A 71,832-nucleotide genomic window follows, 5' to 3' on the forward strand; every position below is an offset into this window, starting at 1 on the left:
TCTTTTATCACCTCCATAACCGAGAAACATTTCCTTAGTCCTCTAAGGATAATTTTGACCGCTGTCTAGTGATCTACTCCTAGATCACTATTGTAATCCCTTACCAAAATCATGCTAAGGTATACAATAGGTCTAGTACATAGCATAGCATACTTTATAGAACCAATGACTGAGGCATAGGGAATGGCATTTCATTCTCTTTCTATTTTCTGTCGTGGTCGGGTTTTGAGTCTTTACTCAACTTCATACCTTGCAATACAGGAAAGAACTCCTTCTTTGACTATTCCATTTTAAACTACTTCAAAATCTTGTCAAGGTATGTACTCATTGAAAAATCTTATCAAGCATCTTCATCTCTCTCTATAGATCTTGATGCCCAATATGTCAGCAGCTTCACCGAGGTATTTCTTTGAAAAACTCCTTTCAAACACTCCTTTATGCTTTCCAGAAAATTCTACATCATTTTCGGTCAACAATATGTTATTCACATATACTTATAAGAAAGGATGTAGTGCTCCCACTCACTTTCTTGTAAATACAGGCTTCACCGCAAGTCTGTATAAAACTATATGCTTTGATCAACTCATCAAAGCGTATATTCCAACTCCGGGATGCTTGCACCAGTCCATAGATGGATCGCTGGAGCTTGCACATTTTGTTAGCACCTTTAGGATTGACAAAACCTTCTGGTTGTATCATATACAACTCTTCTTTAATAAATCCATTAAGGAATGCAGTTTTGACATCCATTTGTCAGATTTCATAAAATGTGGCAATTGCTAACATGATTCAGACAGGCTTTAAGCATCGATATGAGTGAGAAAATCTCATCGTAGTCAACACCTTGAACTTCTAAAAAAAACTTTTCGACAAGTCGAGCTTTGTAGATGTGAACTAATGCCACTGTTGGGGAACTTGCAAATGCCACTGTTGGGGAACGTAGCAGAAATTTAAATTTTTCTACGCATCACCAAGATCAATCTATGGAGTCATCTAGCAACGAGGGAGAGAGGAGTGCATCTACATACCCTTGTAGATCGCGCACGGAAGCGTTCAAGAGAACAGGGTTGATGGAGTCGTACTCGCCGTGATCCAAAACACCGATGACCTAGCGCCGAACGGACGGCACCTCCGCGTTCAACACACGTACGGTTGGGAAGACGTCTCCTCCAACTTGATCCAGCAAAGGGAGAGGAGAGGTTGATGAAGATCCAGCAGCACGACGGCGTGGTGGTGGAAGCAACGGTGATCTCGGCAGGGCTTCGCCAAGCACAAGGAGATGGAGGAGTGTCACGGGAGGGAGAGGGAGAGGCCAGGGGCTAGGGTGCGGCTTCCCTCCCTCCCCCCACTATTTATAGGACCCCTAGGGGGGCGCCGGCCCTAGGAGATGCCATCTCCAAGGGGGGCGGCGGCCAATGGGTGGCTTGCCCCCCAAGGCAAGTGGGGCGCCCCCCACCCCTAGGGTTTCCAACCCTAGGCGCAGGGGAGGCCCATGGGGGGCGCACCAGCCCACTAGGGGATGGTTCCCCTCCCACTTCAGCCCATGGGGCCCTCCGGGATAGGTGGCCCCACCCGGTGGACCCCCGGGACCCTTCCGGTGGTCCCGGTACAATACTGATTACCCCCGAAACTTTCCCGATGGCCGAAACTTGACTTCCTATATATAAATCTTTACCTCCGGAGCATTCCGGAACTCCTCGTGACATCCGGTATCTCATCCCGGACTCCGAACAACTTTCGGGTTACCGTATACTAATATCTCAACAACCCTAGCGTCACCGGACCTTAAGTGTGTAGACCCTACGGGTTTGGGAGACACGCATACATGACCGAGACGACTCTCCGATCAATAACCAATAGCAGGATCTGGATACCCATGTTGGCTCCCACATGCTCCTCGATGATCTCATCGGATGAACCACGATGTCGAGGATTCAATCAATCCGTATACAATTCCCTTTGTCAATCGGTACGTTACTTGCCCAAGACTCGATCGTCGGTATCCCAATACATCGTTCAATCTCGTTACCGGCAAGTCACTTTACTCATACCGTAATGCATAATCCCGTGATCAACCACCTGGTCACATTGAGCTCATTATGATGATGCATTACCGAGTGGGCCCAGAGATACCTCTCCGTCATACGAAGTGACAAATCCCAGTCTCGATTCGTGCCAACCCAACAGACACTTTCGGAGATACCTGTAGTGTACCTTTATAGTCACCCAGTTATGTTGTGACGTTTGGCACACCCAAGGCACTCCTACGGTATCCGGGAGTTGCACAATCTCATGGTCTATGGAAATGATACTTGACATTCGGAAAAGCTACAGCAAACGAACTACACGATCTTTGAGCTATGCTTAGGATTGGGTCTTGTCCATCACATCATTCTCCTAATGATGTGATCCCGTTATCAATGACATCCAATGTCCATAGTCAGGAAACCATGACTATCTTTTGATCAACGAGCTAGTCAACTAGAGGCTCACTAGGGATGTGTTGTGGTCTATGTATTCACACATGTATTACGATTTCCGGATAACACAATTATAGCATGAACAATAGACAATTATCATGAACAAAGAAACATAATAATAACCATTTTATTATTGCCTCTAGGGCATATTTCCAACAGTCTCCCACTTGCACTAGAGTCAATAGTCTAGTTACATTGTGATGAATCGAACACCCATGCAGTTCTGGTGTTGATCATGTTTTGCTCTAGGGAGAGGTTTAGTCAACGGATCTGCCACATTCAGGTCCGTATGTACTTTACAAATCTCTATGTCTCCATTTTGAACACTTTCACGAATGGAGTTGAAGCGACGCTTGATATGCCTGGTCTTCCTGTGAAACCTGGGCTCCTTGGCAAGGGCAATAGCTCCAGTGTTGTCACAGAAGAGAGTCATCGGGCCCGATGCATTGGGTATGACTCCTAGGTCGGTAATGAACTCCTTCACCCAGATTGCCTCTTGTGCTGCCTCTGAGGCTGCCATGTACTCTGTTTCACATGTAGATCCCGCCACAACGCTTTGCTTGCAACTGCACCAGCTTACTGCCCCACCATTCAAAATATACACGTATCCGGTTTGTGACTTAGAGTCATCCAGATCTGTGTCGAAGCTAGCATCGACGTAACCCTTTACGACGAGCTCTTTGTCACCTCCATAAACGAGAAACATATCCTTAGTCCTTTTCAGGTACTTCAGGATATTCTTGACCGCTGTCCAGTGTTCCATGCTGGGATTACTTTGGTACCTTCCTACCAAACTTACGGCAAGGTTTACATCAGGTCTGGTACACAGCATAGCATACATGATAGACCCTATGGCCGAGGCATAGGGGACGACACTCATCTTTTCTCTATCTTCTGTCGTGGTCAGGCATTGAGCCGTGCTCAATCTCGTACCTTGCAATACAGGCAAGAACCCCTTCTTTGACTGATCCATTTTGAACTTCTTCAATATCTTGTCAAGGTACGTACTTTGTGAAAGACCAATGAGGCGTCTCGATCTATCTCTATAGATCTTGATGCCTAATATATAAGCAGCTTCTCCAAGATCCTTCATTGAAAAACACTTGTTCAAGTAGGCCTTTATGCTTTCCAAGAATTCTATATCATTTCCCATCAACAGTATGTCATCCACATACAATATGAGGAATGTTACAGAGCTCCCACTCACTTTCTTGTAAATGCAGGCTTCTCCATAAGTCTGCGTAAACCCAAACGCTTTGATCATCTCATCAAAACAAATGTTCCAACTCCGAGATGCTTGCACCAGCCCATAAATCGAGCGTTGGAGCTTGCACACCTTGTCAGCATTCTTAGGGTCGACAAAACCTTCCGGCTGCATCATATACAATTCTTCCTTAAGGAATCCATTAAGGAATGCCGTTTTGACGTCCATTTGCCATATCTCATAATCATGGAATGCGGCAATTGCTAACATGATTCGGACGGACTTCAGCTTCGCTACGGGTGAGAAAGTCTCATCGTAGTCAACCCCTTGAACTTGTTGATAACCCTTAGCGACAAGCCGAGCTTTATAGGTGGTTACGTTACCATCCGCGTCTGTCTTCTTCTTAAAGATCCATTTATTTTCTATGGCTCGCCGATCATCGGGCAAGTCAGTCAAAGTCCATACTTCGTTTTCATACATGGATCCTATCTCGGATTTCATGGCTTCCAGCCATTTGTCGGAATCCAGGCCCGCCATCGCTTCTTCATAGTTCGAAGGTTCACCGTTGTCTAACAACATGATTTCCAAGACAGGGTTGCCGTACCACTCTGGTGCGGAACGTGTCCTCGTGGACCTAAGAAGTTCAGTAGCAACTTGATCTGAAGTTTCATGATCATCATCATCAACTTCCTCTCTAGTCGGTGCAGGCACCTCAGGAACATTTTCTTGAGCTGCGCCACTAACCGGTTCAAGAGGTAATACTTCATCAAGTTCTACTTTCCTCCCACTTATTTCTATCGAGAGAAACTCTTTCTCTAGAAAGGACCCATTCTTGGCAACAAAGATCTTGCCTTCGGATCTGAGGTAGAAGGTATACCCAATAGTTTCTTTAGGGTATCCTATGAAGACACATTTTTCCGATTTGGGTTCGAGCTTTTCAGGTTGAAGTTTCTTGACATAAGCATCGCATCCCCAAACTTTTAGAAACAACATCTTAGGTTTCTTCCCAAACCATAATTCATACGGTGTCGTCTCAATGGATTTCGATGGAGCCCTATTTAAAGTGAATGCGGCAGTCTCTAAAGCATAGCCCCAAAATGATAGCGGTAGATCGGTAAGAGACATCATAGATCGCACCATATCCAATAGAGTGCGATTACGACGTTCAGACACACCATTACGCTGAGGTGTTCCAGGCGGCGTGAGCTGTGAAACTATTCCACATTTTCTTAAGTGTGTGCCAAACTCATGACTCAAGTATTCTCCTCCACGATCTGATCGCAGGAACTTGATTTTTCTGTCACGTTGATTCTCAACCTCACTCTGAAATTCCTTGAACTTTTCAAAGGTTTCAGACTTGTGTTTCATTAAGTAGATATACCCATATCTACTCAAGTCATCAGTGAGGGTGAGAACATAACGATAGCCACCGCGAGCCTCAACACTCATTGGACCGCACACATCAGTATGTATGATTTCCAATAAGTTGGTTGCTCGCTCCATTGATCCTGAGAACGGAGTCTTGGTCATTTTACCCATGAGGCATGGTTCGCACGTGTCAAATGATTCATAATCAAGAGACTCTAAAAGTCCATCTGCATGGAGCTTCTTCATGCGTTTGACACCTATGTGACCAAGGCGGCAGTGCCACAAGTATGTGGTACTATCAGTATCAACCTTACATCTTTTGGTATTCACACTATGAACATGTGTAGCATTACGCTCAAGATTCATTAAGAATAAACCATTCACCATAGGAGCATGACCATAAAACATATCTCTCATATAAATAGAACAACCATTATTCTCAGATTTAAATGAGTAGCCATCTCGAATTAAACGAGATCCCGATACAATGTTCATGCTCAAAGCTGGCACTAAACAATTATTGAGGTTTAAAACTAATCCCGTAGGTAAATGAAGAGGCAGCGTGCCGACGGCGATCACATCGACCTTGGAACCATTCCCGACGCGCATCGTCACCTCGTCCTTCGCCAGTCTCCGCTTATTCCGCAGCTCCTGCTTTGAGTTACAAATGTGAGCAACTGCACCGGTATCAAATACCCAAGAGCTACTACGAGTACTGGTAAGGTACACATCAATTACATGTATATCACATATACCTTTTGTTTTGCCTGCCTTCTTGTCTGCTAAGTATTTGGGGCAGTTCCGCTTCTAGTGACCACTTCCCTTGCAATAAAAACACTCAGTCTCAGGCTTGGGTCCATTCTTTGGCTTCTTCCCGGCAGCTTGCTTACCGGGCGCGGCAACTCCCTTGCCGTCCTTCTTGAAGTTCTCCTTACCCTTGCCTTTCTTGAACTTAGTGGTTTTATTCACCATCAACACTTGATGTTCCTTTTTGATTTCCACCTCTGCTGATTTTAGCATTGAATATACCTTGGAATGGTCTTTTCCATCCCCTGCATATTGAAGTTCATCACAAAGCTCTTGTAGCTCGGTGGAAGCGACTGAAGGATTCTGTCAATGACCGCGTCATCCAGGAGATTAACTCCCAGCTGAGTCAAGCGGTTATGCAACCCAGACATTTTGAGTATGTGCTCACTGACAGAACTATTTTCCTCCATCTTACAGCTGAAGAACTTGTCGGAGACTTCATATCGCTCGACCCAGGCATGAGCTTGGAAAACCATTTTCAGCTCTTCGAACATCTCATATGCTCTGTGTCTCTCAAAACATTTTTGGAGCCCCGGTTCTAAGCTGTAAAGCATGCCGCACTGAACGAGGGAGTAATCATCAGCACGTGACTGCCAAGCATTCATAACGTCTTGGTTCTCTGGGACAGGTGCGTTACCTAGCGATGCTTCTAGGACATAATCTTTCTTGGCAGCTATGAGGATGATCCTCAGGTTCCGGACCCAATCCGTATAGTTGCTGCCATCATCTTTCAGCTTGGTTTTCTCTAGGAACGCGTTGAAGTTGAGGACAACGTGGGCCATTTGATCTACAAGACATATTGTAAAGATTTTAGACTAAGTTCATGATAATTAAGTTCATCTAATCAAATTACTCAATGAACTCCCACTCAGATAGACATCCCTCCAGTCATCTAAGTGAAACATGATCCGAGTTAACTAGGCCGTGTCCAATCATCACGTGAGATGGACTAGTCAACATCGGTGAACATCTTCATGTTGATCGTATCTTCTATACGACTCATGCTTGACCTTTCGGTCTTCCGTGTTCCAAGGCCATGTCTGTACATGCTAAGCTCGTCAAGTCAACCTAAGTGTATTGCATGTGTAAATCTGGCTTACACCCGTTGTATTCGAACGTTAGAATCTATCACACCCGATCATCACGTGGTGCTTCGAAACAACGAACCTTCGCAACGGTGCACAGTTAGGGGGAACACTTTCTTGAAATTATTACGAGGGATCATCTTATTTAAGCTACCGTCGTTCTAAGCAAATAAGATGTAAAACATGATAAACATCACATGCAATCAAATAGTGACATGATATGGCCAATATCATTTGCTCCTTTTGATCTCCATCTTCGGGGCTTCATGATCATCATTGTCACCGGCATGACACCATGATCTCCATCATCATGATCTCCATCATCATGTCTTCTTGAATTTGTCTCGTCATCTATTACTTCTACTACTATGGCTAACACTTTAGCAATAAAGTAAAGTAATTACATGATGTTTATGTTGACACGCAGGTCATAAATAAATAAAGACAACTCCTATGGCTCCTACCGGTTGTCATACTCATCGACATGCAAGTCGTGATTCCTATTACAAGAACATGATCAATCTCATACATCACATATATCATTCATCACATCCTTTTGGCCATATCACATCACACGGCACATGCTGCAAAAACAAGTTAGACGTCCTCTAATTGTTGTCGCAAGTTTTTACGTGGCTGCTATAGGTTTCTAGCAAGAACGTTTCTTACCTACGCCAAAACCACAATGTGATATGCCAATTTCTATTTACCCTTCATAAGGACCCTTTTCATCGAATCCGATCTGACTAAAGTGGGAGAGACAGACACCCGCCAGCCACCTTATGCAACTAGTGCATGTCAATCGGTGGAACCAGTCTCACGTAAGCGTACGTGTAAGGTCGGTCCGGGCCGCTTCATCCCACGATGCCGCCGAATCAAGATAAGACTAGTAACGGCAAGCAAATTGACAATATCGACGCCCACAACTGCTTTGTGTTCTACTCGTGCATAGAAACTACGCATAGACCTAGCTCATGATGCCACTGTTGGGGAACGTAGCAGAATTTTAAATTTTTCTACGCATCACCAAGATCAATATATGGAGTCATCTAGAAACGAGGGAGAGAGGAGTGCATCTACATACCCTTGTAGATCGTGCGCGGAAGCGTTCAAGAGAACGGGGTTGAAGGAGTCGTACTCGCTGTGATCCAAATCACCGATAACCTAGCGCCGAATGGACAGCACCTCCGTGTTCAACACACGTACGGTTGGGAAGACGTCTCCTCCAACTTGATCCAGCAAGGGGGAAGGAGAGGTTGATGAAGATTCAGTAGCACGACGGCATGGTCGTGGAAGCAACGTTGATCTCGGCAGGGCTTCGCCAAGCACAAGGAGATGGAGGAGTGTCACGGGAGGGAGAGGGAGAGGCCAGGGGCTAGGGTGCGGCTGCCCTCCCTCCCCCCACTATTTATAGGACCCCTAGGGGGGCGCCAGCCCTAGGAGATGCCATCTCCAAGGGGGGGCGGCGGCCAAGGGGGTGGCTTGCCCCCCCAAGGCAAGTGGGGCGCCCCCCACCCCTAGGGTTTCCAACCCTAGGCGCAGGGGGAGGCCCATGGGGGGCGCACCAGCCCACTAGGGGATGGTTCCCCTCCCAATTCAGCCCATGGGGCCCTCCGGGATAGGTGGCCCCACCCGGTGGACCCCCGGGACCCTTCCGGTGGTCCCGGTACAATACCGATTACCCCCGAAACTTTCCCGATGGCCGAAACTTGACTTCCTATATATAAATCTTTACCTCCGGACCATTCCGGAACTCCTCTTGATGTCCGGGATCTCATCCGGGACTCCGAACAACTTTCGGATTACCGTATACTAATATCTCAACAACCCTAGCGTCACCGAACCTTAAGTGTGTAGATCCTACGGGTTCGGGAGACACGTAGACATGACCGAGACGACTCTCCGGTCAATAACCAATAGCGGGATCTGGATACCCATGTTGGCTCCCACATGCTCCTCGATGATCTCATTGGATGAACTATGATGTCGAGGATTCAATCAATCCGTATACAATTCCCTTTGTCAATCGGTACGTTACTTGCCCGAGACTCGATCGTCGGTATCCCAATACCTTGTTCAATCTCGTTACCGGCAAGTCACTTCACTCGTACGGTAATGCATGATCCCGTGATAAACCACTTGGTCACATTGAGCTCAGTATGATGATGCATTACCGAGTGGGCCCAGAGATACCTCTCCGTCATACGGAGTGACAAATCCCAGTCTCGATTCGTGCCAACCCAACAGACACTTTCGGAGATACCTATAGTGTACCTTTATAGTCACTCAGTTACGTTGTGATGTTTGGCACACCCAAGGCACTCCTACGGTATTCGGGAGTTGCACAATCTCATGGTTTATGGAAATCATACTTGACATTCGGAAAAGCTACAGCAAACGAACTACACGATCTTTGAGCTATGCTTAGGATTGGGTCTTGTCCATCACATCATTCTCCTAATGATGTGATCCCGTTATCAATGACATCCAATGTCCATAGTCAGGAAACCATGACTATCTTTTGATCAATGAGCTAGTCAACTAGAGGCTCACTAGGGATGTGTTGTGGTCTATGTATTCACACATGTATTACGATTTCCGGATAACACAATTATAGCATGAACAATAGACAATTATCATGAACAAAGAAATATAATAATAACCATTTTATTATTGCCTCTAGGGCATATTTCCAACAAGTAACACTACTATCAGCGTCCGTCTTCCTCTTGAAGATCCATTTATTCTCAATGGCTTGCCGATCATCGGGCAAGTCCACCAAAGTCCACACTTTGTTCTCATACATGGATTCTATCTCAGATTTCATGGCCTCAAGCCATCTGTCAGAATCTGGGCTCATCATCACTTCCTCATAGTTCGTAGGTTCATCATGGTCTAGTAACATGACTTCCAGAAAAACATTACCGTACCACTCTGGTGCGGATCATACTCTGGTTGACCTACGAGGTTCGGTAGTAACTTGATCTGAAGTCTCATGATCATCATCATTAACTTCCTCACTAATTGGTGTAGGCAACACTGGAACTGATTTTGTGATGAACCATTTTCTAATTCAGGAGAAGGTACAATTACCACATCTAGTTCTACTTTCCTCCCACTCACTTCTTTCGAGAGAAACTCCATCTCTAGAAAGGATCCATTCTTAGCAACAAATATCTTGCCTTTGGATCTGTGATAAAAGGTGTACCCAACAGTTTCCTTTGGGTATCCTATGAAGACGCATTTCTCCGATTTGGGTTCGAGCTTATCAGGTTGAAGCTTTTTCACATAAGCATCGCAGCCCCAAACTTTAAGAAACGACATCTTAGGTTTCTTGCTTAAACCATAGTTCATACGGTGTCGTCTCAATGGATTTAGATGGTGCCCTATTTAACGTGAATGCAGCTGTCTCTAATGCATAACCCCCAAAACGATAGTAGTAAATCGGTAAGAGACATCATAGATCGCACCATATCTAATAAAGTACGGTTGTGATGTTCGGACACACCATTACGCTGTCGTGTTCCAGGTGGCATGAGTTGTGAAACTATTCCACATTGTTTTAAATGAAGACCAAACTCATAACTCAAATATTCACCTCCACGATCAGATCGTAGAAACTTAATTTTCTTGTTACGATGATTTTCCACTTCACTCTGAAATTCTTTGAACTTTTCAAATGTTTCAGACTTATGTTTCATCAAGTAGATATACCCATATCTGCTCAAATCATCTGTGAAGGTCAGAAAATAACGATACCCGCCGCGAGCATCAACACTCATCGGACCACATACATCAATATGTATTATTTCCAATAAGTCTGTGGCTTGCTCCATTGTTCCGAAGAACGGAGTCTTAGTCATCTTGCCCATGAGGCATGGTTCGCAAGCATCGAATGATTCATAATCAAGTGATTCCAAAAGTCCATCCGCATGGAGTTTCTTCATGCGCTTTACACCAATATGACCTAAACGGCGGTGCCACAAGTATGTTGCACTATCATTATCAACTTTGCATCTTTTGGCATCAATATTATGAATATGTGTATCACTACGATCGAGTTTCAATAAACCATTTATATTAAGTGTATGACCATAGAAGGTTTTATTCATGCAAAAAGAACAACAATTATTCTTTCACTTAAATGAATAATCATATTGCAATAAACATTATCCAATCATATTCATGCTCAACGCAAACACCAAATAATATTTATTTTAGGTTCAACACTAATCCCGAAGGTAAAAGGAGTGTGCGATGGTGATCTTATCAACCTTGGAATCATTTCCAACACACATCATCACCTCGCCCTTAACTAGTCTCTGTTCATTTTGCAACTCCTGTTTCGAGTTACTAATCTTAGCAACTGAACTGGTATCAAATACCCTGGGGTTACTATTAACACTATTAAGTACACATCAATAACATGTATATCAAATATACCTTTCACTTTGCCATCATTCTTATTCGTCAAGTGTTTGGGGTAGTTCCGCTTCCAATGACCATTCCCTTTATAGTAGAAGCACTCAGTTTCAGGCTTAGGTCTAGCTTTGGGTTTCTTCACGAGAGTGGCAACTTGCTTGCCATTCTTTCTTTAAGTTCCCTTTCTTTTCCTTTGCCCCTTTTCTTGAAACTAGTGGTCTTGTTAGCCATCAACACTTGATGCTCTTTCTTGATTTCTACCTTCGTCGATTTTAGCATCGTGAAGAGCTCGGGAATCTTTTTTGTCATCCCTTGAATATTATAGTTCATCACAAAGTTTCAGTAACTTGGTGATAGTGACTAGAGAACTCTATCAATCACTATCTTATCTGGAAAATTAAATCCCACTTGATTCAAGCGATTGTAGTGCTCAGACATTCTGAGAACATGCTCACTGGTTGAGCCATTCTCCTCCATCTTGTAGGCAAAGTACTTGTCAGAGGTCTCATACATCTCAACACGGGCATGAGACTAAAATACCAATTTCATCTCTTGGAACATCTTATATGCTCCATGCCGTTCAAAATATTTTTGAAGTCCTGGTTCTAAGCCGTAAAGAATGGTGCACTAAACTATCAAGTAGTCATCATACCAAGCTTGCCAAATGTTCATAACGTCTGCATTTGCTCCTGCAAAAGGTCTGTCACCTAGTCGTGCATCAAGGACATAATTCTTCTGTGCAGCAATGAGGATAATCCTCAGATCATGGATCCAGTCTGCATCATTGCTACTATCATCTTTCAACTTATTTTTCTCTAGGAACATATCAAAAAATAAACGGGGAGCTATGATCTACAACATAATTTGCAAATACTATCAGGACTAAGTTCATGATAAATTAAAGTTTAACTAATCATATTACTTAAGAACTCCCACTTAGATACACATCCCTCTAGTCATCTAAATGATCACGTGATCCATATCAACTAAACCACGTCCGATCATCACGTGAGATGGAGTAGTTTTCAATGGTGAACATCACTATGTTGATCATATCTACTATATGATTCACGTTCGACCTTTTGGTCTCAGTGTTCACTGGCTTGCACCCGTTGTATGTGAACGTAGATCTTATCACACCCGATCATCACGTGGTGTCTCGGCACGACGAATTGTCGCAACGGTGCATACTCAGGGAGAACACTTATACCTTGAAATTTAGTGAGGGATCATCTTATAATGCTACCACCGTACTAAGCAAAATAAGATGTATAAAAGATAAACATCACATGCAATCAAAATATGTGACATGATATGGCCATCATCATCTTGTGCCTTTGATATCCATCTCCAAAGTACCGTCATGATCTCCATCGTCACTGGCATGACACCATGATCTCCATCATCTTGATCTTTATCAACATGTCATCACATGGCCATCTCGCCAACTATTGCTTTTGCAACTATTGCTATCGCATAACGATAAAGTAAAGCAATTATATAGCGCTTGCATCTTATGCAATAAAGAGACAACCATAAGGCTCCTGCCAGTTGCCGATAACTTTAACAAAACATGATCATCCCATACAACAAATTATATCACATCATGTCTTGACCATATCACATCACAACATGCCTTGCAAAAACAAGTTAAATGTCCTCTACTTTGTTGTTGCAAGTTTTATGTGGCTGCTACAGGCTTCTAGCAAGAACCGTTATTACCTATGCATCAAAACCACAACGATTTTTCATCAAGTGTGTTGTTTTAACCTTCAACAAGGACCGGGCATAGTCAAACTTGATTCAACTAAAGTTGGAGAGACAGACACCCGCCAGCCACCTGTGTGCAAAGCACGTCGGTAGAACCAGTAGCCTGAACGCGGTCATGTAATGTTGGTCCGGGCCGCTTCATCCAACAATACCACCGAATCAAAGTAAGACGTTGCTGGTAAGCAGTATGACTATTATCGCCCACAACTCTTTGTGTTCTACTCGTGCATATAACATCTACGCATAGACCTGGCTCGGATGCCACTGTTGGGGAACACAGTATTTCAAAAAATTTACCTATGATCACACAAGATCTATCTAGGAGATGCATAGCAACGAGAGGGGAGAGTGTGTCTACGTACCCTCGTAGACCGAAAGCAGAAGCGTTTAGTAACGCGATTGATGTAGTCGAACGTCTTCGTGATCCAACCGATCCAAGTACCGAACGCACGGCACCTCCGCGATCAGCACATGTTCAGCTCGATGACGTTCCTCGAACTCTTGATCTAGTTGAGGCCAAGGGAGAGATCCGTCAGCATGACGGTGTGGTGATGGTGATGATGAAGTTACCGACGCAGAGCTTCGCCTAAGCACTACAACGATATGACCGAGGTGTGTAACTATGGAGGGGGGCACCGCACACGGCTAAAAGATCAAACTTGTGTGTCTATGGAGTGCCCCTGCCTTCGTATATAAAGGAGGGAGATGGAGAGGCAGCCGTCCCTAGGGGGCGTACCAAGGTGTGGAGTCCTACTAGGACTCCCTAGTCCTAGTAGGATTCCACCTCCCACACGGAGTAGGAAAGGGGGAAGGGAGAAGGAGAAGGAAAGGGGGGCGTCCCCCTTCTGCTAGTCCTAATCGGCCTCCTGCCCAAGGGGGGGCGCACCAGCCCCTTGTGGGCTGGTGTGCTTCCCTCTTATGGCCCATAACTTCTCCCCGGGGGTTCCGGTAACCTCCTGGTACTCCGAAAAAATGCCCGAACCACTCGGAACCATTCTGATGTCCAAATGCAACCTTCCAATATATGAATCTTTACCTCTCGACCATTTCGAGACTCCTCCTCATGTCCGTGACCTCATCCGGGACTCCAAACAAACTTCGGTTCATCAAATCACATAAATCATAATACAAAACATCATCGAACATTAAGCGTGCGGACCCTACGGGTTCGAGAACTATGTAGACATGATCGAGACACATCTCCGGTCAATACCAATAGTGGAACCTGGATGCTCATATTGGCTCCTACATATTCTACGAAGATCTTTATTGGTCGAACCGCATAACAACATACGTTGTTCCTTTTGTCATCGGTATGTTACTTGCCCGAGATTCGATCGTCGATATCATCATACCTAGTTCAATCTCGTTACCGGCAAGTCTCTTTACGTGTTCCGTAATGCATCATCTTGTGACTAACTCATTAGTCACATTGCTTGCAAGGCTCATGGTGATGTGCATTACCGAGAGGGCCCAGAGATACCTCTCCGATACACGGAGTGACAAATCCTAATCTCGATCTATGCCAACTCAACAAACACCATCGGAGACACCTGTAGAGCATCTTTATAATCACCCAGTTACGTTGTGACGTTTGATAGCACACAAGGTGTTCCTCCGGTATTCGGGAGTTGCATAATCACATAGTCTGAGGAACATGTATAAGTCATGAAGAAAGCAATAGCAATAAACTAAACGATCATAGTGCTAAGTTAACGGATGGGTCTTGTCCATCACATCATTCTCTAATGATGTGATCCCGTCCATCAAATGACAGCACATGTCTATGGCTAGGAAACTTAACCATCTTTGATTAAGGAGCTAGTTAAGTAGAGGCATACTAGGGACACTTTGTTTGTCTATGTATTCACACATGTACTAAGTTTCCGGTTAATACAATTCTAGCATGAATAATAAAAATTTATCATGATATGAGGAAATATAAATAACAACCTTATTATTGCCTCTAGGGCATATTTTCTTCACATGTTCCCTCTCAACCCTCAGTCGTAGCGACTCGAAGATTTGATGAACAAATTTAGTGGCGTCAACCGTATCAAATGGTTGATACGGGAGCAGTTAATTGGGGGCACCAAAGTGGTGCTCGCTTTTGTCAAGGCGCACTACCTGCGCATCAACCTTGATCTTATTGGGGACAAACTGCCCGCAAATGCCAAAGATGGGTGACTGGAGATGGAGGCCCTTTATGAGCTAGCTTCGACTACAGCCGAGAACATCGTCAATTGGGTAGAAGCCGAGATAGATTTGTTGATAGAACAAGGCTGGATGTCCCTTGAAGAGGAGCAATGAGCCAGTTATTGTGAATAGTTGTTGTGGTAGTACAGAGTTGTTGTAAGTCAACACAATTTATCAAATTTTATGCGAGTGCACCTTTTCGTTAGCCTGATAGTTCTTTAAATATCCTACCTTGGTAACGTGTAAGTTGAATTGCACCTAGGTTGTTGGTCAAGATGTAGATAGTTTAAAGATAATACCAGCTACTTAGGTGTGTAGATCAGCATGTATATTTGAGATTGTGGATTAGTTTGTTGCTGTTTAGAGGGGGGAACCCCCGAGTGTGAATGCATATGCTGCACGTTACAGCCCCCGAGTGTTTGGGGTGCAACTTGTAACTTAGCGCAAGTATCAGGTTGTTATATCTGTAAAACATAGAGAAAACTCGACTCGCAATGGATGAACTATTGCGCATTGTTTATTCATAAAAGATTAGATGATGTAGTTGACCTTCTTCGTGATCCAATCGATCAAGTACCAAACATACGGCACCTCCACGTTCAACTCGGTGACATCCTCGCCTTCTTGATCTAGCAAGACGGGCGAAGTAGTGGATGAGTTCCGGCAACACGATGGCGTAGTGACGGTGATGGTGATGCTATCTCCCCAGGGCTTCGCCTAAGCACTACGAAAATATGACCGAGGGACGAAACTGTGGAGAGGGGCGCCGCACACAGCTAAGAGATTGTCGTGGTGTTGTGTGGCGCCCCTCACACATATATATAGGTCGGAGGGGAGGGGAGGTATCCAGGAGGTGCCCCCAAGGAGGCCTAATCCTCCTTGGGCTCCTGCCCTAGCCGCCGCCCCTTTTCCTTATTTGTGCGCGGGAGGAATGCAGGGGGAGGTGGAGCCCCCCCCTTCCTTTCTCTCATGAGGAGGGAAAGGCAGGAGGGGCCAACCCTCCCCCTTTCCTTCCTTAGGGCCGGAGGCCAGGGAGAGGGGTGCACTGGCCCCTTGTGGGATGGTGTGTTCCCTCTTTTAAGCCCATATGGCCACCCGGGGCTTCCCGGAACCCCTTCTGGTGATCCGATGAATACCCGGTTCATCCCAGAACCTTCCTGATGTCCGAATAGCACCGTCCTATATATCAATCTTTACATCTGGACCATTCCAAAGCTCCTCGTCAAGTCCGTGATCTCATCCAAGACTCCGAACAACATTCGGTTACCAAATCACATAACTCATATAATACTATATCGTCAACGAAAGTTAAGCGTGCGGACCCTAAAGGTTCAAGAATTATGTAGACATGACCGAGACGCCTCTCCGCTCAATAACCAATAGCGGGACCTAGATGCCCATATTGGTTCCTACATATTCTATGAAGATCTTTATCGGTCGAACCATTATGACAACATACGTAATTCCCTTTGTCTGTCGGTATGTTACTTGCCTGAGATTCAATCGTCGGTATCTCCATACCTAGTTCAATCTCGGCAAGTCTCTTTACTGGTTCTATAATACATCATCTTGTAACTAACTCGTTAGTCACTTTGCTTGCAAGCTTATTATGATGTGTATTACCGAGAGGGCCCAGAGATACCTCTCCGATACTCGGAGTGATAAATCCCAATCTCGATCCATGCCAACTCAAAAGACACCTTTGGAGATACATGTAGAGCATCTTTATGATCACCCAATTACGTTGTGACATTTGATAGCACACAAGGTATTCCTCCGGTATCCGGGAGTTGCATGATCTCATGGTCGAAGGAACATGTATTTGACATTTAAGAAAGCAGTAGCAATAAACTGAACGATCATATGCTAAGCTAACGGATGGGTCTTGGTTACGAAACCTTAACCATCTTTGATCAACAAGCTAGTCTACTAGAGGCTCACTAGGGACACTGTATTTGTTTATGTATCCACACATGTATTTAAGTTTCCAGTCAATACAATTCTAGCATGAATAATAAACCTTTATCATGAATAAGGAAATATAATAATAACCATTTTATTATTGCCTCTAGAGCTTATTTCCATCATATCTGCCACGCTCGTTCAATCCCCATCCCTTCGTTTGTCACCATTAAATAGGATCACCGGCCGAGAACCAACTCCCGCGCTCGCACATTGATGCACCGGGATGCTTGGCCTCACCGGCATCCACTATTTAAGGGTGGCCACAGTTGGGCCACATCACACCACAACCCATCCGCTACACATCTTTCTCCCGTGCACCACACCCGCCATGACCACGAGCGAGAACGTTCTGTGAGAGAGACTGTCGACAAAGCAAAATCACAAGGTGGCCATCGTGTTGGGCGGATAGAGGCCGACATGCCGGCTAGCTCTCCGGAGGTCTCCGGCGACGACCCCATGATGAAAACTAGCTTTGACGACGACTCCACGCCAGAGCCCGCGTCGGTGCATGATCGCTTGACGATGGAGCAGGCACATGCACACTTCAATACCTTCATGGCCGAGGAGTAGCCGGCGCCTGCACCTATGTCGGCATTCCGGCAGGCGCAAGCGGAACAATGCTATAATATGTTCCTCCTCGAGCAGCACTGGCTAGCAGAGGGCCAGATCAACAGCGAGCGTGCGAGCGAGGAGGCCATGGCGGCCATGGTCGCGGCGAACCTCAACTTTGTCGCCAAGCAGCATACGCTCTATAAGGCCGCCCGCACTCAAGCCGCTGCTTGCAACATACAGGCGGCGCTGGCGATCACGGACGAGAACGCCGCCAGCTGCGTGTCCTACGTGTCGCCAAATGCTGTTTGGTCGTGATGGTGGGGTGACGAGCGTGTCGGATCCTCCACTTCCATCATGGACCTCACGTCTGCCGGTGACAAACAGCCACACACTCCGACGAGGATGAGTAGGGCATGGGAAGCGGCGGGGCTTGAGTCCCAAATGGGTCGGTCCGTCTCCCATGTTCTACTCTTCCTCGCCGGCAACCGCACATTCACTTTACCGGTCTTATCCCTGCCGCTCATGGAAACGTCAGATGGAGGAGGCAGTCATGGAAGGGAACAAAAAAGACTTGGATGGGGCACCGTCGTAGGCTAGGTTTAGGTCCGGTCCTTCTTTTAGTGAAAACTTGTCGAAATGTGATGAATGCGCTCTGATTTGTATGAAAACCATCCCGTTTGCATGTAACTCATCCGGTTTATTCAAACCCGCCTTGAAATGTATGGGATAGCTTTAGATGTCCGCCTCCCACGTCTGTATCCGTAGGTTGGGCCTGTGGACGGATGTATCGACACACGGCTTAATCCCGTTCACATCCTGAGGCAATAATAGAGTGAATAATGAGTACTCCACCACGAGCAGCGAAAGCACGCTCAACCAATCCTCACTCGATGGCTTTGTCCTTGAAAGAAAGCCGAACCACTCGCAGATGGATTTTTTTCTACCTTTACAGCTCACTCTGTCAGTCCATTAACGCCACCCATATCATGAAAGAATATATTCCAGATAAAAAGCATAATAGCACATATTCTCCTCATGAAAGAATAGCTGGTTTATGGGTGAGCCTCGGAGATGCCCTTACAAAAAGCCAATCTCTACTTCTAATGTCTGAGTTGGTTGAATAGTACGGTTTATTTTCGTCCCACCACTTTCAACTGTTTTATTTCGCTGGGTTTTTTTCGTCCCTCCCCCCATCCAACTGGTTTAGTTTCACGTCACCCTCTCACACACAATGAAAAAAACTGAACGGATCAGATCTTTCCATGCTGGTGCAAGTTATTTTTAGTAATGTATTTATGTGAAAGAATCAATCACAATCAATCTCTAAAGATCAAATCTAAATTAATTAACCTTAATTTGAATCGCTCAGTCACATTAAATAGGAAACACATATTTAAACCGATTTTATTTGTCAACAAGATCAATATATTCTCTATCTCTACTCCTAATAATGTCTCAGTACTTACATCGTTTCATTCGCTCGTACATTGGAACTCAACCCCCCATTGATCTAAAGAATCAATCCCCGCCGATTTCCTTCCACGAGCTCTGGTTTTTGTTTCTGATTTTTTGGCCATCCTCTCCCACGCCCTGTACCCGGATGTGTAAATAAAAAACAGAAAAGGAAAAACCGGAACCATGAGCCCTCGTCCCTCTCAATATTCTCTCACGATCCCGATCTTTTTTTTTTAAAATTCAACGTCGACTTTATTCAATCATAGAAGACAGGGATTTCTGCCGAAACAATTTGCAAGATACAATCTGGGGGATCATTCACCCAGACCTTACTAAGAGTATTTGCTACTCCCTCCTTTGCCAGTTCATGCGCGGCTCCATTCGCCGTCCTCCGAACCCAAGACACCTTCCACTCCCTTAACGCCAGCAAGTTTTTCACCTCCTTTATCATTGGTGCCAACGTGGAGAGATCAACTTCTGTACTTTGCAGCTTGCGTATCACTTCTTGGCAGTCCATCTCAATGTGTAACTTGGCGAAATTTAAGTCCCCCGCAAGTTGCACTGCCCTCTTGCAGGCCTGAAGCTCCACCAAAGCTGGATCACCACCATTAGGGTAGCACTGGCACGCCGCCGCAAGGAAAGCTCCATCTACATTCCTGAAAACCACCCCCTCCCCCCTTTCCTCTTCCTTTGGCAGTTGCACCATCAACATTCGCCTTGATCCAACCATCATCTGGAGCGCTCCATTTCTGGACCGGGGTTACTCGAGGGGTCTTGCTCTCTCTGCCGTTCACCTACTGCCACTCCTCCATGAGCCTCATGACCATCGTAGCCATGTCACCCGCCTCCTCAATTCTCGTCCCTTCGCGTGTATTGTTCCGTGCCATCCACAACGCATATAGTCTCTGTATCATTATAGCTTGAGCATCATCCGAAGCATCAGCAAACCAAGTCACGAGCCACTGAAATAGCGCACTCTGAGAGCGAACTGACTCCGGCGGGATCGCCGCCGGTGCTCCCAATTCCGAGTACACCAATTTCCAGAGTTTTGCAGAGTGGGGACAACACCAAAACCTGTGTAAGTTTGTCTCCTCCCTTCCACACACTACACAAAACACTCCAGGTTTGATCTTGCGCCTATGCAGCTCCGAGCCCACCGCCAATCCATTACGGATCAGGCGCCATGTGTGGATTTTCACTCTACCCGACGCCACCGTATCCCACAGGTTATCCGGGCTTTGTGGTTCGCGACCGATGATGATGACCCCGGGCTCCCGGTCTTTGCCCTTTTCTGCGCCATACCTAGATGGTAGGCTGATCTAACCGTGAACACTCCATCTTTCGTATAATTCTATGCGAGGTAATCCTCCACCATCGGCCCCCCACTGTAATTTGCATGATATCGCATGCTTCGCCTGGGGGGGACATATTCTGCACCTTCTCCCGATCCCAACCAGAGCTTTTTTCATTTAGAAGATCGCCAACTCTAGTTATGCCCGGGACAAACACCTGGCCCAGTGGCTTCAGGCTGCCCTTACGTGGTATCTAGTTGTCATGATGAATACAGACTCTTGATCCATCTCCAATATGCCAAATGAGCCCCTCCAAGAGTAATTCACGGTCGTGAATGATGCTTCTGAACGTGAAGGACCCCCCATCGGGACAAGTGGCATTGAGTATGGAGCTATTTGGATAGTACCTCGCTTTGAGCACTCTTGCACACAATGAGTTTGGCAACTGCAGCAACCTCCACGCTTGCTTAGCAAGCAAAGCTTGGTTGAAAACTCCCGGGTCCCTGAATCCAAGTCCCCCTTCTTGCTTCCTCGTGCACATTTTATCCCATGCAATCCAATGTACTCTTTTCTCACCATTCGCCTCACCCCACCAGAAGTTTGAAGAGATAGATGACAGATTCCCGCACATTTTTTTGGTGAGTTGAAAACAGCTCATGGTAAAACTAGGACTAGACTGTAACCCTGATTTGATCAATACCTCCCTGGCCATCTTGGATAGACCTTGGGCCTTCCAACCTGGAACTTTCCCCTTAGCACTCTCTTTGACATATTTAAATGTTCCGTCCTTGGATTTCCCTACCATAGTTGGTAGGCCCAAATATCGCTCACTGAGGGCCTCCGATGAGATGCCCATCGTTTTCTTGTGAGCCTCCTTTTCCTCCTCAGCACACCCATTTCCAAAAAATATAACCGATTTCTCCAAGTTTACTTTTTGTCCGGAGGCCACCTCATAATCCTGCAAGATAGCACGGAGGCAAAGAAAGTTGTCGTGGGACCCTTCCAGGAATACAATACTATCATCAGCGAGTAGCAAATGAGTGACCGTGGGGCCAGTGCTCCCAAACGAGACACCCTTGATCTTCTTCTCCTCTTGGGCATGTTCCAACAAAGCTGAGAATCCCTCCACACAAAAGAGGAAAAGATATGGTGACAACGGGCCCCCCTGCCGGAGGCCCCTAGACGGGAGAAATCTGTGTGAAAGGCCACCATTTAGCTTCACCGAGAAACTTGTTGTCCTGACACACCTCATGATCATCTCTCTCCAGTGAGCAGAGAAGCCATACTTTGTCATCACCTGGCCCAAAAAGGTCCACTCCACCCTGTCATAGGCCTTCATCATATCAAGCTTAATCGCACAAAGTGGTTTCCTCCTCTTCCTTTTCCTAATTGCATGAACACACTCGTAAGCCACCAACACGTTATCCGTGATTAATCTCCCCGGGATGAACGCACTTTGCTCCTCCGCTATCAACAGCGGCAACACCTCCTTGAGCCTGTTTGCCAAAGTTTTTGACGTAATCTTATATAGTACGTTGCACAGACTAATCGGACGGAACTAAGTGAGTATCTCAGGTGAGGCCACCTTGGGAATCATCACAATAACTGTGTAGTTGAAACCTTCCGGCGTAGTCCTCCCTGCCAAGAAATCCCGTATAGCTGCACACACCTCTTCTTTTACCAATGACCAGTGTCGTTGGTAAAAACATCCCGATCTAAATCTTCCTCTCCCTCCCTAGCGCCCCTCTCATGGAGTACCCTACCGACGCCGTCGTCCATCCTCGTCGGTATCCCATTCCCATCTTTGGAACTGGCGGCTTGCCATCCATGGACAACGTTGTCCGAATGGTGTTCGATGCCCGAGCTGCCATGCTCAGTCTCCAAGATTCGTCTTCGCTGAAGTCCTATTCAACTTCAAGCTCCTCCACATTGCGGCACTCTCCATCGTCTCTATCGCGTTGTGGCGGTCATAGATTGACGGCAGCGGTGGTGGCAATGCAGGTATGTTATTCTCTCATCCCTCACCACGCTCTCTCCGGTCTGCAACGGCGCTGGGACATGGGCATGGCAGCGACAACTTAGCAAAGGGCGGCGACCGGTGTGTGCCTGAACCGACCATGCTCCTGCTAGACATGTATGTGCATGTATTGCTTGTCTGTTTCAGCCGGGACTCAAGCCTTTGGCAATTTAATGCGAATATGGTGAATTCTAACTGGTTGCGCGCGCAACGCGAATCGCTGCCGTCGCAGCAACCTGCAGATGCGAGTGGCCGTGGCCCACCTGGTCCCATGTAATTATCCCTCATCTCATTTTTTTCAGTGGCATACAGTTTGAATACAGTCAAATCGTATCTGTACCATGCCTGCCCATACCTACGTCGTACCCACTCACCATTTTCTTTCTATCCACACCTACCCCCGTCCTCTCTCTCCATTATCTCATCTCTCTCTCTGTCTCCATTATCTCAAGATCCAGCCAGACCTTCCTCCTCCATGGCCGGCCACCCTCCCGATCTGGAGGTCTCCGACCAGATTATTCCCCTCCCCACCACGGCATGCGGCATGGAGTCCCGGGATCGCTCGCCGTCAACCAATGCTATGCGGATTTGGCGAGTCCTAACTCACCAAGATCCCATGACGGACAAGGTTTGTTCCGCCTCCTCCTGAAGCTGTCGAGGACCATGAACGCCACTTCCTCTCACCGGTTCAGCACCAACACATCCACTACCCGCAGGTAATCCCCCTGTCCCCCGCTCCAAATCCAGGACCTGGTCGACTTCCTCTGGTCAAGTCCGCCTCAACGAGTTGGGATTGCTTCTTCCTAATTGCCCATGGATTTGTAATACACTTCGATAAGGATTTGTTTGTAGGTGTGCAAAATTGCTTGTTCCCTGATGGATATAGTAGCACATGGATCCATCACCTTTGGTCTTGTCTGGTGTTCTCCGGCCCGTGATGAATTTCGAAGGTGCGGGTGTTGTCCAGTTATTCTCCTATTTATTGTATTTCTTGCTTGTGACTTGATTTTCTTTATTTTCATAATTTAAGGATGAAACAGAGGCTGGGCGACAGGGAGATTTAGCTGGAAGAGTGTTGCCTGGTGCCAGATCCGCCATGAAGTGAGCTGGCCCTCTCCCTCTCATGCCGACATCGGCATATTGCCTGCTTCTTCCCCCGGCTTGATGAACCTACCTTCGCCAACTTGATGGATTTTAATACAGAGAAAACTAGTTCAATTGAGTTTTATCTTAAAAAAGGCTAGTCATCGCCTGATGGCCATTGTATACATAAAATAGGCTGCAGTTTATTTTTCCTGTACTGCTGCAATAAGGCAACGTTTCATCACTATTTAGTTCTATGCAATTCCCTTTCTGTTTTTTGCTCTGGGTCATGAGCAGTAAATTTTAAAGTTTCCAACATAGATTGCAATATTATGGGCAGAATTGTACAAGAACTTTTTGGATGTCTCCGTTGCACTTTGCCGAAATTTGTTGACGGACTTTATAGTTTAACAGAGAGTTGTTTTTACAAAGCGGGCTCTTTGAATAAATTGCAAAGGACTTTATATCCAATTCCCTTTATGTTTTTTGTTCTAGGTCCATGAGCAGCAAATTTTGGAGTTTCCAACATAGATTGCAATATTATGGGCAGAATTGTACAAGAACTTTTTGGTAGTTGTTTTTGCAAAGCGGGTTCTTTTAATAAATTGCAAAGGACTATATATCCAATTTGCTTTATGTTTTTTGCTCTAGGTCCATGAGCAGCAAATTTTGGAGTTTCCAACATAGAATGCAATATTTTGGGCAGAATTGTACAAGCACTTTTTGGTCGCCGAAGACTTTACATTTTAACAGAGTGTTATGCCAAAGCAGGCTTTTTGAATAAATTGGCAGAGGACTTTATATCCAATTTTCTTTATGTTTTTTGCTCTAGGTCCATGAGCAGCCAATTGTGGAGTTTCCAACATAGATTGCAATATTTTGGGCAGAATTGTACATCGCACTTTGCCGAAACTGTTGAAGGACTTTATGTTTTAAATTTTTCATCGCAATATTTCCAAGTTTCTGAATGTCTCCATCGCACTTTGCCAAAACTGTTGAAGGACTTTATGTTTTAAATTTTTCATCAAAACCTGAAGAATTGGTCCAGAGATTATAAAGGTCGAAAAAAGCGCTATTAAAGTTCTTCAACTTTCCATGACAAAGTTCAGATCACACCTTACAAAATTTGGTTCTTGTTTACACTTATTTTCCCCGCAAAAACAGAAATTAATACATTTTTATTCCTCACTTGCCTAGAGCTAGAACTTTTGAATTCCAAGTAACTAGATAGCCCACTGCTCCACTGCCCTCTCCCGTGTTCGAAATTTGAATCTGAAAAGTATGTACAGTCCATGGTACACGGTGTCAGGAATCTATAGCACATGGTCCAACATAGTGACAGAGGAATCCATAGGCCCGGTCCCGCATCTGCTGCAATACGGCCTGATATACACGCTCTAGAATATCATGTGGCAGTGGAATACCATGCATGGCTGACGACTCGGTGGGCCACACTGATGGGATTGCATGCTGGATGAGCGGCGAGGATACAAGTTGCGCGCGCATCTGGTTAGGAAAAATCCACAACCAAGTACGTGGTCCTTTTAATCTACACCCTACAAGAAATAAAGCCAAGAAAGAAACAAAGGTTAGCCTCGTATAGCAATCCAATTGTGTGTGCATGTATTTCTGTGGAGGTATCTATATATTGTTGCGTGTTTCCAACCGGAGCAATATCTGGATGCAGAGATGCAACTTTTACCAAGTCCTTTCTGGCAAGATACAGAACAACCTCGATTTCTTTCCGAGCAAGCATGTATGGTAGTACACGGCGAGCTGTGCACGTATGCAACCACGCATGCAAGCTGATCGATTTTCCCCAGCGTGGGGGAAATTAATTGGATAAGTCACAGTAATCGATCTCACGAGCCAATTTTGATGCGTTGCAGTGCACAGGGGACGGGACATGAGCCGCTCATGGCTGGGAGGGATTACTTGTAATTCTACCGATTAAAAATTAATCTCACGCAATCATTTTCTTGATAACGAGTCGTATTAACGACTATGAGAGGTATTCCCATTCTTCTTCTTGTCTTCTTTTATATTTTGTGCGTATTTAATTTGTTTTATCTTATTGTTGCTTCATTAATCTGAACTACTTTCTGAGTATAAAGAACATCTTTATAGAGACCTTTGTGAGTTAAGTACAGTAATTTGGTAGCCATATATATATTATGATTCTGCTAGCTAAGGTTATCCTGAATTTTCATTTACTTCAATGAATTAAATCTGAGTTGTAAGTTTTGTTCTCAGTGGTTAATATCTGTGAGGGCTGATTCCGAAGATGCATATCTCTTGTTATATTGCATTACTTTGTCCCTTTCAGTTTGAGATAAATAAAAATGATATCCTTGGTTAGTGATACGTTTAATGCAGAAATATCACTTAAATGTAGCCGGGTAGGTTTTCAGTTTAAAACTTTGCATTACACATATTTCCATTCCGTGCAGATGATACATTTCATATCACTCGGTGTACTATTTCCCCGAAGTAGATCCTCCTAATCATGGCATGCTTTTTGGTCTGCCGTGCTTTAGATAGCTTGTGTTGACTCGTTAATTCTTCAATGATAATGAGTGATACATAAATCCAGCAACTGACTAGATTTGCTTTGTCCCGAGATCATGGATGCTTGAATGCCATTTATTCAGCATCTCCTGCAATACAGGAGCAAAAAACTTAGCAGTGATGATTCTAAACTTGAAGTTACAACTGATTAACCCCACAATAATTTAGTTCTAGAGATTGCAGAAGCCGTTTCAAGGAAACAATGAACATAAAAGATGGGGGCGTCCTGGGTACATTAGTTGGGAGCAGCCTAGAAAAATCTGACAGTAATAGTGACAATAGCAGCAGCATGCCTGAGACAAGAGAACAAAATAGTGATTGGAGTATCAAAGCAGCAGCATGCCTGATACAAGAGAACAAAATAGTGATTGAAGCATCAAAGCAGCAGCATGCCTGATACAAGACAACAAAGTAGTGATTGTAGCATTAAAGCCCCTTGTCTATGGATTTTGATTGGTTTTCTTGTATCTCCTGCTTTTCTCAGGCATTTAAATGTCTGCTTTGTTTCTACTATTTGGTATTCATTTTTTTCTTTAGTCTCGGCTTTGTTCATTTTTTCTTTAGTCTCATTAACTTTACAATTTCTGTAAAAAGGCGTATGTTTTTCTTTTCAGTCTGACCCCCTACAAAATATTGTAGGGTGAAGAAGTGCTTATGTATATGATCCAAAAAACATATGTGCCACAATCACTGGAATTATGGTGTTATGAGCTAGAAGATTTTGAAAGCACACCAATTAAGAATTTACACATATTTATACCTCAGACGGGGAAGCATGTGTTTGATCTTTGCTGTTGAGATTCAATATTTCCTATCAGAGATCTAAAACAGAAGGTTGAAAGCCTACTTTAATTTATTAGAAGAAAAATATTTACAAGGATTACATGTATGTAATTTACATGGGGCTATCTTATGTTTGATATCCAGGCCTCTAATTATTCGGATTTGTTTGTTATAGATCTATGGATACCAAGATCATTAGTTCTTTAGAAGTATTGCATTTGTATAGGCTTGGCACCACTTGATTGGAAATACAATCGCGTCGGCAATTCATATTATATCAATTGTGACATCCATAAGAAATAGGAACTCCTACCATTGCCTTGAGAGGTGATATTTTGTCATGAACAAAGAAAGGCCAAAGTTATGCGCAATAGTTGTCGGAGTGGTTACCATGCTGAGAGCAGAACAATATATAAATAATATCATGTTCTTCATTATTGTTGGGTTATGTAGATTATCATGTTCAATGAAATTGCCTACTACTTTATTGTTGTGTTTCTAATTAGAAGACTGCAGTTGCACCTGAGATTAGGGGATGGTAAATGGAAGATACAAATTATAAATAGTTTATTATTTAGATATTATATATGAAAATATCAAGTAATTATAAATGTCATTTACAATCATCAACGATCTTAATGGATGATTGTTTTCATGGACATAAACGAAGAAAATATCCTACAAGTTGAGTGCAGCTGGAGGGGGCTCAATCCATTTGAGCCAAGAAAAGTTTCCGGTTGTAGCATCTTGAAATATTTGTTTTAAGGGAACAAAATCCTCCATGTGTTATATTTAATTAATGAATAATAACAGACATGCTTGTGAGACGATCAGTCTTGAGCATAAAAAGTTATCCATGTGTTATCTATCATTTGTAATGTAGTGCACAAGAAAGGGTTTTATGTTTTTGTACCACCTTTTATACTTTTTGTGCATCAGATTTGATACTATAGGTTGTCAAATTTCAATTTTTTGTCGAAATATATTACAAGTGGAGTCAATTTCAATTATTCTACCTCTGTTAGAGCATCTACAGCTGGACTGGACAAATCCAGCCCCTCAAACGCCCAGGCGCATTCGTGGGCGGTGATCAAGCACGCCTCAAATTTCAACAGTTACATCCGGACATCTCATACTAGATTCTCAAATCTATACAAAGACATGCAAACTAAAATAAACCTACGTGTGTTGGGGAACGTTGCAGAAAACAAAAATTTTCCTACGGTTTCACCAAGATCCATCTATGAGTTCATCTAGCAACGAGTGATCGGATGCATCTACATACCTTTATAGATCACGAGCGGAAGCGTTCAAAGAACGGGGATGAGGTAGTCGAACACGACGTGATCCAAATCACCGGAGATCCTAGCACCGAACGGACGGCACCTCCGCGTTCAACACACGTACGGTCAGCGTAACGTCTCCTTCTTCTTGATCCAGCAAGAGGGAAGGAGAGGTTGAGGAAGATGGCTCCAGCAGCAGCACGACGGCGTGGTGGTGATGGAGCTGCAGTACTCCGTCAGGTCTTCGCCAAGCGCTATGGAGGAGGAGGTGTTGGAGAGGGAGAAGGAGGCAACCAAAGGCATGGATGAAAAAGCCCTCCTTCCCCCACTATATATAAGAGGGCCTAGGGGGGCGGCGGCCAAGGGAGGTTTCCCTCCCCCCCAAGGCACCTAGGGGTGCCTTCCACTTGTGGGACTCTTCCCCTTTGGAAACCCTAGGCGCATGGGCCACTTGGGGCTGGTGCCCTTGGCCCATGTAGGCCAAGGCGCACCCCCTACAGCCCATGTGGCCCCCCGGGACAGGTGGCCCCACCCGGTGGACCCCCGGGACCCTTCCGGTGGTCCCGGTACAATACCGGTGACCCCGAAACTTGTCCCGATGGCCGAAACAGCACTTCCTATATATAATTCTTTACCTCCGGACCATTCCGGAACTCCTCGTGACGTCCGGGATCTCATCCGGGACTCCGAACAACATTCGGGTTACTGCATATACATATCCCTACAACCCTAGCGTCACCGAACCTTAAGTGTGTAGACCCTACGGGTTCGGGAGACATGTAGACATGACCGAGACGACTCTCCGGCCAATAACCAACAGCGGGATCTGGATACCCATGTTGGCTCCCACATGCTCCACGATGATCTCATCGGATGAACCACGATGTCGAGGATTCAAGCAACCCCGTATACAATTCCCTTTGTCAATCAGTATGTTACTTGCCCGAGATTCGATCGTCGGTATCCCAATACCTCGTTCAATCTTGTTACCGGCAAGTCACTTTACTCGTACCGTAATGCATGATCCCGTGACCAGACACTTGGTCACTTTGAGCTCATTATGATGATGCATTACCGAGTGGGCCCAGTGATACCTCTCCGTCATACGGAGTGACAAATCCCAGTCTTGATCCGTGTCAACCCAACAGACACTTTCGGAGATACCCGTAGTATACCTTTATAGCCACCCAGTTACGTTGTGACGTTTGGCACACCCAAAGTACTCCTATGGTATCCGGGAGTTACACGATCTCATGGTCTAAGGAAAAGATACTTGACATTGGAAAACTCTAGCAAACGAACTATACGATCTTGTGCTATGTTTAGGATTGGGTCTTGTCCATCACATCATTCTCCTAATGATGTGATCTTGTTATCAATGACATCCAATGTCCATAGACAGGAAACCATGACTATCTGTTGATCAACGAGCTAGTCAACTAGAGGCTTACTAGGGACATGTTGGTGTTTATTATTCACACATGTATTACGATTTCCGGATAATACAATTATAGCATGAATAAAGACAATTATCATGAACAAGGAAATATAATAATAAGGCTTTTATTATTGCCTCTAGGGCATATTTCCAACAGTCTCCCACTTGCACTAGAGTCAATAATCTAGTTACATTGTGATGAATCGAACACCCATGGAATTCTGGTGTTGATCATGTTTTGCTCTAGGGAGAGGTTTAGTCAACGGATCTGCTACATTCAGGTCCGTGTGTACTTTACAAATATCTATGTCTCCATCTTGAACATTTTCACGAATGGAGTTGAAGCGACGCTTGATGTGCCTTGTCTTCTTGTGAAACCTGGGCTCCTTAGCAAGAGCAATAGCTCCAGTGTTGTCACAGAAGAGTTTGATTGGCCCCGACGCATTGGGTATGACTCCTAGGTCGGTGATGAACTCCTTCATCCAAATTGCTTCATGCGCTGCCTCCGAGGCTGCCATGTACTCCGCTTCACATGTAGATCCCGCCACGACGCTCTGCTTGCAACTGCACCAGCTTACTGCCCCACCATTCAAAATATACACGTATCCGGTTTGTGACTTAGAGTCATCCAGATCTGTGTCGAAGCTAGCGTCGACGTAACCCTTTACGACGAGCTCTTCGTCACCTCCATAAACGAGAAACATTTCCTTAGTCCTTTTCAGGTACTTCAGGATATTCTTGACCGTTGTCCAGTGTTCCTTGCCGGGATTACTTTGGTACCTTCCTACCAAACTTACGGCAAGGTTTACATCAGGTCTGGTACACAGCATGGCATACATTATAGAACCTATGGCTGAGGCATAGGGGATGACACTCATCTCTTCTATATGTTCTGCCGTGGTCGGACATTGAGCTGAGCTCAATTTCACACCTTGCAACACAGGCAAGAACCCCTTCTTAGACTGATCCATATTGAACTTCTTCAATATCTTATCAAGGTATGTGCTTTGTGAAAGACCTATGAGGCGTCTTGATCTATCTCTGTAGATCTTGATGCCTAATATATAAGCAGCTTCTCCAAGGTCCTTCATTGAAAAACTTTTATTCAAGTAGGCCTTAATGCTGTCCAAGAATTCTATATCATTTCCCATCAAAAGTATGTCATCTACATATAATATGAGAAATGCTACAGAGCTCCCACTCACTTTCTTGTAAACGCAGGCTTCTCCATAAGTCTGTGTAAACCCAAACGCTTTAATCATCTCATCAAAGCGAATGTTCCAACTCCGAGATGCTTGCACCAGCCCATAAATCGAGCGTTGGAGCTTGCATACCTTGTCAGCATTCTTAGGATCGACAAAACCTTCCGGCTGCATCATATACAATTCTTCCTTAAGGAAACCATTAAGGAATGCCGTTTTGACGTCCATTTTCCATATCTCATAATCATAGAATGCGGCAATTGCTAACATGATTCGGACGGACTTTAGCTTCGCTACCGGTGAGAAAGTCTCATCGTAGTCAACCCCTTGAACTTGTCGATAACCCTTAGCGACAAGCCGAGCTTTATAGATGGTCACATTACCATCCGCGTCTGTCTTCTTCTTAAAGATCCATTTATTTTCTATGGCTCGCCGCTCAACGGGCAAGTCAGTCAAAGTCCATACTTCGTTTTCATACATGGATCCTATCTCGGATTTCATGGCTTCTAGCCATTTGTCGGAATCCGGGCCTGCCATCGCTTCTTCATAGTTCGAAGGTTCACCGTTGTCTAACAACATGATTTCCAAGACAGGGTTGCCATACCACTCTGGTGCGGAACGTGTCCTTGTGGACCTTCGAATTTCAGTAGGAGCTTGATCAGAAGTATCTTGATCATCATCATTAACTTCCTCTCTAGTCGGTGCAGGCACCGCAGGAACATTTTCTTGAGTTGCGCCATTTTCCGGTTCAAGAGGTAATACCTCATCAAGTTCTACTTTCCTCCCACTTACTTCTTTCGAGAGAAACTCTTTCTCTAGAAAGGACCCATTCTTGGCAACAAAGATCTTGCCTTCGGATCTGAGGTAGAAGGTATACCCAATAGTTTCTTTAGGGTATCCTATGAAGACGCATTTTTCCGATTTGGGTTCGAGCTTTTCAGGTTGAAGTTTCTTGACATAAGCATCGCATCCCCAAACTTTTAGAAACGACAGCTTATGTTTCTTCCCAAACCATAATTCAAACGGTGTCGTCTCAACGGATTTCGACGGAGCCCTATTTAAAGTCAATGCGGCAGTCTCTAAAGCATAGCCCCAAAAAGATAGCGGTAAATCGGCAAGAGACATCATAGATCGCACCATATCTAATAGAGTGCGATTACGACGTTCGGACACACCATTACGCTGAGGTGTTCCAGGCGGCGTGAGCTGTGAAACTATTCCACATTTTCTTAAGTGTGTGCCAAACTCATGACTCAAGTATTCTCCTCCACGATCTGATCGCAGGAACTTGATTTTTCTGTCAGGTTGATTCTCAACCTCACTCTGAAATTCCTTGAACTTTTCAAAGGTTTCAGACTTGTGTTTCATTAAGTAGATATACCCATATCTACTCAAGTCATCAGTGAGGGTGAGAACATAACGATAGCCACCGCGAGCCTCAACACTCATTGGACCGCACACATCAGTATGTATGATTTCCAATAAGTTGGTTGCTCGCTCCATTGATCCTGAGAACGGAGTCTTGGTCATTTTACCCATGAGGCATGGTTCGCACGTGTCAAACGATTCATAATCAAGAGACTCTAAAAGTCCATCTGCATGGAGCTTCTTCATGCGTTTGACACCTATGTGACCAAGGCAGCAGTGCCACAAGTATGTGGTACTATCATTATCAACCTTACATCTTTTGGTATTCACACTATGAACATGTGTAGCATTACGCTCGAGATTCATTAAGAATAAACCATTCACCATAGGAGCATGACCATAAAACATATCTCTCATATAAATAGAACAACCATTATTCTCGGATTTAAATGAGTAGCCATCTCGAATTAAACGAGATCCCGATACAATGTTCATGCTCAAAGCTGGCACTAAATAACAATTATTGAGGTTTAAAACTAATCCCGTAGGTAAATGAAGAGGCAGCGTGCCGACGGCGATCACATCGACCTTGGAACCATTCCCGACGCGCATCGTCACCTCGTCCTTCGCCAGTCTCCGCTTATTTCGCAGCTCCTGCTTTGAGTTACAAATGTGAGCAACTACACCGGTATCAAATACCCAAGAGCTACTACGAGTACTGGTAAGGTACACATCAATTACATGTATATCACATATACCTTTTGTTTTGCCTGCCTTCTTGTCCGCTAAGTATTTGGGGTAGTTCCGCTTCCAGTGACCACTTCCCTTGCAATAAAAGCACTCAGTCTCGGGCTTGGGTCCATTCTTTGGCTTCTTCCCGGCAGCTTTCTTGCCAGGCGCGGCAACTTCCTTGCCGTCCTTCTTGAAGTTCTTTTTACCCTTGCCCTTCTTGAACTTAGTGGTTTTATTCACCATCAACACTTGATGTTCCTTTTTGACTTCTACCTCTGCTGATTTCAGCATAGCAAATACTTCAGGAATGGTCTTTTCCATCCCCTGCATATTGAAGTTCATCACAAAGCTCTTGTAGCTTGGTGGAAGCGACTGGAGGATTCTGTCAATGACCGCATCATCCGGGAGATTAACTCCCAGCTGAGTCAAGCGGTTATGTAACCCAGACATAGTGAGTATGTGCTCACTGACAGAACTATTTTCCTCCATCTTACAGCTGAAGAATTTGTCGGAGACTTCATATCTCTCGACCCAGGCATGAGCTTGGAAAACCATTTTCAGCTCTTCGAACATCTCATATGCTCCGTGTCTCTCAAAACGCTTTTGGAGCCCCGGCTCTAAACTGTAAAGCATGCCGCACTGAACGAGGGAGTAGTCATCGGTACGTGCCTGCCAAGCGTTCATAACGTCTTGTTCTGCAGGGAGAACAGGTGCGTCACCCAGCGGTGCTTGTAGGACATAATCTTTCTTGGCAGCTATGAGGATGATCCTCAGGTTCCGGACCCAGTCCGTATAGTTGCTGCCATCATCTTTCAGCTTGGTTTTCTCTAGGAACGCGTTGAAGTTGAGGACTACGTTGGCCATTTGATCTACAAGACATATTGTAAATATTTTAGACTAAGTTCATGATAATTAAGTTCATCTAATCAAATTATTCAATGAACTCCCACTTAGATGGACATCCCTCTTCTAGTCATCTAAGTATAACATGATCCGAGTCAACTAGGCCGTGTCCGATCATCACGTGAGACGGACTAGTCAACGTCGGTGAACATCTTCATGTTGATCGTATCTTCTATACGACTCATGCTCGACCTTTCGGTCTTCTGTGTTCCGAGGCCATGTCTATACACATGCTAGGCTCGTCAAGTCAACCTAAGTGTTTGCATGTGTAAATCTGTCTTACACCCGTTGTATGTGAACGTTAGAATCTATCACACCCGATCATCACGTGGTGCTTCGAAACAACGAATTGTCGCAACGGTGCACAGTTAGGGGGAACACTTCCTTGAAATTATTATGAGGGATCATCTTATTTACTACCGTCCTTCTAAGTAAACAAGATGCTAAACATGATAAACATCACATGCAATCAAATAATAATAGTGACATGATATGGCCAATATCACATAGCTCCTTTGATCTCCATCTTGGGGCTCCATGATCATCTTGTCACCGGCTTGACACCATGATCTTCATCATCATGATCTCCATCATCGTGTCTCCATGAAGTTGCTCGCCAACTATTACTTCTACTACTATGGCTAACGCGTTTAGCAATAAAGTAAAGTAATTTATATGGCGTTTCTCAATGACACGCAGGTCATACAAAAATAAATACAACTCCTATGGCTCCTGCCGGTTGTCATACTCATCGACATGCAAGTCGTGATTCCTATTACAATAGCATGAACATCTCATACATCACATATAGATCATTCATCATTCATCACAACTTTGGCCATATCATATCACAAAGCACTTGCTGCAAAAACAAGTTAGACGTCCTCTAATTGTTGTTGCAAGTTTTACGTGGCTGAAGTAGGGTTCTAGCAAGAACGTTTTCTTACCTACGTGAAAGCCACAACATGATTTGTCAACTTCTATTTACCCTTCATAAGGACCCTTTTCATCGAATCCGCTCCAACTAAAGTGAGAGAGACAGACACCCGCCAGCCACCTTATGCAACTAGTGCATGTTTGTCGGTGGAACCGGTCTCACGTAAGCGTACGTGTAAGGTTGGTCCGGGCCGCTTCATCCCACAATACCGTTGAAGCAAGATAAGACTAGTAGCGGCAAGAAAGTTGACAAATCTACGCCCACAACAAATTGTGTTCTACTCGCGCAAGAAGAACTACGCATAGACCTAGCTCATGATGCCACTGTTGGGGAACGTTGCAGAAAACAAAAATTTTCCTACGGTTTCACCAAGATCCATCTATGAGTTCATCTAGCAACGAGTGATCGGATGCATCTACATACCTTTGTAGATCGCGAGTGGAAGCATTCAAAGAACGGGGATGAGGTAGTCGAACACGACGTGATCCAAATCACCGGAGATCCTAGCACCGAACGGACGGCACCTCCGCGTTCAACACACGTACGGTCAGCGTAACGTCTCCTTCTTCTTGATCCAGCAAGAGGGAAGGAGAGGTTGAGGAAGATGGCTCCAGCAGCAGCACGACGGCGTGGTGGTGATGGAGCTGCAGTACTCCGTCAGGTCTTCGCCAAGCGCTATGGAGGAGGAGGAGGTGTTGGAGAGGGAGAAGGAGGCAACCAAAGGCATGGATGAAAAAGCCATCCTTCCCCCACTATATATAGGAGGGCCTAGGGGGGGGCGCCGGCCCTAGGAGATCCAATCTCCTAGGGGGGCGGCGGCCAAGGGAGGTTTCCCTCCCCCCCAAGGCACCTAGGGGTGCCTTCCACTTGTGGGACTCTTCCCCTTTGGAAACTCTAGGCGCATGGGCCCCTTGGGGTTGGTGCCCTTGGCCCATGTAGGCCAAGGCGCACCCCCTACAGCCCATGTGGCCCCCCGGGACAGGTGGCCCCACCCGGTGGACCCCCGGGACCCTTCCGGTGGTCCCGGTACAATACCGGTGACCCCGAAACTTGTCCCGATGGCCGAAACAGCACTTCCTATATATAATTCTTTACCTCCGGACCATTCCGGAACTCCTCGTGACGTCCAGGGTCTCATACGGGACTCCGAACAACATTTGGGTTACTGCATATACATATCCCTACAACCCTAGCGCCACCGAACCTTAAGTGTGTAGACCCTACGGGTTCGGGAGACATGTAGACATGACCGAGACGACTCTCCGGCCAATAACCAACAGCGGGATCTGGATACCCATGTTGGCTCCCACATGCTCCACGATGATCTCATCGGATGAACCACGATGTCGAGGATTCAAGCAACCCCATATACAATTCCCTTTGTCAATCGGTATGTTACTTGCCCGAGATTCGATCGTCGGTATCCCAATACCTCGTTCAATCTCGTTACCGACAAGTCACTTTACTCGTACCATAATGCATGATCCCGTGACTAGACACTTGGTCACTTTGAGCTCATTATGATGATGCATTACCGAGTGGGCCCAGTGATACCTCTCCGTCATACGGAGTGACAAATCCCAGTCTTGATCCGTGTCAACCCAACAGACACTTTCGGAGATACCCGTAGTATACCTTTATAGCCACCCAGTTACGTTGTGACGTTTGGCACACCCAAAGCACTCCTATGGTATCCGGGAGTTACACGATCTCATGGTCTAAGGAAAAGATACTTGACATTGGAAAACTCTAGCAAACGAACTATACGATCTTGTGCTATGTTTAGGATTGGGTCTTGTCCATCACATCATTCTCCTAATGATGTGATCTCGTTATCAATGACATCCAATGTCCATAGTCAGGAAACCATGACTATCTGTTGATCAACGAGCTAGTCAACTAGAGGCTTACTAGGGACATGTTGGTGTCTATTATTCACAGATGTATTACGATTTCCGGATAATACAATTATAGCATGAATAAAGACAATTATCATGAACAAGGAAATATAATAATAATGCTTTTATTATTGCCTCTAGGGAATATTTCCAACAAAGTGCTACGTCAACCACCTACATACTCATCATCGGAGATGTCGACGATGTCCGTGCCCGGCTCCGGTAGCATGGGCGACAGCTGTAGTTCCGGTGGCTCCAGCTGCTCTGTTCCAGGCTCCTTCGCCTCTATCTCCGCGTCGAGTTCGGTGAAGAGCGCATCAGATGCCGCCTGCTCCTGGCGGAGGAACGCCCAGTTGGCCTCCACATAGGCCTTATCTTGGATGGACTCCAGATGGCCTGCTGCTCGGCCATCTCCTCGAGCTAAGCAACGGCGAACTCCGGCTCCGCCTGCTCCATGTTGAAGCCCGACAGCTCCTGCTCCAGCAGCTCCGGCTCCTGCTGCTCCGCCTCCCTCGCCTCCTCCACATCCATCGGAGCCATCTCCTCCTCCTCTTCCCCCGGCTACTCCTCCTCCTCCAGTTTCGGCGAGTCTGGAGGCAATCCAACAACGATGCGGGCGGTGCGCGCAGCTTGTCTCCCCCGAATCTCCTGCTGGATCTCGTAGCGGCGCTCCGGCGTCAGCATTGTGTAGTAGGTGATCTTGCTCCGGACCATGGCGGAGCGCCAGAGCGGGAGAAGGAGGAGGTGGATGCGCTCGGACTAGCGGCGTGGGGAGGGGGAGGTGGATGGGTTAGGGTTGCGGGACGCCGACCGGCTTAAATAGCCGGATTTGGTCTTGGGCGCTGAGCCAGAGCGGCGCCACGCGACGTTCACACCGTGGCGACGGACGCTGCGTCCGTCAGACCGCCGGGTTTCTGGGTGTTTTCGCGTGGGATCCCGTCATCAGACCGACGTGGCGGGCATGCCCGGACGCCCCCATATTCGCCCTATATTTGGGCTAGATATGAGGGGTGCCGGTCAGCCCGGGTGTTTGAAGCCCATTTGAGGGGCCCGTCTGGGTCAAAAAAATCGTGACCGGGTGGACTGCCCGAATGTTTAAGGTCGATTTGGGGCGCCCGGCTATAGAGGCTCTTAATGGTTATCTTTTCTTTATATGTGAAATTTGACATGTTTATATATGTAAGAGCAACTCCAATGGGGCGACCCATTTCGTCCGCCCGCGTCCGTTTGGGTTGGCGCGGTCAAAAGTGGTGGCCCAACGCGCCGACCCAAACGGACGCGCGTTTTTCGTCCGCCGGCGACCCATTCCCGGCCCAATTTTGAGCCGGATTTGCGTCGGCGCGGAAACGAGATGGACGCGCGCGTGCGTGCCTACTCCTCTCCCAGGGCCCGCCGGTCGGTGGCAGCCACCACCATTTCCCCCCATTTTTCCCAAAAACACTCTCGCCCGCGCGCGCCCCCGCCCGCCAACCAGCCATGAAGGACGCCATCGACCTCGACCTCGACGCCGCCGCCGGCCTCGCCTCCCTCGCATGGTCCGGCGCAAGACCGCCGCCGCGACCAAGCCGAAGAAGGCGCTAACGCCCAAACAGCGGGCAAGGGAGTCGGCCAAGAGGAAGGGTCGGAGGCACGCCGCGGACGCGAGGGATGAGGCCGCCGCACATGCCGCCGCTGTCGCCGCCGCGCAGCAGGAGTTCACCAACGCCCGCGTCGCGGCGACAACGAGGAAGGCGCTCTACATGCTAGGGGTAAACCCTAGCCAGCACGGCCTCGTCCAAGCCGCCGTCGCCGCCGCCAGCACCGGCTCGTCGGCGTTTCCTCGGATGGTGCTGCCAGACTCACCCCGCGCGTCGGCTTGCAACCCGGTCCCCGGCTTCCACGTCTACCTGCAGGCCTCCCGCCTCTCCGGGGAGTGCTCACTCGACGTGAGCATGGTCGCGCCTTCCACGCCCACGCTCGCACCCGCGCCCATCGATCTCAACACCACATCGGTGGTCGCTGGCTCGTCATCCGATGGCACGAGGAAACACGTGCGGCAGACGCCGGCCGGCGGGCTCCCGGACGCCCGTAACCTGTTCGAGGAAATGTCGTCCGTCGTCGACGAGGACTACATGCAAAACCTCATCTTCGAGGGTGGTGCGCCGGGCGCTGGCTACAATCCCGAGGAGACACAAAGCCAGGACAGCCGCGGGGCGTTCACGCCGGCCGGTGGCTATGATCCCGATCAGGCGGCCTTCATGCATGATCAGGTCGGCATCGACCTGGACGGCTTCCCCCTCGACCACGAGTTTTCGGACGACTATGGGCTAGAGGAAGAGGACGAGTGCGACATCGAAGTGGAGCCTTTTCGAGGACGAGCTCGCCAACCAAGCCGCCGGTCCTAAGCCGAAGCGCAAGAGCAAGCGCACGAAGGCGTACACAGCTGCCGAGGACAAGCTTCTTTGCGAGTGTTGGTGAGACATTGGACAAGACCCAAAGACGGGCGCCGAGCAAAAGCATTCAACCTTTTGGACTCGTGTGCACCGAGAGTTTCATGAGCGCAAGAAGTTTCCACCTTACCAATTTGTGAGCACGCACGGGTGGATCTCCTTTTCCAAGCGGTGGACGGTGATCCAATAAGAGTGCAACAAGTTTTGCGCCACCCTTGAGAGCGTCAAGTCCCGCCCCATGAGCGGCATCGGCATGCAAGACATGGTATGATAGCAAGCAAGCCGCCCTCTTTTGTGTCATCAAGATCATCCTTTTACGTCTTCATTTGCTATCACTTGCCCATATGCTTGCATGGAAACATTTTGTAGGCATTTCAAGCTTTGGAGGCATTCAAGGTTCAACACAATGGCAAGTGCTTCAACCTCTCCCATTTCTATCGGGTCATCAAGGACGAAGAGAAGTTCAAGGCACAATATGCCGCACTCAAGGCACGTGGGGGGGGGGGGGGAAGAAAGCCGTGGAGGATGTTGGGGAGGGCGAGTCGGCACGGCCGCGGGGGAAGACCAACTCCAAGAAGGAGAACAAGCGAGATGCGGCCACCAATGCCTTGATCGCAAGCGTGGAAGGCATGATGAATAAGAAAGACTCAACGGAGGAGGAGCGCCGGCGTTTCAAGGCGGAGCAAATGGATGCTTTCATGGAGATCCAAAGGAGGAGGCTTGATCTTGACGCCGAGAAGCAAGCCAAGATGTTCGAGCTCGAGGCGGAGAAGCAAGCCAAGATGCTAGAGATCGAGTCCGCCAACGCCAAGACCAAGGCGAAAGAAGTGGCTCTTGCGAGCATGATGGCTGAGGTGGAGATCATGAACATGGATCTCAACACCGTGTCGCCAAGGAAGAGGTCGTGATTCGAGAAGATGCAGGCCGACATGCTCAAGTTCGACGACGAGTGATCTATGGCGGCGAGGGCCATCTTTTTTGTGTGCCGGCAGGTGCCGGCATGACCACGGGAGCCGCGATGGCGTGGTCGAACTCAAGTCCCACCTTTTTTTGTGTGTTGGCATGTGCGCCGGCCGACTGGGTAGTGCGCCAGCATGAACTGTGGTGATATTTTCTGAAGCCGACATTGTATACCGGCGCCGGTATGATGCGGGCATGAGACATGGCCGCTGGCATGATCAGCCGCGGGCCCTTTTTATTTAAAAGTTGAATGCGGGTATGAAATTTTCCCAACGTGTCGACCCAAATGTAAAATTGGGCAAGCAGCCGACCCAAATGGACAAAAAACGAACAAATACGCCGTCTGCTTGAGTCGGCCTGTTGAAGTTGCTCTAACTCATACATGTTAAGAAGCCCGTGACAACGCATGAACAGTTTAAGTGGCAGTGGACCACCAAAATTTCGCCAGCAGTACATCACTACCCTCTCGCTCCCCTGCCAAATTCGAATTGCGTTGCGCTACGCTTGTCTTTTTTTTTTTTTGAAGTTCGTTGCGCTACGCTTGTCGACTAGCGATGCGGTCTGCGGCGAGTCCCGGCGGCGGAAGGAGGATGTCCCCGGGTGAAGAGGCTCTGCGGTCGTTGAAGAGGCCGCGCCACCCCGTGGATCCCGGCTCCGGCTCGGACTCCGGCTCCAGCTCCGGCTCGGAATCCGACGGCGATTTCGTCAGGTGCCGCGCATCTGATTTCGAGCTTTTCCTCTTCGATTCGGTGGTTCACATTTCTAATTCCTTCTCGGTTTAATTCCGTGATGGCTCCTTTTGTGGCGGGCGCAGTGACTTGAGGCAGATCGCGTGCCTGCTGCGGTTGATCAAGGGTGGGGCCAACAAGGATCGCCAGAAGATGTGCGAGCAGATCATCGCCAGGTGCGGAGAACAATATCCTTTCGGTTGAACCTCTGAATTTACTCTTATCGCGGTAGCGTGCAAAAAAATTGGGATATGCGTATATGCTACCCTGGCGGCTTCTTCTGATGCATTTCGTGCTCGCCGATTTGTTCGGAGAGACTTACAGTTCATGGTCACTGGGAGGGATGTGCAACAAATAAACGTTGCACGTATGCAATCCTGCAATGTGTTCAGTCGGCTGATTATATGTGATTAATGCAGGAACTAGGTTCGTTTGGTGGTACCTGTCAGTTTTTGCATATTATGCGGAGCGATATGCACTGTGAGTGGTGTGAGGAAAATGGGCATATTAATTTGATGGGTTCCCGGATTCATGTTTTGTATGTCATGGCGTGGCTTTGTTCGGGTGAGTTGATTTTCAGAACTACGGCTGGCCTGAACATTTCTATAAACTTTTCAGAACTATTACAAGGACCCTAGTTATTGCACATCTAAGCGACTCAATCAAGCATAAAAAGAAGAAGGAAAAGGAAAAAAAATACCCACACGAATCTCCGCATAAAATTAATGATATAGGACTTAGATGTGCAATACTTATGGCACATCTAGATGTGCTTTTGGAAAATTGTACAAAGAATTATTTGCACAGGCATCGGGGAGAAAAAGCAGCCAAAAATTATAACATGTGGTCTAAAGGGACTCCATTGACTGTACTGTGAAGTTTGAAGCGCATAATGTTGCTGATCATTATTCTTTTACCTTTTCCTTACACCGTTTATTCCTTTACTTTTCTCAACCTGACAGTGTTGCAGCCAATATTCAGACTATGCTTGAAGATACCAAGTCCAAGTTTGAGAAGGAAAGGTAATCCACTTGCTTGTGAACTGTGAAACAATACTTGCATGTACAATTACGCCTGAAACCATTTTTGTCCGACAGAAAACTTGTTCGTTTTTATTTAGAACGCAGTGTAACTGTTATATTTGCATGTGCAGGCAGAACTTGCTGAAAGTATTGTCAGGCACTTCGAAAGAGGTATTCAGTTTAGAGTTCTTTCGGATTGTCGACTAACTTACTGATTTGCCTAAGATTGAATTATGGCATGTGATTTGCACTATTAGCAGTGTGAAAGTTCATTGAACGAAGAGTACACTAAGCTTCAGGACACATATGAAATGTTCTGTGAAGAAAATGATGCACACTTACAAACCTTCAAAGGTATGGCAAATAAGAGCTGGTTGTCATTTTCACAAGTATATCATGTGCTTCTATCCAGATTTATCTAGGATTTTAGGGCGTTGTGCCATGTGATGTCATTTGGTCTAATCAGCCAGTACGTATGAACTGTGATTCTTATCTTTGGAAAAATATATTGAGGAATGAACTATACCTGGTTTTGATGCAAACAGAATCTACATGACACTTGTATTCATGTGTTATTTCTAAATACGCATTGCTTGGCTGCTGCTTGTCAGCGACTCGGGCATTATTTGGATGATGCTCCCATACAAGACGTTCAGATCTTACTGATTCTGCAAAAATATTTGGCTCTTATTTGACTTGTTAAATGTCCTGTTACGCAGACCTATTCTCACAAGTTGAAGTTGAGAAAAAGAAACTGCTTGAGCAGTATCAATATCAGAGTAAGTGACTAGAGGATCCATCATTTCTCTCGGACGGAAATATGCTGTTCTTACACTCAAATCCTTGAAACAGGGGAGGAGACGGCTACATTGTCTGAACTTGGTGACACCTTCTCAGAGAAGATAACAAATGCCAAACCATCACCAAAAAGGATGAAGCAGGTGTGGCAAAATTCACAACTGCTTGCATTTCTTAGACTTCATTTTTAGCTACCCCGTCACGCCTAAAGCTGACTGACCAGCCAATTCTTTTTGTTCCATGGCTTGAAACACCTCTTCCTGCAAAATACTGCATTCTTTTTTCGCAGGATGACAAGTCTTTCATCATCTTCCGCAAGTCGATTGGTTCATATCTCGAGTGCGCATCGGACGATGATTTTGACCTTGATGATGGGTGACGCTGCTTCTCTTCTTGTCCGGCATACTAATCGTTTGAAGCGACACATAGAAAAGGATCTCATTATTTTTCTCTTATTTTCATGTTTTCTCCTTTAACCAACATCTTAGAGCATCTTAAGGACCTCATGTATAGCCTATAGGTGAGAAGGCTTCACAGTTTGTATTAGGTACATTGCCTCGGACTCTTTTTTTACATAGGTACATGCCTCGGACTCGTGAAAAGGAAGTGTATCATAAATTTGTCTGCAATGTTGGATTGGCTTGAGAGGTTGGTGTAAAGCCCCAGATTTAAAACTAGCTTCGACCCAACCTTGTGTTGGATCGGCGAAGGCCATTTACATGTAGCAATTCTTATGTTTTCATCCTCACTTCTCGCAAAACACTAACCAGAGTTTTCAATGGAACACGTGGGTTTATATGGTAGTAGTATGCAATCACTTGAACGCTAACCAGAGTTTTCAACGGAACGCTAGGTATGCAATCAGTTGAACTAGCAAGTTGGGACTATCCCTGCTATGCTGACACATCCAGAGAAAGACAGGAGAATTTTCCAGGATATTTAAGTTACTAATTCAAGCCACGGCCCTACAATACAAAAGGCTCTTATTGAAAATTTTGTAAGGATTGAACTAGCCTAAAATTAGTGCGCCAGGCCTGCAAATTGCAAAACGTGATGAGCTAATACAAAATGAACTTTTTCCTTTTGTGGCAATGAACTTGAAGCACTAAACTCCTCATATGTCTTGGACATCGACACTCAAAAACTGGAAGTGGGCTGCGGCTTGCAACCCTATCTAAAATACCTTTGAAAATCTCCTAAGAAGCCCTTAAAATGGAGATTTGTCGCTGTAACATGATCATAAGGATTATAATACTCCAAATGACGTTGAGCATGAACATAAACTTTACAATGTCAATAAATTGACTACTTCCTGAGGTCAAGTTCCACAGACCCTAGGTCCTCCATGTTCAAGTATGCGACATCGATGCCATCTGTTTCACAAAATAAAACGGTCACAGTCCAACCATCCAACTCTCAGATTCGGAGGTTAGATCACACTTCAACCAGATGGTACAGGCACTTACGAGATTAGTACCAACGCTGTGCAAAAAGAGCACCGTTAATATTCAGCCATTTTCAGAACACATCGTTCCAATTGACGCTATAAATTTTAGATATGTAGTTTGTCATGCCAGACAGAATGACGCTGTCCATGGTCTCCAACATCTTGCGATTGCAGTTCAGATTCTCCTGCTGCTGCTCTGCTAGCGATTTCTCCTCATCTAGTTCATGCTACAAGGTCCGAAAAACAATAAGCGTCAGAGAATGCTTGCATAAATCCACTAATTACTAAGTAATCCACGAATAAAGCACAGAACAGGAACACACATGTGAAAGATGATTGCCATTGAATTTCAGAACTGAGGGTCTACAAAATGGATTTTACCTCAATTAGTGCAAAGTTCTCCACCTCATGTCTCCTGGAGAGTATCTTCGATTTTTTTAGAATCTCATAATCAGGATCTCTGTGGCCCACCCAGCGAAATTTTAACTTACTCCCAGGTCTCCGGGGGCGATCATTGAACATCTCAGCTGTAGCATGCTTCGCCCTAACAGGCCTTGGAATTCCAGAGATCATAAAAGGGAAGTCATGCAGCATACTGACCACAACTTCAGCATCCTTCTCAGTTTCCATCTCTACTAATGCAGATTGAGGAATATTGTAGGGAATGGTGTAGTTCACAACAAAACTAACCTTTCTGATACTACAAAATTGACTCAAAGCTGTTTTTATGACTGCCTCTGTAGCCTGGTGAGACAAGTTGTCAAGGTATACAGTTCGTTTGACCTTCTCCTCGAACTCCTGATACTGTTTTATGGCTTCCAACTCTGCAGTACTCTTACTTTGATTAGCAGCCTGGCCATCAGAAGTGGAAAGCTTCATTACAGATGTATTCTGGCTGGTGCCGGTAGCCTGCACTGCAGAGCTGCGCGGCTTCTTGCGTGGGGTGATTTTCTTAGCTGGGTCAGTTGATCTTTTGCTTGGGGCCTTGTTTCTAGCCACATCAGACAGCTTCTTGGTGGGAATGGTGTGGTTAGCATTTTCAAACACATCAGATTTTATAGCAGTGGTTGACAGGGTCCTGCTTGGGTTGCTCTTAGCCTCTGTAGCCTTGTGAGAGAGGTTGTCAAGATATACAGTTTCCTTCATCTTCTCCTCCAACTCTTGATGCTCCTTTATGACCTCCATGTTTGCAGCACTGGTACTTTGCTCCACAGCCTGGTCAACATAAGCAGAAAGCTTCATTCCAGGGGTCTTCCCGCTGGTACCAGTAGCTTGTACTGAAGAGGTACACAAACTCTTGTGTGGGGCATTTTTGTTAGCTCGATAAGTTGGTCTATTGCTTGGGCCATTGTTTTTAGCCTCACCAGACAGCATCTTGCTGGGAATGGGATGATTAGCTTCTTCAAACACCTCCTTAGACTTCACAGCGGTGATCGTTTGATTCCAGCTTGGGTTGTTACCCTCTTCATCTGCTACTTTATTGTCAGTATTGTAGAGCAGTTTCTTTCTTGGGGAGTTGCTATGTTCCTCCTCACCCTGCTTTCTAGTTGTTGTAAGGCTCTTGCTTGGGCTGTTGTCAATATGATCTTTAGGCAATTCCTGAAGTTGAAGACGAAGCATCATGCTCGAGATGTTGTTCACCTCTTCACACAGTCCATGTTGAGCAGCGTAACTGCTTGGATCACTTCCTTGCTCTTCAGCAGTGACTCTCAGGTTCATGCTCAGGATATTGTCATTTGCCTCATCCGGTAGTTTGTTGCCTGAGGTATCGCTCTCAGACTCAGCGGACCGTGTCTTGCTAAAGGTGTTGCTATTGGCCCCATTACAGTGTCCCACTCTTGGGGAGTGGCTGCTTGCCTCACCATGTGCTGGAGTGGTCATCAGATTCTTGCCTTGGTTGTCAGTAATCAATTTGTTGTCCTCAGGATACTGTTTTATGGAATCCAAATCTGCAGCACTCTTACTTTGATTAACAGCCTGGCCATCAGAAATGGGAAGCTTCATTCCAAATGCATTCTGGCTGGTATCAGTAGTCTGTAATGCAGAGGTGCGTGGCTTCTTGCGTGGGGTTCTTTTCTTAGCTGGATCAGTTGATCTATTGCTTGGGGCCTTGTTTCTTGCCACATCAGAAAGCTTCTTGCTAGGAATGGTGTGGTTAGCATTTTCAAACATCTCACACTCCATAGCAGTGGTTGATAGGGTCCTGCTTGGGTTGCTCTTAACCTCTGTAGCTTGGTGAGAGAGGTTGTCAAGATTGACAAGAAATACAGTTCGCTTGATCTTCTCCTCAAACTCTTGAAACTCCTTTGTGACCTCCGTGTTCGCAGCATTGGTATTTTGCTCCACAGCCTGGCAAACGGAAGCAGAAAGCTTCATTCCCGGGGTGTTCCGGCTGGTACCAGTAGCCTGTACTGAAGAGGTAGGCAGCCTCTTGTGTGGGGAAATTTGTTTGGCTGGATCAGTTGGTGAATTGCTTGGGGAATTGTTTTCAACCTTCTTGGTGGGAATGTGGTGGTGAGCTTCTTCAGCAACATCCTCATACTTCCCAGCGGTGATTGTGAGGTTCCAGCTTCTGTTGTTACCCTCTTCATCTTCTTTGTTGTCAGTATCATATTGCAGTTTCCTTCTTGGGGAGTTGTTATGTTCCTCATCATTCTGCATTCCGGGGGTTATATCGTTCTTGCTTGGGCTGTTGTCTATATGATTTTCAGGTAATTCCTGAAGTGGTAGAGGAAGTATCATGCTCAAGATATTGTTGTTGGCCTCTTCACATGGTCCATGTTCAACAGCATAACAGTTTGCATCGCTTGCTTGCTCTTCATCATCAACTCTTAGGTTCTTGCTCAGGGTGCTGTAAGTTGCCTCATCCGGGTGTTTATGGCCTGAGGTATCGCTCTCAGATTCAGCAGACAGTGTCTTGCTCAGGGTGTTCCTACTGCCCTCATTACACAGTCCCATTCTTGGGGAGTGGCTGCTTGCCTCACCCTGTACTGGAGAAGTTATCAGATTCTTGCCTGGTAGAGGAAGTATCGTGCTTAAGATATTGTTGTTGGCCTCTTCATACGGTCCCTGTTTAGCCGCATAACAGTTTGCATCACTTCCTTGCTCTTTATCATCGACTTTTAGGTTCTTGCTCAGGGTGCTGTAAGTTGCCTCATCTGGTTGTTTGTTGCCTGAGGTATCACTCTCAGGTTTAGCAGACAGTGTCTTGCTCAGGGTGTTGCTACTGCCCTCATTACACAGTCCCATTCTTGGGGAATGGCTGCTTGCCTCACCCAGTACTGGAGCAGTTATCAGATTCTTTCCTGGGCTGTCGGTACTCATTTCAGGTACTTCCTTACTTCCGGTTTTGTTAATCCTAGGTACTTTCTTGCTCAGGGTGAGGGAGGCGTCAGGCAACTTCTTCCTCGGTGGTAAACGTATACGTATGATGTTCCATGGACGGTCTCCCTTCCTGTCATCAGTTTCGTTGCTGATTTCAGCAGCCTGGTTTTCTGAGGCAGACATTCCCTTAGACACACAAGAAACTCCTGCAGGTTGTGAATAAAATGGCGTGATGAGAATGAACAAGAAAAGTGCTTATAACATCATATGCTGACCATTCGAAATAGAAATCCATTCGAGAGAAAAAATATCACATGCTGAATTAATAAGGTCCCAGTTGGTTCATCAATTTTAGCACAATGTCAGACTTAATTCACGCTACAATGTAACTGGCCTAACATAGTAACATAGATGTAGCCCTGGCTTGCAAACGCACTGCATTAAAACGTCCATGCTAGATGCTAGCCATAGACCAAATCCGAGATGCTTCCAACAGTGTCCCTAAAGCAATTTGGTGACCTGATACATGTTATGCAGAGACAGAAATGCGGATTCACCATTTCACAGAAAATGGTGACACGAGCTGCGGCTATATATATACACAATAAATACAAAATAATGCATATAAAATAATATATTTTCAAGTATATGTTTATGCTAAACGAAGATACTATAAGCCAGAAACATAGAAATTGGTCCTTAAACAATCTAGAAGGAGAGGAGAATCAACTGAACAGGGTATGGTGGGCAAACCCCGGGCCAGAAACTAAGTGCTTATAAGTTATAACTATCCAAAAAATATCTCTTGTGAAAGCATAGAAACATATGGCCCGGTTGCACAATAAATGTAGAAGTTAAACTCAATGTTTAACGATCGAATAAGTTAGACGAAAACTACAAGAGTTAATACAGGGATATAAAAGAGTACAAAATCGATGGTTTGCTTCATCTGCTCGTCCCACAACATCAAGTGAGATAGTTAATCACTGAACCAACACCTTCAAGACATCAAAACATGGTAACATTTCTTCATATTCTGTTCTAAACATGAAACTGGTGATAAAAATGCGTCAGTTTGAGGATTCAATTCTGCGCATATATACAAAAGAAAAAAAATAGAAATTATACCTAATACTACACACGTACAGACAGCCGCACGCCTGCGCTTGCAAGGGGGCGACCAGCAGCTTCGCTCGGTGGCGCACCAACGGAGGGGGGAGGGGGGGGGGGGGGGGGGGAGGAGCTGGCGGTCCGGCGCGGATGTGGGGAGGGGAACGACGCGTAACAGCCGGTAGCGCGAAGGGGGAAACCGAGGAGGAGCCCGACGGCGATCGTCTGAATCAGGGCCGGAAGCCGAGCAGTCAATAGCCGGGGGCGGGAGTGGTGGGGGCGCGCGCAGCACGACGAGGCAGCGCAGGCGGCGGCCGGCCTGGGCGCAGACGCGCAGCGCGGCGGCACGGTAGCGAGCAGTTTGCTTCGCAACAAAGCGAAGAGGAATGCAGAACAAGGAGAGAAGAGGCGACGCGTGGTGCGTGCGTGCGCCTGGGCCGTGCTGTCTGCCTTCGCCGGGCTGATTCTAAAGCCCGTAAACATAGGGTCCAGAAAATATATCGAGGCCCCGGGCCACGGCCCTATGTGCCAAGGCCCAGCTCTGCCCCATCATCAGGAGAGCAACTAGTTAACGAGCTTTTAGATACGCACTTTGAATGTAGAGGCACATAGCCTCGCTAAATACGTGTTTAATCTTTCTATTGGCCGTCATGTTTGGCTGCTACAACCTTCAGGCCTAAGATGTATTCCTCAGAACATTCTTGAGCAATAAAGCATGTGTTTAGACTAAAAAAAAAAGTTAACGAGTGCTTCTCCGGAAGCCTCGCAACGATCAGCGTCATTTGACACGCTCTCAGCTATTCTTCACGTGTTGCGCTCTGGACGATTCCTCTGGATTTTTTTCGCACGTGTTTTCGGCTTTTTAAATGGTTTTTTCGGATTATTTCGACGTTTCGGTTTTCCATCGGTCTTTCTTAGCTTTTGGATAAAAAATCAAACTTTTTTTTTTGCAAAAAACATGTTTTTTGACGAGAATCACGGTTTTGCTTCCGCGAGAGGCACAATTTTGCCTTCGCGAGAGTCATGATCATGCCCTCTGTTGGAAAAGGCAGTGCCTAGGAGGCGCTTAGGCACGCCTAGGCGCTAGGCAATGGCCAAACGCCTCGCCTAGGGCATAAATGGAGGTCTAGGCGTGCTTCCGCGAGAGGCACAATTTTGCCTTCGCGAGAGTCATGGTCATGCCCTCTGTTGGAAAAGGCAGTGCCTAGGAGGCGCTTAGGCACGCCTAGGCGCTAGGCAATGGCCAAACGCCTCGCCTAGGGCATAAATGGAGATCTAGGCAGGGAAAGTAAGGAATTACCTACCCAAGCAAGAAATCATGCCACATACTGCACATATATGCCAAGCAAGTTATATTCTAGTGGGAGTAGCCAGTAATTACCTTATTCATATGCCCTAAATTAATATCAACACCCATATAAAAGTCACAAATACACTTCGAGTAAAAACTATATTACCGCCTAGGCCGCGCCTAGGGCGCTTAGGCACCGCCTAGGCACTAGGCAAAGGCCAACCGCCCCGCTTACGCCTACCGCTTTTTCCAACCTTGGTCATGCCTCTTGGAAACAAAAAAATGTGTTTTTTTGCCTTTTTTTTCCTTTCGCGAGAGGCATGGTTTTGCTTCCACGAGAGGCATGGTCGAAAGCTAATTTTTTTAAATAATACATTTTTTATTAATTTTCATAAAATATTACTCTGAATACAACATTTTATAAAATAATACACCGTCGGCCCGCTGCTGGCCGACTGGGCCTAGTTAGCCCACAACAGGTCGATTGGGCCTAGTCAGCCAATACCTGGTCGACAGCTGGTCCATCTGCCACGTGCCGGCCGCCTATTCGCCAGGCCACGTAGCGAGGGGGCGTGAGGAGGGCTATCGGCGCGGTCTGTCACGGGGCACCCCTGTCGACCCGCTTTAGACCGATCGGTCAGCTGCAGGCCGACAGGGTGCGGGCCCCACCGCGGTTGGCTCCTTCTCCTATCTCCTTTCTCCTTCCTTTCTCCACGCTCTGTTCTTTCTTTCTCCTCTTTCTTGCAAGAAATGCCTTCAATTTCTACACCAAAATGAGCCGGCTTCTTTTGCGGATCTAGGACCGTGAATGGGTTCTACGTAGTTAGGGAGCCAAGGGAGACCTCGATCTACTGATGGGTTAGCTCGTGGTGGTCGTGGTGAGCATTTTGTTGAAGCTTTTTTAGCACATTGCTGGAGGTTGTGGCGGTGGTGGAGGTGGTGGTGGTGAAGTGGGGCAGTGTGGTGGAGAGGTGAAGCTCCGGCAGTTTGGTAGAGTTTCCGGCTCCGGTCCCGGTGATTGAAGGCCACTGTTCGTCATTCGCTCGCATGCTTCAAGGGTATATCTCAACACTCATTTTATTTTTCGCAATTGCTCTTGTAGTATTCGATAATATGTTTTGATGTGAAATAAATTAGGTGCGTGATTATTGTTATTTTCTCCGGTAGTATCGGTAAATATATTTAGATGTCAACTATTTAGTTGTGCGAAAATTTGAAGTTGCTCCGGCAATATTCCATACTATATGTGGATGTCAAAAATTTAGGTGTGTCAGTATTTGGAGTTGCTCCGGTAATATCCGTAATATATGTAGATGTCAAATATTTAAATATGTCAATATGTGTAGTTGCTCCGGCAAATTTTCGTACTATATTTGTAGGTATGTGAATATTTTTAGTTGCTCCGTTAATATTCCGTAATATATATACATGTCAAATATTTAGTAGTGCGGATATTTTAAGTTGTTGCTTAATACTTGTCTGTCGACTGTTGTTGTTGAAAAAAATTAGGTCAGTCGAGATGTTTCATGTAGTGAAGTTCATATTTTACTACGGTCCTGGCACTGTCCAAACAACAGAGATGGGAGCTGATCTGAGTGAATTTACTCACATAGAGGTGCCAATGAACGCATCTCAAACATGGTCTGTCAGCCAGTTAAAAGAATGGATTACAACAAGTTTAGGGCTTGATACTGAAACACACACTGTCGGTGTTCATGCATTGTGGATACGGTCAAGTTCAATAATTTACTTTTATTTGAGGCCAATAGAGCGAGACTCCGAGTGGGTGCGGTGGTTACAAGGTTGTGAACGCAGGGGATGCAATCTTGTTGTCTTAGTGCTTCCTGTCGTGAAGGAGGTCACTGCACATGAAGGCGAGGGTGGCTACGATCCTAGGCAGAGCAGTGGAGGGAGGCAGTTATCTATGTCAAATGCTGGAGATGATGGTTACGAACCAGGACAGAGCAGTCAGGTAGAAGGAGGAAATGATGATGGTTACGAAATAGCGCAGAGTAGTCAGGTAGAAGGAGGAAATGCCGATGGTGATTAAAGTGGCGAGGTGGACGCTGATGAGGTAGACGGGCACATGCAGGACCAGATGGAAGAAGACAATGATGTTGATAGGGGTCATGCCGATGATTCTGACGAGTCGGATGAAGAAGAAAATGTAGAGGAGGTCCCGAATCCTACATCATGGAATCATGACTTCTCATCTGCAATGATCATGAAAGATGGACATGATTTTGCCTGACAATATCACCAGAACAATATTGTGACGGGTGCTATGTATCCCAACAAGCTAGCTCTGAAGGATGTAATAACAAACTGGGCAATGTCCACGCAAAGGGTTTTCACAGCTCAGGTGTCAAGTCAGAAATTCCTGACAATGGTATGCAAGAACACAGATTGTCCTGCCAGGGTGCATGGCTATCTCCCTAAGTATGGCACAAGTTGGGTGATCAGTGACTTAGTTAATCACACTTGTCTTATTCCCTGCATCCCTTAAGATCATGCCAACCTTTCATCGACGCTTATTGTTCGGTTGTTTTACAATGATATGGTGGAGGGCAAAGCTGTGGAAGTGAAGGCAATCCAAACAAAAGTCTTTGCCAGGTTCAAGTACAGAATTTCTTATGGCAAGGCTTGGAGGGCTAAGCATACGACGCTTGAGAGGAGATTTGGTTCTTATTTTGATGCATATGACTCTGTTGTCCAGCTCCTCCACACACTGCAGTAGCAGAATCCAGGCACCTATGTTGATATCCAAGACCTCTTCATGCCAGAGTAGCCAACATATGAGGGTGCTGCATCGTCTCTTCTTCTCTTTCGGTGTGTGCATCAAAGCTTTCAGGCATTGTCGTCCGGTGATATGTGTAGATGGTACTTTTCTCACTGGCAAGTACAAGGGTTAGATCCTAACAACCATAGGTTAAGATGGCCAAAATCAAGTTGTCCCACTCGCATTTGCTTTTGTGGAGAGTGAGAACATTGGAAGTTGGACATGGTTCTTCAGGCAGTTGAGAATATCAGTTGTGAAGGAGAAGCCCAACGTGTGCATCCTTCATGACAGGCATGCAGGTATACTCAGTGCAATAAGGACACTGACAAACCCATGCCCCGAGGAACAAACTCCATGGCAGGACTTGCAGAGCCGTTGGTGCATGCGCCATATGGGGCTAATTTCTTCTCGCAGTTCAGAAATAAGAACCTGATGAATCTGTTCAAAAAACTGTGCAATCAGAACCAGTTATGGAAGTACAATTTGATACGTGACAGATTTAATGTGTGCATGCAAAGACACATTAGGGACAGGAAAGCTGCAAGAGTTGCAGCGGTGAGGGCACATATGTTGAAGCAGTAGCTGCACAGTTAGCAACAGGAACAACGGCCGTGGAGGAGGAGCCTGTTGGTCTATGTGACTTGCCAGGCTTTGACCCACCTGGTACTAGGAGAAGGCTCAGGAGGTCGATTAAAACCTTCCAGCAGTGGATAGAGCATGAGCCTCTGGAGAGGTGGTCTTTGCTACATGACACACATGGAGCAAGGTATGGTGTCATGACAACCAACCTCGCGGAAAACATACAACTTTGTCCTCAGAGGAAACCGGGCATTGCCACTTACAACCGTCGTTGAGGGTATTTTCTATGGCATCGTGAAGTATTTCAGAGATAGACGTCAAAAAGCAGAGCAACATATCTTGAACAACCCGAATACACGTTACTGTGAAAGAGTCATGAAGTACATGGACAACAAGATGCAAAAAGCTATGTCACACACTGTAGTTGCCATCGGTAATCAAGAAAGAAGGTTTGAGGTCCGCTTAGTCAACAACAAATTCGGATGTGCAAATGAGTTGAGGACGCATGAGGTGAAAATTGGAAATGAAGCCCGGCCAACATGTGAGTGCACATGCAACAAACCGAAATTGCTTCACCTACCTTGCTCACATGTACTTGCTGCTTGCGGGCAGCTTGGAATGGACGCAATATCGTTTGTGTCTCCATTTTTTTTCTGAAAGAGTCTGTCCTCAATACCTGTACAGGTGAGCTGATGGTTTTTGATCAATGGGTAACTTCAACAACGCGAACCCCGCTGAAAGGCGTTACATTCCAAACCCAGAGCATATGCGTACAAGTAGAGGGAGACGGCAGTGTCAGCGCATCCGGAATGATATGGGTGAATCTGAAGCAGGAGGTCCGACTAGGAAATGCATTCTATGCAATGAATTTGGCCATAGGGACACTAATTGTCCCACTTTCGTCACTGCCAGTGGTACTGGGCGTGGACGAGGCAACCGGGGACGAAGAGGAGGTAGAGGAGTAAGAGGGAGAGGAAGAAGCTAATTAGTTGTACTATGTTCCAAATTTGTATGGCACCATCTTCTGAATTTGTATTAAGTGTGGCACTATGTTCTGAATTTGTATTAAGTGTGGCACTATGTTCTGAATTTGTGTTAAGTGTGGCACTATGTTCTGATTTTTTATTAAGTGTGGCACTATGTTATGAATTTGTATTAAGTGTGGCAACTATGTTTGAATTTTGTATTAAGTGTGCCACTATGTTCTACATTTGCATTAAGTGTGGCAACTATGTTTGTAATTGGTATGTGCAGGAATGGCGGGAATGTGGTTGCTGAATGGGGACATTGATAGGGGTCATCGTGTTGCCCTTTGGTATGACCGCAAGCTTGAGCCTCTGGTCACTCGCACCCCTAAGGAGAACTAAATGATACACCCAATGTGGGTTTAGCGGTAAGTGCTTTATTTATTTGCACACTGACATGCATATTAATGGGAGACACTAACTGAAATGTTCTGTCATGAAAGTTGAAATGGGCCGGACTTTTACCTTTCGCACGTCTGGTTGAGTCTATCCCGGGCTGCAAATGCCTCGCCATCGACTCCTCCTTATTGAGCTTCTTAGTGGATCGTTGGAGGCCAGAGACCCACACGTTTCACTTCCGATGGGGAGAGATGGCTCCTACTCTATAGGATGTGTCGCTTTTGCTGGGACTATCGTTGGCAGGTCATACCATAGGACCGTTGGACGCACTGGCTGGTTGGGAGCTAGTGATGGAAATATGCCCTAGAGGCAATAATAAAATGGTTATTATTATATTTCCTTAATCATGATAAAGGTTTATTATTCATGCTATAATTGTATTGACCGGAAACTTAAATACATGTGTGGATACATGAACAAATACCGTGTCCCTAGTGAGCCTCTACTAGACTAGCTCGTTGATCAAAGATGGTTAAGGTTTCCTAACCATATACATGAGTTATCATTTGATAATGGGATCACATCATTTGGAGAATGATGTGATGGACAAGACCCATCCGTTAGCTTAGCATGTTGATCATTCAGTTTTATTCCTATTGCTTTCTTCATGTCAAATACATATTCCTTTGACTATGAGATTATGCAACTCCCAGATACGAGAAGAATGCCTTGTGTGCTATCAAACGTGACAACGCAACTGGGTGATTATAAAGATGCTCTACAGGTATCTCTGAAGGTGTTTGTTGAGTTGGCATATATCGATATTAGGATTTGTCACTCTGAGTATTGAAGAGGTATCTTTGGGCCCTCTCAGTAATACACATCATAAGAAGCGTTACAAGCAAAGTGACTAATGAGTTAGTTGCAGGATGATGTATTACGAAATGAGTAAAGATACTTGCCGGTAATGAGATTGAACTAGGTATGAAGATACCGATGATTGAATCTCGGGCAAGTAACATACCGACGGACAAAGGGAATAACGTATGTTATCATAATGGTTCGACTGATAAAGATCTTCGTAGAATATGTAGGAGCCAATATGAGCATCCAGGTTCCGCTATTGGTTATTGGCCGGAGAGGTGTCTCAGTCATGTGTACATAGTTCTCGAACCCGTAGGGTCCGCACGCTTAACTTCGATGACTATATTGTATTATATGAGTTATGTGATTTGGTGACCAAATGTTGTTCGGAGTCCCGGATGAGATCACGGACATGACGAGGAGTCTGGAAATGGCCGAGAGGTAAAGATTGATATATAGGACGATAGTATTCGGACACCGAAAGTCTTCCGGAGGGTACCAGGTACATATCGGGTCACCGGAAGGGGTTCCGGGCACCCTCGGCAAAACATATGGGTCTTATGGGCTAAACACACCAGCCACAGGGGGCTGGTGCACCCCACATATGGGTCGGCCATGGTTGGAGAAGGAAAGGGGAAGGGAGAAAGGCAAGTGTGGATTAGGATTCCCACTTCCTTATCTCCCCCTCCCTCTTTCCTTCTCTCTTTGTCAAATATGGCAGGGGGCGCAAGGCAAGGAAGCCCCAAGGGGGCCGGCGGCCAGCCCTTGGGCGCCTCCTGGCCTCTCCCCTCCCCCTGCCACCAATATATATGTGGGGAGGGGGCGCCTAGAACACACAACATCAATTGTTAGCCGTGTGCGGCGCCCCCTCCACACTTTACAACCCCGGTTATATTCTCGCGGTGCTTGTCGGTGTCAAAACCGACAGATCTCGGGTAGGGGGTCCCAAACTGTGCGTCTAAGGATCTAAGGTAACAGGAGGCATGGGAAATGATGTTTACTCAGGTTCGGGCCCTCTTGATGGAGGTAAAACCCTACGTCCTGCTTGATTGACTTTGATGAGTATAGGGGTTACAAGAGTTGATCTACCACGAGATCGTAATGGCTAAAACCTAGATGTCTAGCCTGTATGATTATGATTGCCCCTACGGACTAAACCCTCTGGTTTATATAGACATCGGAGGGGGCTAGGGTTGTACAGAGTCGGTTTATAGAGAAAGGAATCTTCATATCCGAAAACCAAGCTTGCCATCCACGCAAAGGTGAGTCCCATCCGGACACGGGGGAAGGCCTTCTATCTTGTATCTTCTTGGCCCATTAGTCCGGCCCATATCACATAGCCCGGACACCCGGGGACCCCCTAATCTAGGACTCCATCAGTAGCCCCTGAACCAGGCTTCAATGACGATGTGTCCGGCGCGCAGATTGTCTTCGGCATTGCAAGGCGGGTTCCTCCTCCGAATACTCCAAAGCAGTTGGTCAAAAGAACTATGTTCGGCTTTGTATAATAGTCACAACCCTTATTATTATTATTTTGAACCATTTTTTTGCCTCCCGTTTCGTATTTCGAGGTGCGGTCCTCATTGACACGTCTTGTCAAAATAAAGATCGTGTCCCCTTATTATCGGATTCTTAGCAATACGGGTTTGGGTAATCCAACTGTGCCGTAAGCATGACCCCTTGGGAATAGGCGAGTTTTAAGGCTCGTGGGGAGGCACTTGATATTCACTGCCTTTATAAGGAGATAAAGACTCATCTTTTTACCCCACGCCTTCTTCCTCCTCAGCCCATCCGCCATTGAGTTCCAGCACCCGAGTTCAATTCCTTTCGCCCCCAACAAACACTCCAGCCATGTCCGGATCTGGTGGTCAGGGCAAGTGGATGGCCTCCTCCGTCATAGAGGAGAACATCCATGAGCTCCGAGAAGCATGGTATTTAGCCAAGGAAATCTCCCACCGGTTTCCGGCTAAGAAGCAGATCATCCCTACTCCGGATCCACATGAGAGAGTAGTATTTATTCCTCATTTCCTTCGCGGATTAGGGTTTCCCCTCCATCCTTTCGTCCGCGGCCTTATGTTTTACTACTGGCTAGATTTCCATGATCTAGCCCCGAATTCCTTTCTCAACATTTCAGCGCTCATTGTCGTGTGTGAGGCATTCCTCCGCATCCCTCCCCACTTCGGCCTATGGCTCAAGGTCTTCAATGTGAAGCCAAAAGTGGTGGACAGTCAACATGCAGAGTGCGGCGACGCCATGGTGAGCAAGCTTCCCAATGTCAGTTGGCCCAAAGGCACCTTCATGAAGGGGTGGCAGCAGGGGTGGTTCTACGTCACGGAACCCCATGACTCCACATGGGCCGCTCCTCCCGAGTTCAAGTCCGGGCCTCCACTACGGTTGACATCCTGTCTCAACAAGGGCCTGGACTAGGCATCATCCAACGAGGTGACAATGTCGTAGAAGCGCATCAAGAGTATGGTAGACAAGAATACCAACCTTGCCAGTGTGATCCAGGTAATGCTCTTTTGCCGGATTCTCCCCTGCCAAGGCCGAACTCAGCACATGTGGGAGTTCGACCCGGCCGGTCCTCGGACCCTACAGCGGTTCTTCGGCACGAAGACATGTGGAAGCTCCTATTCAAGACCCAAAAGACGTGGCCGAACACGCCCGATGACCTCGGCCTCGACTGTACTCATGCAGCATCTCCCATAAGTTTTCATGATAACTTTACTATTTGTAAATCCAAGGGGCATACTAAGCTTTCCATTCTTCCCACAGGACTGGACGAAGAAGGCGGAGCGGATTCACTGTCGGGCTCCACTACCCGAAGACCCATCCATCCCTCTATTAGCGAGGATGCTGGTTCCGGCGCCATATCAGGCGCCGGAAAAGAAGACCAAGAAGAAGGGCAAGGAGGCCAAAAGTGGCCTCCGCCGTAAAGGTGCTTCGGACGTAGTGTCCGAAGGCACCGAGACTCACTCCTCTGTTGGGGAACGTAGTAATTTCAAATTTTTCCTACGCACACGCAAGATCATGGTGATGCATAGCAATGAGAGGGGAAGAGTGTTGTCCACGTACCCTCGTAGACCGTAAGCGGAAGCGTTATGACAACGCAGTTGATGTAGTCGTACGTCTTCATGATCGACCGATCCTAGCACCAAAAGTATGGCACCTCCGCGATCTGCACACGTTCAGCTCGGTGACGTCCCACGAACTCATGATCTAGCAGAGTGTCGAGGGAGAGCTTCATCAACACGACGGTGTGATGATGGTGATGATGATGCTACCGGAACAGGGCTTTGCCTAAGCACCGCTACGATATGACCGAGGTGGATTATGGTGGAGGAGGGCACCGCACACGGCTGGAAACAATCAACTTGTGTGTCCTAGGGCGCCCCCTTCCCCCGTATATAAAGGAGCAAGGGGGGAGGCCGGCCGGCCTTTGGGGCACGCCAGGAGAGGAGGACTTCTCCTCCTAGTAGGAGTAGGACTCCCCTTTCTTACTCCTACTAGGAGGGGGAAAGGAAGGAGGGGAGGGAGAAGGAAAGGGGGGCGCTGCCCCCCTTCCCTAGTCCAATTCGGACCAGAGGGGGAGGGGGCGCGCGTCCTGCCCTAGCCGGCCCTCTCTCTCCACTAAGGCCCATGTGGCCCATTAGTTCTCCGGGGGGGGGGGTGTTCCGGTAACCCTCCGGTACTCCGGTTTTCTCCGAAATCACCCGGAACACTTCCGGTGTCCGAATATAGCCGTCCAATATATCAATCTTTATGTCTCGACCATTTCGAGACTCCTCATCATGTCCGTGATCACATCCGGAACTCCAAACTACCTTCGGTACATCAAAACACATAAACTCATAATATCGATCGTCACCGAATGTTAAGCGTGCAGACCCTACGGGTTCGAGAACTATGTAGACATGACCGAGACATGTCTCTGGTCAATAACCAAGAGCGGATCCTGGATGTTCATATTGGATCCCACATATTCTACGAAGATCTTTATCAGTCAAACCGCATAACGATATACGTTGTTCCCTTTGTCATCGGTATGCTACTTGCCCGAGATTCGATCGTCGGTATCTCAATACCTAGTTCAATCTCGTTACCGGCAAGTCTCTTTACTCGTTCTGTAATGTTACATCCCGTAACTAACTCATTAGCTACATTTCTTGCAAGGCTTATAGTGATGTACATTACCGAGAGGGCCCAGAGATACCTCTCTGACAATCGGAGTGACAAATCCTAATCTCGATATATGCCAACTCAACAAACACCATCGGAGACACCTGTAGAGCACCTTTATAATCACCCAGTTACGTTGTGAAATTTGGTAGCACAAAAAGTGTTCCTCCGGTATTCGGGAGTTGCATGATCTCATAGTCATAGGAACATGTATAAGTTATGGAGAAAGCAATAGCAACAAACTAAACGATCAACGTGCTAAGATAACGAATGGGTCAAGTCAATCACATCATTCTCTAATGATGTGATCCTATTTAATCAAATGACAACTCATGTCTATGGTTAGGAAACATAACCATCATTGATTCAACGAGCTAGTTAAGTAGAGGCATACTAGTGACATTCTGTTTGTCTATGTATTCACACATGTACTAAGTTTCCGGGTAATACAATTCTAGCATGAATAATAAACATTTATCATGATATAAGGAAATATAAATAACAACTTTATTATTGCCTCTAGGGCATATTTCCTTCAGTCTCCCACTTGCACTAGAGTCAATAATCTAGATCACATTGTAACGATTCTAACACCCATGGAGTCTTGGTGTTGATCATGTTTTGCTCGTGAGAGACGCTTAGTCAACCAGTCTGCAACATTCAGATCTGTATGTATCTTGCAAATCTCTATGTCTCCCTCCTTGACTTGATCGCAGATGGAATTGAAGCGTCTCTTGATGTGTTTGGTTCTCTTGTGAAATCTGGATTCCTTTGCCAAGGCAATTGCACCAGTATTGTCACAAAAGATTTTCATTGGACCCGATGCACTAGATATGATACCTAGATCGGATATGAACTCCTTCATTTGCTGCTTCCGAAGCAGCTATGTACTCTGCTTCACATGTAGATCCCGCCACGACGCTCTGCTTGGAACTGCACTAACTGACAGCTCCACCATTTAATAAAAACACATATCCAATTTGTGACTTAGAGTCATCCGGATCAGTGTCAAAGATTGTATCGACGTAACCGTTTACGACGAGCTCTTTGTCACCTTCATATACGAGAAACATATCCTTAGTCCTTTTCAGGTATTTCAGGATGTTCTTGACCACTGTCCAGTGATCCACTCCTGGATTACTTTGGTACCTCCCTGCTAAATTGATAGCAAGGCACACATCAGGTCTGGTACACATCATTGCATACATGATAGAGCCTATGGCCGAAGCATAGGGAACAACTTTCATTTTCTCTCTATCTTCTGCAATGGTCAGGCATTGAGTCTGACTCAACTTCACACCTTGTAACACAGGCAAGAACCCTTTCTTTGCTTGATCCATTTTGAACTTCTTCAAAACTTTATCAAGGTATGGGCTTTGTGAAAGTCCAATTAAGCGTCTTGATCTATCTCTATAGATCTTGATGCCCAATATATAAGCAGCTTCACCTAGGTCTTTCATTGAAAAATTCTTATTCAAGTATCCTTTTATGCTATTCAGAAATTCAGTATCATTTCTGATCAACAATATGTCATCTACATATAATATCAGAAATGCTACGGAGCTCCCACTCACTTTCTTGTAAATACAGGCTTCTCCAAAAGTCTGTATAAAACCATATGCTTTGATCACACTATCAGAGCGTATATTCCAATTCTGAGAGGCTTGCACTAGTCCATAAATGGATCGCTGGAGCTTGCACACTTTGTTAGCAACTTTTGGATCAACAAAACCTTTTGGTTGCATCATATACAACTCTTCTTTAAGATATCCATTAAGGAATGCAGTTTTCACATCCATTTGCCAAATTTCATAATCATAAAATTCGGCAATTGCTAACATGATTCGGACGGACTTAAGCATCGCTACGGGTGAGAAAGTCTCATCGTAGTCAACTCCTTGAACTTGTCGGAAACCTTTTGCAACAAGTCGAGCTTTGTAGACAGTAATATTACCGTCAGCGTCAGTCTTCTTCTTGAAGATCCATTTATTCTCTATGGCCCGCCGATCAACGGGCAAGTCAACCAAAGTCCACACTTTGTTCTCATACATGGATGCCATCTCAGATTTCATGGCCTCAAGCCATTTTGCGGAATCTAGGCTCATCATCACTTCCTCATAGTTCATAGGTTCGTCATGGTCAAGTAACATGACTTCTAGAATAGGATTACTGTACCACTCTGGTGCGGATCTTACTCTGGTTGACCTACGAGGTTTGGTAGTAACTTGATCAGAAGTTTCATGATCATTATCATTAGTTTCCTCACTTACTGGTGTAGGAATCACTGGAACTGATTTCAGTGATGAACTACTTCCAATAAGGGAGAAGGTACAATTACCTCGTCAAGTTCTACTTTCCTCCCACTCACTTCTTTCTAGAGAAACTCCTTCTCTAGAAAGGATCCATTCTTAGAAAAGAATATATTGCCTTCGGATCTGTAATAGAAGGTGTACCCAACAGTCTCCTTTGGGTATCCTATGAAGACACATTTCTCCGATTTGGGTTCGAGCTTATCAGGTTGAAGCTTTTTCACATAAGCATCGCAACACCAAACTTTAAGAAACGACAACTTGGGTTTCTTGCCAAACCACAGTTCATAAGGTGTCGTCTCAACGGATTTAGATGTTGACCTATTTAGCGTGAATGCAGCCGTCTCTAAAGCATAACCCCAAAACGATAGCGGTAAATCGGTGAGAGACATCATTGATCGCACCATATCTAATAAAGTGCGATTACGACGTTCAGACACACCATTACGTTGTGGTGTTCCAGGTGGCGTTAGTTGCGAAACTATTCCGCATTGTTTCAAATGAAGTCCAAACTCATAACTCAAATATTCACCTCCACGATCAGATCATAGAAACTTCATTTTCTTGTTATGATGATTTTCCACTTCACTCTGAAATTCTTTGAACTTTTCAAATGTTTCAAACTTATGTTTCATTAAGTAGATATACCCATATCTGCTTAAATCATCTGTGAAGGTGAGAAAATAACGATATCCGCCACGAGCTTCAATGTTCATTGGACCACATACATCAGTATGTATGATTTCCAATAACTCTGTTGCTCGTTCCATCGTTCCGGAGAACGGAGTTTTAGTCATCTTTCCCATGAGGCATGGTTCAAAAGTACCAAGTGATTCATAATCAAGTGATTCCAGAAGTCCATCAGAATGGAGTTTCTTCACGCGCTTTACACCAATATGACCTAAACGACAGTGCCACAAATAAGTTGCACTATCATTATCAACTCTGCATCTTTTGGCTTCAATACTATGAACATGTGTATCACTACTATCGAGATTTAGTAAAAATAGACCACTCATCAAGGGTGCATGACCATAAAAGATATTACTCATATAAATAGAACAACCATTATTCTCTGATTTAAATGAATAACCGTCTCGCATCAAACAAGATCCAGATATAATGTTCATGCTCAACGCTGGCACCAAATAACAATTATTTAGGTCTAAAACTGTTGGATTTCGGGTTCCGGCAGACCCTTGAGGTTCGAACACTGGGGTGCGCGCGGAGATCTCTCCCCTACCGATCTACGTCCAATCTCCTCGCGTGATCTAAGCTGGAAACAACGAACAACACAAGGGACACAAGGTTTTTACTGGTTCGGGCCACCGTTGTGGTGTAATACCCTACTCCAGTGTGTGGTGTGGTGGATTGCCTCAGGGGGCTGATGATGAATAGTACAAAGGAAGAACAGCCTCGCGAGAGGTGTTCTTGAGCTGGTGCGATGAACTGCTAGGGTGAGTTCAGTCGCCTCTCTCTCTCTCTGCTAGAGCTCTACCAGATCTCTCTTCTCCTTTCTCTGCTAGGGTTCTACTAGATTTCTCCTCCCCTCCTACTTTGTGGTGGCTAGCTCTATTTATAGAGGCCTTGGGCCTCTCCCCAAATAATGAGCAGGAAGGGCGCCAACAATTGGCCATTTTGAAGGGGAACATGTAGTACAAGTTATCCTGACCAAAGGTGGTCTTCGGCTACCAAAAGTACTAGTGATGACGCCGTCTTGGGCTCCACGGTGACCTCCGTCCTGCCGCTCTGCTGGTCTTGGTCTCGTTGCACCAAAATGGCAACCTTTGCCCGATGCCTTGGCCTGTGCTTGCCCCCTTTGCACCAAAGAGGAAACAAGGACACTGCGCAGGCCGGCGCCCGCCTGGCGCCCGCCTGGTCTCGATCGTCATGGCTTGCGTCACAGGCTCTTCGCGAGGTACCCCTGTCTTGATCTCTCCGCCTCCTCGCGAGCCTGCCTGATGAGGCTGCCTCTAAGGAAGCTTCCTGTCGTCCACCCCGTGAGGCTTGGCCCCTCACAAGGGTCTTGAGCTTGAGCTGATGAAGATGGGCCGCGCTGGGCCCCCACTTGGGCCATGCCACAGGCCGCATGCAGGCAAGTCTGGGGACCCCCGTTCCCAGAACACCGACAGTAGCCCCCGGGCCCGAGGTGCGCCCGGGCTTGGCCTAGCAGGAAAGCGAAGGGGCAAGCGCGAAACGCCGCGGGGCCTAACAGCTTGCGGCCTTGGGCGCCGCGTGGTGATTGATTGGACGTGGGTGACTGCGCTTCCCCACGACGCCTCGGCAATCGCACGACTTACATGTCGCTGCATGCAGAGAAAACGGTCATGATTACCTGTGATCATGGTGCTCAGCGGTTGGCCTCCTCTGGCTATAAGTACAGGCGAGCCCCTTCAGTCCATCCCTTCTTGCTGCTCCTTTCCTTCTCCTTCCTTGCTCTTGCTTCTCCTTACGCCAATGGCACCAATCCGCCGGTTCTCTGCAGAAGAGAAGGGAAAGGCCTCCCGAGAGGGTCCTGACCCACTTCCGCCGAAGAAGCGGCTGGTCCTCTGCCACCGAGAAGAGGGTGCTCAGCGGGAGGCACTGAGGCGCTGGTACGAGCGGCCACCGCCTGGGTACCCGCTACCCTTGCACGCTCGCATCGTAGGTCCTGCGGGAGGAGGCGTCGAGCAACATCGACGGTGCCACCGTCGATGCCGGCGAGTCACGGTGGTGCGTGTCATTCCTCCTGGAGTCCACGCCGAACGCTCCTCTCACGAGCTCGTGCTCCACGCCGCCATGCCTCCAAGATCTTGGATTCGCCTCCCTCCTTCCTTCGCCTTCGAGATGCTGTCGAGTGGGGCTCTGGAGCTCTGGCTGTAGCATGCTGACTGCGGCACCCTTGCGACTGGAGCGGAGGTCGCGGTCGTCGCTCTGGGCAAGGTCTTCATGACCCGGGGCTGGGGCGAAATCGCCCGGGTCTGCCGGATGGTAGGCACCCTCGTAATTCATCTTGAATACGACGGCGCCTCCCTGATGTTCTTCAAGGTCTTCGATGCTGAAGGACGCCGGCTGGAGTGCTGCCCCAGGGAGAGCGGCAGGGGTGATGAATTGGCGAGGACCTAGCCTGCCCGTCGGCCCTCCAACAGCTCCTCAGGCAGCAGCGGAGGAGCTGGGGAATTCAGTGGCTCCACCGAGCTCCTCGCGACTCCGGAGACGAGCGACGACAGCTATGAGCCCCCGAGCTCACGTGGTGCTCGGAGCGGGGCAACTGCTTCCAGCCGCCGACGCCACTGATCTGGATGGGGTTGGCGTTGATGTTGGGCAGCCCACTGTTGATGATGGCATCCCTCATGGCGGTGCAGGCGATTATCGTTCCTTAGGATTATAACTCTTGTTCCCTGCGAGGAATCAAAGCAATGCCCCGTGGGGGTATGTAAGGCGTCTGCCGTGTCTTTCATGAATATTATATCCTTAATATGAATCAATGCGAGGTGCTTGTCCCGTCTCAGCTCGGCTCCCCCTTTCTATCCTCGCGAGGACTTGGTGCTCTACGCTGACAGGTCCCAGTCCCCAGGCAGGCATCAGCCGTCGCTGGTATGCCAGGTCGCGATGCCGTGGTCAAGGCCAGGAGGTGAGCGGCCCGAGGTCCGGTAAGAGCCCCCGAGTCGCGATGCTCGGGAGGTCCCCTTTAGCGCTCAAGCAGCCCTCGCGGGGCGAGAAAGGAAGGTAACGTCACCGTGACAGAGCCGCACTGGGCGAGGGTTTTGTGCTGCGTTGGTCCAACTCTTGTAAGGGCGTGACTTATCTTTTGAGTTTGGTGTAGTTCCTCGATGAAGTGCCTGGCCCGAGCGGTGGCAGCTGAGGCATTGCTGGGTTAGGTCCTCGCGAGCTTCTTCCCACTCCCCCACTTTCCTTAATGCTCTACGTCCTCAGGTCCCGGCCCTCGAGCGAGCTCAGTCGCCGCTGGTATGACAGGTCACGATGCCGTGGGTCAAGGCCAGGGGGTGAGGGCTGGAGAGCCAGTAGGAGCCCATGAGTCGCGATGCTCAGGCGCCCCCCTTTTAACGTGCAAGCGGTCCGTGCCGGAGAGAGGGAGAGACAGCTCGTGATGTCCCTAGCGTTGCTCCTGGAGTAGGTCATGCACACCAGTCATAAAGAGAAACAAGACCTATTGTTATGGTTGCCAGCCAACCTTTGGTCGCTCCAGGGGAGTGATTGGGGCACTGAGGGCCTGGTGAGGCGGGGCCTTGCGGGGCTGCCGCGGCCAGAGCTCGACCACTCAGATTTTTCGGTGTTGCAGGGACGGACCCGTGCATAGATGCCGTGCCAGAGCAAGCGGCTCCATAGGTAGGCATCAATCGAGCAGGCGATTAGGTTGGGTATGTTAAGCACGGAGGAGGAAAGTCATTTTAAGTAGATGCAGGAAAAGCAAATGCCGCTGGGCCAGGCCCGAGCAGCTCGGGGATGGTGCAGCCCGAGGGGCGCCCCCGGCAAGGTAAGTAAAGAGCATAAGCAAAACGGATACATGCCACAGGGACGGACCCACGCGGCATGGGAATGATGCAGCCCTGTGGGCGCTCCCAGCTAAAAACGGAACTTGGAAAGATGTCACCTGGTGCCGTTGAAGATGAAGTGATGCTGAAGAAGCGGGCGATGCGCGACGAAGACGTCGACCCTCACGAGCCCCTAGGCCCAAGAGCCTCAGGAGGCTCCGGGGGCACAGGTGGGTCTCCGAGAGCCATCTCCATCTATGCCAGGACCGCATGATGCCTGACCTCCTGAGCCTCTAGAATGCTCCTCAGCAGGCGCTGATGAGCGGCGACCGCGTTCGGCAGGCCGAAAGGCATGCGAACGTAGCTGTGAGGCGGACCCTCGCAACGCCCCGCGCGCGAAGGCCAGAGGCGCTCCTGAGACGCGGCTCGGTTGAGCCCTGGTACGTCAATGCAGACACGCAGCCCATCATCCTCGCCTGGATGCGGGGTCATGGCGGGCAAGCGGCGGCTGCCGCGCATGACTCTCGACTCCTGTAGCTCCTGAGTGTTGCTTGCGATGAACTCCTGAGGGTCTGGTCTTCCTTGCCTTGCACCTTCCTGAGGAAAACGTGCCTGGAAGCACCCCTCCAAGTGGTGCCCAAGCGCCTCCCTCGCGACCTGGGCAAAGTCGGTGGCTCTCCAAGAAAGAGCCCCCGAGCCCTGCCCGAGGAGGGCACCGGGCGCGCCTTCCTATGCGAGAGAGGGTGGCGCTCCCTGATTGGGCGCAGATCTTGACCCAACACCTCCGGAGGCACCTACCTCCTGATGGCTTGGGCCAGGGGAAGCCTTCTTCTTCTTGGGGGTCGCCTCGGGAAGTCTTCTGTTTCCGCGGTCCGGGTCTTCGATTGCTACAGCTTGGAACGCGCGCTTAAGGGAACACACTACGTCCCTTTCTTCACAGGGTACGGTGATGACTCCACCACTTCCTGGCATCTTGAGGACATTGTATCCATGGTGAGTCACTGCCATGAACTTGGCCAGGGCTGGGTACCCGAGGATGGCGTTGTATGGCAGATGGATGTGGGCGACGTCGAAGTCGATGAGCTTGGTGCGGTAGTTGTTGTGCTACCCGAAGGTGACTGGAAGGCGAACCTGCCCTATCGGAATAGTGGAACCATCAGTGACTCCTGAGAAGGGCTTGGTTGGCTGAAGCTGATCGTACATCACTTGGAGATTGTCGAACGTCTCGACGGACAGGATGTTGAGTCCTGCTCCGCCGTCAATGAGGGTCCTGGTGACCTGCACATTGCTGATGACTGGGGAGCAAAGCATCGGGAGGACTCCGGCCGTTGCCGCGCACTTGAGCTGATCCGCTGAGCTGAACGTGATAGCGCACGCAGAACACCTGAGAGGGCGCGTGGCCTCAATCTTGGGGAGGACTGCATTCACCTCGCAAGCAAACTGCTTGAAGATGCGCTGTGAGGTTGGGGCTTGCGCGCCACCCAAGATGCAAGTGATTGCGTGCGGCTCCTGGAAGCCCCCAACCCCCTCGTCCTGATGTTGGTCTTCGTTCCTCCTTGGCGGTGGCGGCAGAGGAGGAAGGCCCGCGTTGTCGCGCGGGCGATCCTCACGAGGCTGATCTCTCCAGCCTCCCTCGCGAGGCTGGTCCTGCCAGTGATCCTCGCGAGGTCGGTCATGCCACCCTTGGCGAGGGCCACGGTCTTCCCATCGTCTGCCACCTCTTCCTCCTCCTCGGCCATAGCCCCTGTCGTTGCGCTCGGGGCGTCGGCCGACACGTCCATCTCTCACAGCCTTGAGCTCTTGACATTCGTTGGTGTTGTGGGTGTGGAGGTCGTGGTACACGCAGTACCAGCTGCCTTTGGATGACTCAGGCTGATCCCTACCTCGCTTGGTGTCTGGCTCCGCTGCAAGCACGGTAGCCCCCTTGCGCTTCACATCCTTGGCCTTGGACTTCTTCTCTTCTGGGTCGGTAGCCGGGAGCTCGAGGAGGGAAAGGCGCCCCTCCTCAGCCCTGGCGCACTTGGTCGCCAAGTTGAACAGCTCCAGGGATGTGCACATGTCTTCATGGATTGCTAGCTCCTCCTTCATTTTGACGTCGCATACGCCATCGGAGAAGGCCGAGATGATGGCTTCTTCAGTCACCTTGGGGATCTTGAGGCGAGCGTTGTTGAAGCGCTGGATGTATTTCTGCAGGGTTTCCCCTTGCTGCTGCTTGATGTGGCGCAGATCGCTCACGGCCGGGGGGCGGTCGCTAGTGCCCTGGAAGTTGGCGATGAAGCGAGTGCGCATCTCGTCCCAGGAGGAGATTGTGCCAGGAGCCAGGTTTAGGAGCCAGGTGCGGGCCCCGTCCTTAAGCGCCATGGGAAACCAGTTCGCCATGACCCTTTCGTCTCCATTGGCGGCCTTGATGCATAGCTCGTAAAGCTGCAGGAACTCCGCCGGGTCCGCCCTGCCATCGTAGAGAGGGGGTAGGTCAGGCTTGAACTTGCCTGGCCATGCGATGCCGCATAGCTCGGGGGTGAGGGCACGGCAGCCTGCTGTGGCCACCGGTGCCTTTTGCTGGTACTGGGCTTGCTCATGGGGATTACCGCGCGCCGCCGCTCGGGGCAGAGCGAGGTCTTGGCGTGGAGGTGCAGGGACGCGATCTTGGCGCGCCGGCGCTGGGAGCACGCGAGCACCTTCTTGGGGACGAGGGATCTCTTGGCAGCTCCTTTCTTGCTGCGCAAGCGCCGGACGCGGAGGGTCTCGCCCCGGGGCTGCGCGCCTCGGAGCCAGGGCGCCTCCTTGGGGAGGAGGTGGTGCAGGCACCTCCTGATCTTCGCCTCCTGCACGGAATGGAGGGCGAGGCAGCGAGAGGGACGGCAAGGGGGAGCCCCCTGCGGCGCTGACGAGCCCGGTGATGTGGGCGAGCCAGTCTTCGTAGAGGTCGTCGACGGGGCGGTAGTGCAAGAGTTCTCTTGCTAGGAGCAGCGCGGCGTGCGCATCCGTGGGGGCGCGACGGGCGTGGGACGACGAAGCGGCTGGAGTTAGCGACGGTGTGGTGGTGCGGCCCTCCCGCCGCACCGAAGGATGCTGGGAGGAGGCCTGCTGCTTGTTCCCTGCTGGGCCGGTGGCGGCGTTAGCGGCATGCGATGGGGAACGGCGAGGACGTCCACCGACGGGCGCCGTCTGTGCGATGCGGGTGGCGAGAGCAGCCCGGCGCTCAGCGCGAGCCCGTCGAGCGTCAGCCATGGACACGACAGAAGATCGAACGGTGGAAGAAAGATTTCGGCGCACCCCTACCTGGTGCGCCAAATGTCGGATTTCGGGTTTCGGCAGACCCTTGAGGTTCGAACACTGGGGTGCGCGCGGAGATCTCTCCCCTACCGATCTACGTCCAATCTCCTCGCGTGATCTAAGTTGGAAACAACGAACAACACAAGGGACACAAGGTTTATACTGGTTAGGGCCACCATTGTGGTGTAATACCCTACTCCAGTGTGTGGTATGGTGGATTGCCTCAGGGGGCTGATGATGAACAGTACAAAGGAAGAACAGCCTCGCGAGAGGTGTTCTTGAGCTGGTGCATGAACTGCTAGGGTGAGTTCAGTTGCCTCTCTCTCTCTCTGCTAGAGCTCTACCAGATCTCTCTCCTCCTTTCTCTGCTAGGGTTCTACCAGATTTCTCCTCCCCTCATACTCTGTGGTGGCTAGCTCTATTTATAGAGGCCTTGAGCCTCTCCCCAAATAATGAGCGGGAAGTGCGCCAACAATTGGCCATTTTGAAGGGGAACATGTAATACAAGTGACGGTGTCCTGGACTAGGGGGTACTCACCACGTCATCTCCCGATCTATTAGATTGGGCCGAGGACCCCTGTGGCCGTATACTCATGGGCCAGTTCGGACGGCTACCGCATACAAGGAAGATTCCACAAGACTAGGCGATCAAGACAAGGACTTCTCCCCACCAGCGTATTCGGCTAGGACTCTTGTTATCCTAGGCCTCCAGTGCATTATATAAACCGAGGCCAGGCTAGTCGATAGATATACAATATATACAACAATCATACCATAGGCTAGCTTCTAGGGTTTAGCCTCCTTGATCTCGTGGTAGATCTACTCTTGTACTACCCATATCATCAATATTAATCGAGCAGGACGTAGGGTTTTACCTCCATCAAGAGGGCCCGAACCTGGGTAAAACATTGTGTCCCTTGTCTCCTGTTACCATCCGCCTAGACGCACAGTTCGGGACCCCCTACCCGAGATCCGCTGGTTTTGACACCGACATTGGTGCTTTCATTGAGAGTTCCGCTGTGTGATCGACAAAAGGATCGATGGCTCGCCTGCAGATCAACCGCGACTTCGGCATCTTCGTCATCAGCTCGACTGGTCACCTTGGTTTGACCAAGAATTGCGCCCCGTGTTCGGATCACCATGTCCGGACGAGGGCCTTCATCAAACATCAACTCCGATCTCTATCAAGATCACGGAGGAATCATCTATGGAGCTCGGGGGCTCAACGTCAACATTGCCCTCAAGCAACCGTGCTGTTTTTCTGGACAACGAACTCGTATCTGCCACCACCACCTCCTCGAGTATCGCTTTAACGATCGCTTTGGTGGAATTGTGCGGAATTGAGTCTACAACAACCCTGGATAATTTCGTCGAGTTCCGATGGAGGAATCTCTGGCAATCCATGATATATCGGAGCCCTGTCAAATCTGGACGGGAATTTGGATGAGTTTAGGGCGTGGTGTCCAGCTTCTAGCTCGGACGTCCTTTGGAAGATCCAACCGTTGATCGGCTGCGGAATTCCTATATCTACCACCTCTCAAAATTTCGGCTCGATCCGACCGTCCAAACTCCGGGAACCTTCCGATTAGTGCATCACCTTTCCGATCTGTTTTCTGCGTGAAAACGAATCCGACCCGAGTTCATCTTTTTTATGAACAGGATTTCGGACATCCCTTTTGAAGGAAGTTTTGTATGGGGTATTGTGTTTTGTTCCCGAACACATCCCACTAACTGTAAGATCTTTTGAACATGATCTTCAACATCATGCTGGTGTCAAACCAGTCCGGCAATATTACTCCACGGCTGCCGACCTGCGCTAGACATGGCGTCACTTTGTTGAGCCGAGCTCAACTTCTTCGGATCATCATCTCAGCAAGCCGAACAAGAGCCCGGCATCGCGAAGGATAAATCATCACCAACATCGCCGTCCCACGGATTACACGGAGCGGGCATACTGGCATCGCCGCATGGTCGCTTCATCAAGCCGGCATCGACCACGTCACGACCTGCATCGACAGGGCCACATTATTGCTTCTTCAAGCTGGTGTCCATCACACCGACCTACTTCGACTCATCGGCTGACATCGAGG

General features: G+C 47.5%; 3 protein-coding genes and 1 long non-coding RNA gene across 7 annotated transcripts; 2 read left to right on the forward strand and 2 right to left on the reverse strand.

The window, feature by feature from the left end:
* Nucleotides 1-19,560: 19,560 nt before the first annotated feature.
* On the reverse strand, nt 19,561-20,010 carry LOC147985658 (uncharacterized). Its single transcript, XM_087541683.1, has one exon. The coding sequence runs from the start codon at nt 20,008-20,010 to the stop codon at nt 19,561-19,563; it is 450 nt and encodes a 149-aa protein (XP_087397809.1).
* Nucleotides 20,011-22,649: 2,639 nt separating this feature from the next.
* On the forward strand, nt 22,650-23,972 carry LOC125538275 (uncharacterized). 2 transcript variants are annotated; one of them, XR_007296279.2, is made up of 3 exons: nt 22,965-23,329; nt 23,466-23,563; nt 23,644-23,972. It is a non-coding gene; the product is annotated as an uncharacterized LOC125538275 (long non-coding RNA). The 2 variants fall into 2 exon arrangements; XR_007296278.2 differs by having other exon boundaries at nt 22,650-23,563.
* A 16,667-nt stretch (nt 23,973-40,639) lies between these two features.
* On the forward strand, nt 40,640-43,390 carry LOC125538277 (uncharacterized). 2 transcript variants are annotated; one of them, XM_048701551.2, is made up of 8 exons: nt 40,640-40,906; nt 41,012-41,101; nt 41,888-41,947; nt 42,079-42,118; nt 42,208-42,301; nt 42,667-42,726; nt 42,800-42,888; nt 43,035-43,390. In XM_048701551.2, the coding sequence occupies exons 1-8, from the start codon at nt 40,752-40,754 to the stop codon at nt 43,122-43,124; spliced, it is 678 nt and encodes a 225-aa protein (XP_048557508.1). In that variant the 5' UTR covers nt 40,640-40,751; the 3' UTR covers nt 43,125-43,390. The 2 variants fall into 2 exon arrangements, with proteins under 2 accessions (XP_048557508.1, XP_048557507.1); XM_048701550.2 differs by having other exon boundaries at nt 40,641-40,906; nt 42,205-42,301.
* A 409-nt stretch (nt 43,391-43,799) lies between these two features.
* On the reverse strand, nt 43,800-49,009 carry LOC125538276 (uncharacterized). Of its 2 annotated transcripts, XR_007296280.2 has the most exons (4): nt 48,645-49,009; nt 44,574-47,722; nt 44,212-44,419; nt 43,800-44,118 (listed from the first exon to the last, which is right to left on the reverse strand). XR_007296280.2 is itself a non-coding variant. In XM_048701548.2 (3 exons), the coding sequence occupies exons 2-3, from the start codon at nt 47,697-47,699 to the stop codon at nt 44,264-44,266; spliced, it is 3,282 nt and encodes a 1,093-aa protein (XP_048557505.1). In that variant the 5' UTR covers nt 47,700-47,722; nt 48,645-49,009; the 3' UTR covers nt 43,800-44,263. The 2 variants fall into 2 exon arrangements, 1 of the variants encoding a protein (XP_048557505.1); XM_048701548.2 differs by having other exon boundaries at nt 43,800-44,419.
* Between the last annotated feature and the right edge of the window lie 22,823 nt (nt 49,010-71,832).

The sequence above is a fragment of the Triticum urartu genome, chromosome 2A (assembly GCF_056163025.1).
Source record: "Triticum urartu cultivar PI428250 chromosome 2A, HENAU_Tu73, whole genome shotgun sequence".
In the NCBI taxonomy this organism is placed as follows: Eukaryota; Viridiplantae; Streptophyta; class Magnoliopsida; order Poales; family Poaceae; genus Triticum; species Triticum urartu.

What these genes read in the sequence shown, in the direction of transcription:
- LOC147985658 (XM_087541683.1), bottom strand. Translation starts at nt 20,010, where the DNA reads ATGGTGCAACTGCCAAAGGAAGAGGAAAGGGGGGAGGGGGTGGTTTTC.
- LOC125538276 (XM_048701548.2), bottom strand. Translation starts at nt 47,699, where the DNA reads ATGTCTGCCTCAGAAAACCAGGCTGCTGAAATCAGCAACGAAACTGAT. An exon ending in AGAACTTTGCACTAATTGAG is followed by an intron (nt 44,420 to 44,573) that starts GTAAAATCCATT and finishes CGGACCTTGTAG; the next exon opens with CATGAACTAGATGAGGAGAA.
- LOC125538277 (XM_048701550.2), top strand. Translation starts at nt 40,752, where the DNA reads ATGCGGTCTGCGGCGAGTCCCGGCGGCGGAAGGAGGATGTCCCCGGGT. An exon ending in TCCGACGGCGATTTCGTCAG is followed by an intron (nt 40,907 to 41,011) that starts GTGCCGCGCATC and finishes TGGCGGGCGCAG; the next exon opens with TGACTTGAGGCAGATCGCGT. An exon ending in TGAGCAGTATCAATATCAGA is followed by an intron (nt 42,727 to 42,799) that starts GTAAGTGACTAG and finishes TCCTTGAAACAG; the next exon opens with GGGAGGAGACGGCTACATTG.